The following is a 68,787-nucleotide window of genomic DNA, read 5'->3' on the forward strand; positions in this document are numbered from 1 at the left end:
AAAGACAGAACTTTCTAAAAAAAAAAAAAAAAAAAGACGTGTTCAGCACATGGACACACACGTTTATAGCAGCGTTATTCACCAAAGCCAAAGGTGGAAACAGCCCAGGTGTCCATCACTGGATGGATGGATAAATAGTGTATATCCACACAACAGAATATTATTCTGCCATAGAAAAGAGTGAAGTACTGGTACTTGCTACAATGTGGATGAGCTTTGAACACATGCTGAGAGAAGCCAGACACAAAAGGTCACATATTGTGTGATTCCATTTACATGAAATGCCCAGAATAGGCAAATCCATAGAGACAGAATGCAGATCGGTTGTCACCAGAGGCAGGGGCATTGGGCAGCCTGCTAAAAGGGTACACGGTTTCCTTTGGGGGTGACGAAAATGTTTGGAACTAGACAGAATCATTGGTTGCACAACCTTGTGAATGCACTGAATGCCACTGAATTTTTCACTTTAAAATGGTTAATTTTATGTTATGCAAATTTCACCTCAAAAAAAAAAAAGGGACACATTTCATACAACCTCTTTTCTGCAGAGTAACAATATAAACGTAGGCACAGGTGTGATATATGACCTCAGGATGGAGAACACTTCTGAGGAGGGCAGGGAGGGGCAAGGGATGACACAGCTGTGACATTTCACCTATTAAATAGAGTGATCTGAATCAAAATATGGCAAACCCGGTTGTCTGTTGTATTGTATCTGTAGTTCTCTGTAACTGAAATCTGTCATAATATAATAGAAAGAAAAGTTTAATTAATTGTTAAAAAAAAAAGAGAGAGAGAAAGAGAAAAGAAGGAAGGGAGGGAGGGGCTTCTGAGCACTTCTGAGCCCAGCTGAGTCTAAATGCAGCTTCCAGATCATCACAGGGCTTTGCAGAGGTAAAGGCCTCATATGCTGGATGGTGGTGACCAGACCACAAGTTGACCGCCCGGAAGTGACAAAAGAAGGTGAGGTCTGAGGCCACAAAGGTTGGAGTGGAGCGTTCAGTCCCCACTGTGTAGCGAGAGGGGTGAAGAGCTGCCTGCAGAGCTGCACTGTCCCTACCCCGCAAGTCTGTCGCTGCGAAGGGACAGCAAGGAAGCAGAGAAAGACTGAGGGAGCGGAGAGGATAACACAAACAAGCACAAACTAGAAACATTTCTGGACTCAAAACAAACATGTTTCTTCTGCTCGTTTACAGAGAGTATCACACGGCTTTCACGGTAAGGGACCCTAAGCATTAACAAGGCCCCCTTGCGATGCTCAGCCCTCTGCGTGAGCGGGTTCTGGGACTAGAAATGCTATCAAACAAAACTATTACGTTTAGTATCGAACGTTCTGTATCTTTTTTTTTTTTCATCAATCTATGGATCAACTCTTGCTTTATTTCTGGAAAAGGTCTTGAGTTATGTCTTTAAGTAATTCATTCTGATTCCTTACTGGTGTTTCTTCTACCTTCTGTGCCTAATCATTTTCCCACTGATCCTTTCTCCCTCTTTATCTCCATTTCATTCGGTTGGTCCTTTTATTCCTGTCCCTGTTTTTGGCCCTGTCCATTCTCCTAGTGTTATTTCCAATATCGACTTCATATCTGGGATGTTATTTTTTTCACTTCTTGCCTCGGCTCTGCCAGTTCACGTTTCCATCACGGCTCTCTCTCTCTCTGCCTCATTAATCATTTCCTTGAGCTCTTGTCTCTCTTTGATATATTTTATACATTTGTGTAATTTGTAGTAAAAATGTTGGTCACAGGCAATATTTATCTGCTCAGCGGCAATGTTCTCTGTTGCTGTTGTTGCTGTTACTGTTGTTATTATTATTATCATTGGTGTTGGTTCCAGTTTTATAATTTTGAATGAGATGTTAACTGGGCCAAATATTTCCTGGAGGTTCATGGCAGGGAGGCACGGGACTTTGTTCCAGGCTAGTGGGCATTTTCCTTAAGACCCAGAGTTTTATGTGTGGGTTTCCCTGGTTTTTTAAAAATGAAATTTCTTATCAATACAAAATATATAATGTATATGTAAGGTAGACAAACCAGTAAAAAATAAACACCTGTATACCCACCATCCAGCTTCCTAAATAGAACCTTCCTGCTGCTCTGAAGTCCCCATTCCCCCTCCCTGTTGTCATTCTCCCACCAGCCTCCGGAGACATCTACGTTCCTGAATTTAGTGTTTATCATTCTCCTTGATTTTCTTTCATTTGTCACGTGTGTGTATATACATACTACATATGCATGTATGCGTATATCCCTAACAATATATTGATGCATCTTGTATGTTTTTAACCTCTTGAACTTTACGTAAATGTAACATATCTCATACACATGCTCTCCCGTGACTTGCTTTTGTGACTCCCTGTTCTCTGAGATTCTTCCACGCTGATGTGCACAGACAGCTACAACTAATCATTTTCCCCCCCGTGACGACCAACTCCTTCACCCATCCTCTTGGTAACGGCCACTTGGATTATTTCCAGATTCTTGCTATTACAAACAGTGCTGCTTTAAACATTTTTTAGCTTGTCTTCTGGTGCATGTGTCAAAGAATTTCTCCAGGGCAGTGGCTCTCAACTTTGGAGGCACTTACCTGGGAAAGCTTTGCCAAAATGCTGACACCTGCAGCCCTATTCCAAAAGATTGACTTAATTGGTCTTTGGAAAGGAGGGATCCCAGGCAGTGGTGTTTCTGTTGTTTTTTGGGGAGGGGGAAGCTATCCAGGTGATTCTAATACAAGGCCAGCGTTGAAACTGACTCTCTAGGAGGTAGTTGTCCAAACCAATCCCAGCGGCCTTGTGAAAGAGTGCCCGCCGGGTCATGCCCTCATCAATGCTAGCTCCACATGTAGCTTCCCCTCCTCCCCCCACCCCACAAGAAGCAGGTGGCTGTAGGATGAGCACAAAGCCAAGCCTCTGACCTCCTGCCCAACAACCGGAGTGCTGCCCCCGGGTGCTCTGTGGGATGCTTCCTTCAGCCCCACTGCTTGTCTGGGTGCGTGGAACCCCCTGCCTGATTTTACAACTCAAGAGCAGCCCTTGGCTTGGAGCAGGTTTGTGTTCTCACTTGTTCTCCTTGTCTTCCTCCCACACGCCAGCTCCAAAGCCCCCGAATTTGGCCCCCTTGCAACTATCCTGTGGTTCCTCTTGTGGTTCTGTTTCGGCTAAACCCGAGGAAGGTGTGGTTTGCTCGGCTGCCCACTCCACTTGGTGCTTTGGAGTGACTTCAGAGAAAAGGGGATGTTCCCAACTGTTTGCTGTCAGGTTTTGGAAATGACCTTAGAGAGCTGACCAAAAAATTAAGATTCCCGAGCCCCACTTAGGCCCACCTAAGGACCTCAGCCACCTGTACCTTTAAAGGTCGTCAGGTGATTGGTGGAGGCAGGTCACTCTCTGGGTCTCACCGTGTCCCCAAATGTAAATTGAGGTTGTTTTCAATGGTATCTGAGGCGGTTTTTGGCTCCAAAACCTCCCCTCAGAGCTGCTGTCTTCCAGAGTCAGCAGGTGTGAGGACCTGTGTCCCTCCCGTGGTCTTGCTGTGCTGAGTGGCAGCTGGGCACCAAGGCCACGTGTGCGCTGCTGGCCGGCCAGGCCGCTCTGCAGCATGCTGGCCCCGACTCTGAGCTGGCCGGCCCCGCTCTGAGCCCTCATGTGGAGCGACCCAGCAGCTGCCAGCCGGGACCCTTAACTGCCAGGTGCAGCAGACAGGAGGTAGTGTCACCCACTTTGCCGGGAGCGGCGGGGACACAGAACAAGAATCAGTTCAGCAAGAGCTTGTGGCACTTGCCCGGGGCTCTGCTAAACCCAGCCCACGAAGCTCTTTGGCTCAGGATCTCCTGTCCTCAACCTGCAGGTGGAGATTTTCCTCTGCACCTTGGCAACTGCAGCGGAAGCAACTAACGGCATCCCGCCTGGCAGCTCGACTCGATAAATATCCGTTACCATTAAGCCTAGTCGGGGGCTGGAACGGTCTCCTACTGCTGTGTAACAAACCACCCCAAATCTAGCGGCTTAACACCACACACAGTTATGGTCTCAGACTCTGTGGGTGAGGAGTCCAGGTGCAGTGAGGCTGGGCCCCCATGTAGGGTCCCACCAGCTGTGTCTCATCTGGAACCGGGTCCTCTTCCGAGCTCACGTGGTTATTCAGTTCAGATTTCTGTTCTCACGTGATTGTAGGGCCAAGGGCCTGTTTTCTCTTTGTCAGTCAGTGGGGTCTGCTCCCGGGTCCCAGAGGTTGCAGTTCCTTGCCTGTGGGACCTCTCACAACACGGCAACTCAAGGCCAGCAAGAGGACCTTGTCCTCCAGTTCTTATAAAGGATCAACTGACTAGGTCAGGCCCACTCAGGATAATCTCACTTTTAAAAGGCTGAAGGTCCATGACAGATTTTTTTCCCCTAATTATTATTTTTATTGAAGTATAGTCACTGTACAAAATATTGTTACAGGTGTATAATATAGTGATTCACAATTTTTCAAGGCTATACTCTATTTATAGTTATTATAAAATATTGGCTATACTCCTCATGTTGTACAATATATCCTTGCAGCTTATTTTTTTTTTTTTTTTTTTTTTAAATAAGTTTATTTATTTATTTTTGGCTATGTTGAGTCTTCGTTGCTGTGTGCGGGCTTTCTCTGGTTGCGGCGAGCGGGGGCTACTCTTCATTGCGGTGCGTGGGCTTCTCATTGTTGTGGCTTCTCTTGTTGCAGAGCACCGGCTCTAGGCGCGCAGGCTTCAGTAGTTGTGGCACGTGGGCTCAGTAGTTGTGGCTCACGGGCTCTAGAGCGCAGGCTCAGTAGTTGTGGCGCACGGGCTTAGTTGCTCCGCAGCATGTGGGATCTTCCCGGACCTCGGCTCGAACCCGTGTCCCCTGCGTTGGCAGGCGGACTCTTAACCACTGCGCCACCAGGGAAGCCCCCTTGCAGCTTATTTTATACCTAATGGTTTGTACCTCTTACTCCCCTGCTCCTATATTGACCCCCCCCACCAACCGGTAACCACTAGTTTTTCTCTATATGTGTGTATGCTTCTTTTTTGTTATATTCACTAGTTTGCTGTATTTTTTAGATATCACATATAAGTGATATCATACAGTATCTGTGTTTCTCTTATTTCACTTAGCATAATGCCCTCCAAGTTCATCCATGTTGCTGCAAATAGCACTGTTTCATTCTTTTTTATGGATGAGTAGTATTCCATTATATATATACCACATCTTTATCCATTCATCTGTTTAGGGACACTTAGGTTGCTTCCGTTTCTTGCCAATTGTAAATAGAGCTACTGTGAACACTGGGGTACATGTATCTTTTTGAATTAGTGTTTTTGGTATTTTGGATATATACCCAGGAGTAGAATTGCTGGGTCATATGGTAATTATATTTTTAGTTTTTTGAGAAACCTCCACACTGTTTTCCACAGTGGCTGCCCCAATTTATATCCCTGCCAACAGTGTTCAAGGGTTCCATGAGGGACTTTTAACTGCATTTGCAAATCCCTTCATGTCTGCCACACAAGGTAATCTAATCACAGTAGTGATGTCCCATCATACTCACAGGTCCTGCTCAAACTCAAGGGCAGGGCATTACACAAAAGTGTGGGGCACTGGGGTGTCATCTTAGAACTCAGCCTACCACAGGGGCTTCAGAGTCAAGCCACACCCATAACTAAAATCCACCAGCAGGCACCAGGATAAGCAAAAGCAAACTTAGAGGATCAAGTCAAGTTTCAAGGACAAATACCAATGAACACTTTTCTTTATTGTCAAAATAGAAAAACCCAGGTCTCTTAAATCCACAATGATCTCTCTATTTGGCAAGATCAATTCCAAGTCTGTTGGTGGGGAACAAGAAGAACAAAGGGTCTCCTGCTCAGAGATTTATTGTTGGGTCAGACTTCTGTCCTGCTTCTCTCTAAATGCTCACCAACCTGGACTCTTCTAAAGTAGATGGAGAGAGGCCCTGATCTATAAGTGTAGGACTGGCCCCATGTGGTGTGACTCAGTCTCTCCAGAAAAGAGTTTTGTGGTCCCAGGTGAGCCTGGATGGCCGTGTCAGACATCACGCGTACACACACACACACTCAGACATATCCCCTCTTCACAGCGAATATACATTAGTACGTAAGTTTAATACCTGGAGATTAACAGAAATGACAATAGGATACAGATGCAACACAGTAAAACAGGGATGGGGGGGTAGGACTGGAGGGGGCAGAGGGACACTGGATATGATCACAGCAACCAAGGAGTGACTCCCTTGGTGCTCTGAGGGCATGAGACACTTGCCTCTTGTCACCAAGAAAATTGCATGGTGAATAAACCACCAACTCTGGAAGATAAGCCGTGGCACTACTGCGGAGCTTAGAATGGGGCGGGGCCCTCTCTGTCACACTGTTAATACCCAAGGATGGCGCGCTCGGAGAGTGTTACGAAATGTCAGCATTCTGACCTGGGGAGAGGGGCCTATTTGGGATGCGCCCCGCTTACCTAACACTGGGTGAAGGAGGTCCCGACTCAGGGTAACAGGGCCCCGGATACCCTGGTGTTGATCTGTAGCAGCACTGCACACCACTGCGCCCAGCCAGCTCCACTCTGTCCACTGAGCACCCTCTCCGCAGTGGCCCTAAGCCAGAGTGAGCCAATCGAGAGGAGATGGGAGGAACCACGCGGTGGGATGTGAGGGGCAGGAGCTGGCGGAGGAGCGGGTGTGTCCCAGGCCGGGCCCTCCCCTAGGCATCATTGAGGTTGCTGTCGCTCAGGAGCACCTTCTCCCCAGGTCTGAAGGCCGGCATCCCAAGGTAGGGGCAGCTGGCACAGCGGAAAGCATCGCCCAGGTAACACTGTTGAAAGAAGAGACCGTCATACAGGGAAGCCAAGTGTCAGCTCTCCCAGAGATACAGGCCAGAAGAAAGGGATCCCAAATTTCATAGTATGGCCACAGCGGCCTGAAGAGAACGACTGGGTACATTTGTAGGTCCAATTGGGATCCAAATACTAAGAGTCTTTAAGATCTCTGATTTCATGAAAGACAAAAGTCTAGAGAAGTTCCTTCGGTGGACATACTTCTATATTCTCAGCAGTTCAAATCATAGCCACACTCAGCAAATGGCTGAGTAGCTAATCAGGCCCAATGTGAAGCAGAAAGAAAGGGGCCAAAAATAAGAAATGACAAGCACCTCCCCTACGGGCATGAGTGTGCTACCCACTCTTAGGAGATAACCCCTCTTCCCCATCACTACCTAGAGACATGTTCTCACATGTTCACCTATTATTAAAACACCTGGGCAGTGAATTCTATAGAGCTGGAGCTGATCTGTGTTTAGTTTAGGCCTTTGTGAATACTGAGTAATCAACCAGATACTCACGTTTCCACAAGCCGACTTGGGCTGGGAGCTTATCTGGTCCCTCGACTTCTCTCTTTCCAGTTCTTCTGCGAGGCCACAGGTGCTGGGGGAAAGTTAGCAGCTGATGAGTGGGATCTGCCACCACCCAGAAACTCCAAATCCTTGACAGACCTTTTCCCTGGGAGCCTTCACACATATGGAGTATTGACCTTTCCTGGCCTAGTCAGGTTTGGGCTCCACAATTATTGTTTGGAGATTCACACATAGACAGTAAACTATCTAAAAAGCCAGGAAAGATTAGCACAAATTTGGGAGAATGGTAGCCTCTTGTAAGGAGAGGCAGGGAGATGCAGCTGAGGGAGCACGCAGAGGCGACTTCTAAGGAACAAGTCATGTTCCAGATTCTTAACCTGGGTGATCAGTACGTGGGTGTTCATTTTATTACTCTTTAAAATGTACTTATTTAGCATACTCTTCTACCGTCTGATACATTTTACGATAAAACATGTTTTAGTAATTGTAAAGTATAGCGATTCCTTGATAATCAGAAGCTGCTGGAAGCAGCCTGGCAGCCTCTTCTCACCCCAAGGCTTACCAGTTCTTGCAGGCCTTCCTCTTTTTCCCTTCCCCACAGGAAGCAGCCCGCAAGGAAGCTGGGTCTGGCTTCTTCGTATCTTCTGGATCCAGCAGTTCATCTGAGTCAATGAGATCCTGGAGAATGTTTGAAGCCATTAATGACACAGTCATGGTCTCTGCTAATGAACAGGTGAAGTGGTCACAGGCCACAGTAGCAGTTCGCCCATCTACGTAGAAGGCACCCATCGTCCTACCTGGGCTTGATCATCACGCCCAAGCTGACCACATAGTGAGTACACTACGTGCACAGAAGCTGTGTTAGTCTGTGAGGGGGCTGGGAACTCATTTACGATGTGTAGAGAATATGTGTGAGGAGGGCAGGGCGGGAGGGAGCAGGAAGAACAAAGAGAGAAGTGTTATATTTATGTGAATATATAAAGGGTTGTCATGTGAGAAAAGGGAATGAAATATTTTCTATATAATTCCAGAGGAAAAGGCAGATAATGATATATACACTTGTGTAATTCTTCGATAAACGTGTAGACAGTTAATCTGTAAGCTCTGTGAGGGCACAAACCATCGCCTAGTTTGCTTACCACTCTAACTTCAATAGTTGTAGGAATGAAGAACTTTATTACAGAAAGCACTGATCTGAGATGGAAGAGCATTACTTTTAAGACAGTGAGCATTTGGTGACGTACCCAGACGAAGGAGCCAAAAAATATTTTAGCTGACAAACTCTTTTCAGGTTTATGCATGCCCACAAGAGTCTTTAATATATCACATGAAGTGAGAACAAGAAAATCTGCCGGGGGAAAGATGCTGAAAAAGAAATTTAAAATGCCACTAATGTGGAGTTTCCTTCTGAGTCAAAAAATGCCAGTGGCAGGCACAGCCACAAGGCTGGACTTTAAATGCTTTCACACCTACAAACCCAGAGAGGCCACTCCAGACAACAACATTCCCACCCAAAGTGGGGCTTAAAAGAAAGCAATCAGGTGGCCACAGTGCTGACTCACCACGCTCTCATCCTCCATATCATTGGCCGAGAGGGTCCAGAGCTTGGCAGCTGCAGGGTCCACAGCAGGCTTCCCTGAATCCAACCAATAAAAGAAAACAAGCTCCAGAAAAGCAGCTGGAAACAAACTCCAAGCACACGTAAGTGCTTTCTACTGAGGCTGTGTAGGGAACACACTGGACCGGCGGTCAAAAGACTTGGGTTCAAGGCCCAGCTCTACCACTTATAAAGGCATGAGCGGGACCCATCACTTTATGGTAATAAAAGCCATCATTTGTTAAGCACTTGCTTTGTGCCAGATACTACATTAAACATTTTACATACATGATCTAATTTAGTCCTGCTCACCATCTTATGAGGAAAGTTCTTGTCATCCTAATTTTATAAATGAGGAAAGAGGTTTAGATACTTAGGCCAGTTACACACAGCCACAAATACACAAGTACAGACAGAGTCTACCTAACGCTTTTAACTTCCGCTCCATATTGCTTTCTCCTCCTTCTCTTAGTTCTCATCCCTAGAACATGGGGCTAATAGGATTCCCCATACCCACTGCAGGAGATTTGAATATTAAACAAGAAACTGTGCCGAAAAGCATTATAAATAGCAAAGCTCCGGTCTCATGTATACCTGTTACAGACAAGAAAATGAGCTCAAGAGCTGATGGCGGCGGTGTAACAACAAATCAGTAGCAAATCACACCTCCTGATTCTCTGTCTGGGCCTGAAAGAGCTGAGGGTTCAGTGTGGGCCAGTCCACGAATGGGCCTTGGGGGGTAAGTGCACCCCCCAGAGATCACTGTCACAACTGGATGCTCAGATTCCCCACAGGGCAGGTCATCTAAACTGCTCCTACCCATTCTGGAACTGGGACTCCAAAGGTTAGGACGCTAAAGGATTTCTTGAAGATTTAGGCTGGACAGTCAAAACAGAGCAGTGTGAATGTACCTGTAAATTTTTGCATACCTCACAGCTAGGATAATTTTTCTCAACTCAGGCATTAAAAAATAGTGATAGGAAGGGTGAGAGTGGTGACAAAGGGTGGAGTGCAATCTTCTGAGAAGAGATATTTTTATGTGTCTTAAGATCCTCCAAGAAAAGCTGACTTCAGTGGCACAGAGAAAAGGACACATGGGAAGAGGAACAGCACACTCTTATCTGCCATGACCGCCACTGTGAGGTCTTCTGAGGGTAAATGTCATAATTCTGGGGTCTGGAAAGACTTCATTAACTAATGAAGCTATGGGAGTCTGACCTCTAGAATCTGGAGGCCTCAGTGTCCTCTGGTGCAGAAGAATGGGCTGAACTAGGTAATATCTATGCATCATTTCAGTTTTGGATCCGAATATGCCCAGGACAACAGTACATTAAGCATTCTTCCATTTGGAAATGAGGGAAATTAAGGAAGGGAATGATCCTCTAAAGATATCACCACCTCATTCAGATCTCTGGCTCAGTTTTTAATAGGGCCTTCCAGGCCCACTCAGACAGAACAATGTCCCTAGGCCAGTCTCACCGGAAGACTTCTTGGTAGTAGAAAGCTTAAGTTGACTAGAAGAACCCACTTCAAAATCGGGCTTTTTTCCTGTGATCTGCACAGAGAGCAGGCTGTCACTGTGGTAACCCAGGTGTTCTCGGACAGACTGAATCTCCTCGGGGCTCAAGAACTTGCGCTGCAGCTGAAATTCAAGATATCAGAGGATTAGACCACACTTCTTCTACAGTATGATGGTGTACTATGTCCCCCTCACAGATGTCAAATGCTCACATCTGTAGTAAGCACACAACAGCAGGAGATCACAGACATTGCCTCGTGCCTCATGTCCAGTTTCTCACTGATTAGGACCCTAGAGTGTAACTTCTGTCTACATGTTTATGTTGAGCCTGCCCCTTGGAGAGTTTTATCAAATATCTGTCTATTAGGTACAAGGCACTGTGCGAGGCATTGTGGAGGTTGTAACGATTATGATTATCAAGATGAATCGGACATGTTGAAGAGGCTGTTGAATGGAATCGAAGCCTGTGGTGGGGGAGCGTGCCCGCAGTAAAGATGCCAGAAATGAAATACGCAGTAGAGAAAGAGAACCACAGGGGGAGGGAAATGCTTTCTATGTTCCTTGGGAAGAAGCTGGGGGCGCCACCTCTATGTCCGACAACTATGGAACTGCTGCATAAACCACAGTCCATCTAGAGCACTGAATGCCATTCCATCATTAGTAAGAAAGTGGGTCAGCACACTGAGGTGGATAATGTCGAGGCCAGCTAAAGGTGGGGAAAAGTGCTAGTGACTGAACACTGTATACATACGACCTTATTTACATTAAAAAATGTGTATACACACAAACACACTTGTAAATACATAAAAAGAAGTCTGAACAGCCACACCAAAAAATGTATTGGTGGCTCCCCCTGGGGAGGAAAGCGTAAGCAAGGCCTGAGATGTCACTTTATATTCTTCAGTCTTAACGGAATTTTTATGAACATTCCATATTTTGGAATAAAAAATGGAAGAACTTTAACTAAAAAGAAAAATAAGAAAGGGTAGGCGTGAGGAAACTGAGGCCCTAGGTCATGTACAGATCAATGGTATAAACAGCTATCGTGGTGTAACACCTCTCACACAAGAAAATTTCAGCACTGGAGAAGAATGTAGAACCATAAATACCTCTATTTAATGTTAATATTTCTAATGAGTTGTCAGAAAAGGACTTCCCCCTCCAACCTATCCTAGCCTCCCACCAAAAAGCTGAGGAAAATACAGGCAACTGCCCTTCACTTAGGCCACTTAGATTCGTGTCCACTAAGAGATGTGTCGCTCTCTCGCTGCCTCAGTGGTCACCACTAGTACTGAGACCAAAGTATGTCCCAACCCACATGGGCCCAAGCTGAGTCTCTTCAGAGGAGATTGATTTCACAGGTTTCGTCCTTCGAGGCATCTGGTTTCTCACATGCAAAGCCCTTCTCAACTTGTTTCCTAGTTGAGTGACACTGATCACCTCACCTTCAGGGTTGTTATTTCTCCCAGATTCTCTCTGTATCGTCTGACAAAAGAGATACTGGGTTTAGTCACCCAAGGCTTAAATTCCCAGCAAAGAAGGTCGTCTACAAACATACCTCTTTTACTTCCACAAGACCAGAAAGAGTCAGGGCTGAACACAGCTTAGATGCCGTCTTCACTTTGCTATTGTTAACTGCTAAGAGGAAAACCCCAGTTAATAGCTTTATAGGTCAAAGCAGGAAAAATAATAAAGGCTCTCTCCTATTCAGGTCAGCAGGCATTAAAACAATAATAACCTATTCTGTTCAGTGTATATATATTTTAGTGATAGTATTTCAATTGGACAAATCCTTTTGGTTGTTCAAAGTGCTCTTACTGATGCTCTTGTCATATAATAATTCCATTATTATTGTTTCATATCACTCCCTGTTTCTTTGAAATACCTAACCTTCCAGGGGCTGTTGGATAATGACCAAGAGGCTGAGAAACTGTAAAGTACACAAGTATCTCCGTATAGTTCCGACAGACACTGTGTTTAGTCACCCAAGGTTTACATCCCAGCAAAGAAGGCTATAGCTGCTATTAACATTACAAGCTTATATTTCCACATAAATGCCTTTATACATTTCAACATACTTTTATTTCTATTATTTGATGAAATAAGTCATCACATTTTGACAGAAAGTCTAGTTAAAAATGCTAAAAATCTAGAATGATTCTGACAGCTTTACCACTGAGCAAAAAAGACGTTTTTATTTCTTGGATTCTATCTTTACTTTCACATGAATCAACACTTAGCTCATCACTCTCAGACTTCTAGTCACTATTTTTTAACTTTTTAGTTTGAAATAACTATAGATGCACAGGAAGTTTAAAAAAAAATGTTCAGAGAGGTCTCAAGGAGCCTTCACCTCTTCTCTCCACGATAATATCTTACACAACTATCATATAATATGAAGACCAGGAAATTGACACCGATAGTCCACAGAGCTTATCCAGATTTCACCAGTTTTACAAACACTTGTTTGTGTGTGTGCGTAGTCTTCATCACCACAAGGAACCCTCACACCACCCCCTTTACAGCCTCACGTACCCCCTCCCTCCCATTCCTAACCCCGACGATGGCCAACCTGTTCTCTGTCACTATAACTTTGTTATTTCAAGAATGTTATATGAACAGAATCATACAGCATCTAAGCTTTTGAGATCGGATTTCTTTCACTCAACATGATTCCTCTGAGATTCATCCAAGTTGTTGCATGTGGCAATAGTTTGTTCCTTTTTTACTGCTGCATAGTTTTCCATGGTGTGGATGCACCAGTTTAAGCATTCACCTGTTGAAGGATCCAGCCATTTTCAGATGAGCAGTTTCCTTCTATTTTACTACCTAATGGGTCAAAGATCACAATTTATTCAGATGTGTTGGTTCAGAGTTTTACAATAATTCATCCCTTATCCCTAAGGATAAGGTTCAGTATAGGACTGTTGATCTCCAAATTATACCTCCTTCTCAGAGAGATGCAGTAAACATACCTAAAGATTCAACCCTGTTAAACTCTAGTCTTTCAAGTGAAAATTTCCTTACCTACAGCTGTCTCTACTGGCTCTTTCAGAAAAAGACATCCACTAGGCCGAAGGATCCGGGCCATCTCAGCCAAAATCTCAGCACTGTGCAGAGTGGTGCTTCCAGGAATTATACCCGACAAAATAATGTCAAAGCTAGATTCTTTGTGGGCAGCTGAAAAGAAGGAAGACTCTAATCAGCAATCACCTGGGCCCCAGAATCTCCCAATCCCTCCCAAGTCCCCGCAAAGGCTACATGCGTGGCCTAGTAGAATAAACAGCTACCTGTTCAGCAAATGCTATTACACCACCGTTACTAGCAAGAGGGGCAAGGACACTGCTGCCCTGCTCTCCCTCAGTCTTACTAACTTCATCTGCTTTTGTATGCTCAGGGGAAAAAGTAAAAAAGGAAGGTGGACAAAAACCAAGCTTTTTTAAAGAAATTTTTTTTTTTTTTTTAAGGCATTGTTTACTTTGTTTATTTATTTATTTTTGGCTGTGTTGGGTCTTCGTTTCTCTGCGAGGGCTTTCTCTAGTTGTGGCAAGCGGGGGCCACTCTTCATCGCGGTGCGCGGGCCTCTCACCATCGCGGCCCCTCCCGTTGCGGGGCACAGGCTCCAGACGCGCAGGCTCAGTAATTGTGGCTCACGGGCCTAGTTGCTCCGCGGCATGTGGGATCTTCCCAGACCAGGGCTCGAACCCGTGTCCCCTGCATTGGCAGGCAGATTCTCAACCACTGCGCCACCAGGGAAGCCCCAAGCTTTTTTAAAAAATGTGGAACCGCTAATAAGAAATAAGAACTTACTTATACAAATCATCAACTATACTCCTAAGTCCACTGTATCTCAACTGAAAAAACTACTATCATGTGCCACCCCCCAAAAAAACCCCCAGCTATTGGGCTTCCCTGGTGGTGCAGTGGTTAAGAATCCGCCTGCCAATGCAGGGGACATGGGTTCGAGCCCTGGTCCAGGAAGATCCCACATGCTGCGGAGCAACTAAGCCCGTGCGTCACAACTACTGAGCCTGTGCTCTAGAGCCCGCAAGCCACAACTACTGAAGCCCGTGTGCCTAGAGCCTGTGCTCCGCAATAAGAGAAGCCACCACAATGAGAAGCACGTGCACCGCAATGAAGAGTAGCCCCCGCTCGCAGCAACTAGAGAAAGCCCGCGCGCAGCAACGAAGACCCAGCACAGCCAAAAATAAATAAATAAATTTAATTAAAAAATAAAAAACAACAAAAAACCCAGCTATCAAGGAACGACAAGAAATGCAGCACTGCCATCAAAACTGCCCTCCCTGTAAGACAACCTGGGTAGGTACTTACACTGCAACAGCTGGTTGATGTTTTCCACAGACACTCGGCCCTCATCGCCAGTTAAGGCTCGAAGCTTATCCACCAGATCTTTTAGAGCCTCCATCGGAGATGACTTATCCCAGACCACTGCCACAAACTGGCCAGCTGAGATCCCAAAATCTGCCATTCCTGCAGTGCTGTGGACCTAAAAGCTATGGGCCAAAGGAGAGTCAAGAGTGAGCAGAGACAAAACGCAATTCAATCCATGGGGTACCACCAAATGTGATTAGAATTGCAACCTAATTCCGACCTCCAACCAGGGAATGCTGACCACATTAGAAAACCTCACTGTAGATACCAGAGTGTGAATAAATAAACCCATTATCCCAAGGTTTCATAACCCCAACATTCCCAAATATGGCAGGTGGCTTCCTTGGTGAGAATCCTGACTGGGCAGTCAAGTAAGGAGGTTGAAGGCACAAATATTATTTTCTCTTTGGTATGAGACAACTCAGCTTGAACAGAATGTAAAACACACCGGACATTAATTAGGCAGAAGTATGACTCAGCAAGGGAGGCAAATAAATTGGCTGATATAACCCAACCACAAGCTTAGTGTTTTTTTAAAAAGATACAACATATGTAGATTTAGCAAACTGAATAATGATATTTTCCCATTCATCAAGATATGAAAATTCAATTCTACTGACTCTGCATTGATCAATAGTATCTACTATCTCTATCTCTAACAATTAATATTAGCCAGACTCTTCAAAGCATTTTACCTACATTATCTCAATTGAACCTCAGTACAACCTTAAACTAGATATTACTCCCATTTTACAGTCAGGAAACAGGCTGTTGACTTTGCCCAGGTCACACAACTAGTAAGTGTTGTGTGGAAAAAGTAAAAGCTGGGATCTGAATCCAAGTCTATATGACTGTAAAACCCATGCTTTTAACCTATGGAAATTTCCTCCTGCTGGGGTCGACTTTCTCTTTGACTTGATACTCAGATGAGTATAGAATGTCCTCATGATGCAATCAGGTCAGGAGATAGCAGTCTACTCAGTTCCCCATTTCTTTCTTAAACATTAATGACTCCAAGTCCCCGGCTTCAGACAGCTCTACCGTATGACATGAGACCAAAGCTGTGGGTGAGGGATCACACATAGATGGGTCTTAAGCCGAATACTTCTGTATTCTGCAGAGGTGGCTAACCCAGTGACAATTACGCCACCACAGACACTCCAAGACCAAGTTTAAGTCAGGCCTACACACTCTTCCTTCTTTAAAAATGTTCCCTTCAGGGACTTCCCTGGTGGTCCAGCAGTTAAGACTCTGTACTCCCAATGCAGGGGGCCTGGTCCGATCCCTGGTCAGGGAACTAGATCCTGCATGCCACAACTAAAGTCTCTGTATGCCACAACTAAAGATCCCGCATGCTGCAACGAAGATCTCACGTGCTGCAACTAAAGACCTAGCGCAGCCAAATAAATAAATAAATCTTAAAGAAAAAAAAAAAAAGACATGTGAAGCAATCTGAGTGCAGAATCTTTAAAAAAAAAAAAAATGTTCCCTTCAAATGACTTGCTCCTCAGCCTACAAAACATGCCTAGGTCAGCCAGTCATCCTTAAATACTGTAGTACTTTGATTTTGCTGCTCATTTCCTAAGGCTTTTATTTTCTAGAGCAAAATCAAAACTCTTCAGTCTTCTGGATTCAGGTGCTCCGTAATCTGGCTCCACCTGTATCTCCCACCCCCCCAAAGTGAATCCTTCCTTGTTGTATGAAAAATCTTGGTATTTTCACCCTATCATGCTTTTTATCTGGTTCCTTCCTTGTGGAATGCCCTCTTTATTATCCTAACCTGACTGCATGCCGTGGTAAAAGGATGCCAAGTGTTATCAGATAAACAGGATTCCTTAGTCATTGAATTGTGGTTTTTAAATCCCTAAAAAGCACACAATCAAGAACTGAAACTTTAAGCTTTCAACTGTAACATGATGTTGAGGAAGAACCCTTACAAATCTTTCAAGTGAACAACTTGGGATCAATCTCACATTTAAGAACCAGCTGGGGAAGAAAGGAATATGGATTGCTGGGTATGAAGTTATAAGAAATAAATGATCTCCTTCTAGAATGATGCTGGAACAGGCTCTCCCTTGGGACAACAGAAAGAGATGAGAAGTTCCCTTCCCACTACTACAACCCTGCACTGTACTCACAGAAAAATCCTCCTGGAAGAACCGAGGGGCCAAAGGCTACTCGTTAACTAGAGAAACACAAAAAGCCAGACGTCGAGACCTTTTCAGCAACCTTAATGGAGGCAGGGTTTTATTTTTTTATTTTTATTTTTTTGAATTTTATTTTTTTATACAGCACATTCTTATTAGTTATCCATTTTATACATATTAGTGTATATATATCAATCCCAATCTCCCGATTTATCAGGCAGAGTTTTAGAGAGCACAGGTTTCGAATACAGATGAACTGGGGTTCTACCTATCACTAGATCTTCTATTTATTAGCTACATGACAATGGATCAGTGATTAGCCTCTTTTCTCATTAACAAAGTAAGAAGAATAATCTTATATTTTGCAAGGCTGCTGCAAGAAGTAAATGAGAAGATAAAAATATGCAATGTACTCAGCAGGACGTGGCACACAGAGCTCAATAAAATAATGTTCTAAGAGAACTCTGAGCGTCCACTTCTCCATGGCCAGTTTATCTGCCTTTGCTTCAAACAGTCCTATAAAATCTTGTTCCTCCTCCTCAGCCATACCTGCTGGGAGGACACCCCGGGGAGAAATGTGAAGCTGCTTTTTTATTGTTAAAATTACACAATATAAGAGCTGCACTTTATGACATCTTATACAGTACTCCAGTGGGATTGTGTCTGTAAATCAGAAGAATGGAAAGTGCTTTGTTTTCCATATCCCCCCAAACTAATCTTCTATGACAACAGGGAGCTCATAAAATACATTTATTAAACATTAACTCTCAAAAAGCCATAGCCACCACTTTCAGTCAGCATATTCCAAATAAAATGGGACACAATGTTCTTTTAAATATCTAAAAGCCAAAGTGTGATACTATTCATCATCAGAGTTTTATGTTGTTGTCAATGTCTTTTCTAAAAAAACAAGGAAAAAATGTCTGGCACCTAAGTCAACATACTTAGAAGTGTGACTCAGAGCCCAGTTTCATAAATAAAAAGAGGCGGAATAGAAGTCATTGTCACGTCACTGGACTTGTTAAGCATCTCTCCAACTCTGACTGCTGCACACATGCCCACAGCCCTTCTAAAATGTTGTGGGCAGGCAGTGAAAGCAGATGTCTGAGAACAACTTCTGGAGATGCACTTCTTTATTTTTAAGGCACCTAGTAAACATCAAATCCTGAGCATTTGGCTCCTTTTAAGGATGAAGAGGGCCAAAAGAAAAAAAGTAAGATTGAAGTTTGGGTATCAGTTCAAACCAAGGATCAAATCCTTTTAAGTCAAATGCATAGAAAATTCTAAGAATACTGACAGCTATCAGAAAGAAAAATTTAATTAAAATGAACTGACCAAAGCGTGTGCACTTGCACACACACACACACACACACACACACACACACACACAGAGAGAGAGAAAAAAAGGTGACAATCTGCAAAGAAACAGTAAACTCAAAGGAAAAGAAATAGAAGACTTTGTCTCCAGGCAATTAGGTGTGTGTCAAACTTAAGGGTTTCAGGAAGTATATCCAAGTGCTAGATTTTCCACAGGAAAGATTCATTCGAAGATGAGTGGACAGGGGCTTCCGAGGTGGTGCAGTGGTTGAGAATCCGCCTGCCAATGCAGGGGACACGGGTTCGAACCCTGGTCTGGGAAGATCCCACAAGCCGCGGAGCAACTGGGCCCGTGAGCCACAACTACGGAGCCTGCGCGTCTGGAGCCTGTGCTCCGCAACAAGAGAGGCCGCGATAGTGAGAGGCCCGCACACCGCGATGAAGAGTTGCCCCCGCTCGCCGCAACTAGAGAAAGCCCTCGCACAGAAACTAAGACCCAACACAGCCAAAAATAAATAAATAAATTAATTAAATAAAAAAAAAAAAAAAAAGATGAGTGGACAGAACTCAGAAAACAAAGCCTCATGGAGAGATCAGTAGTGCTTTACCGAAATCCAGAAACATGGATCTGAAATTTTAACATTTGGGGAGTAGTTTTGGCTTAGGGGGAGGCTTCCCCACACTCACGCAGGGGAGAGGAACAGGTTCTGAAAAGGTTGATAAGGAGTCTGCAAAAATACAAAGACAAAGGTCTAACTGCACAAAACTTACAGGATGGCATGCTTAGCTCCAGCTGTTGGTTATCCCTCACCCCAAACCATTTACTTCTTCCGACTATTATGAAGCCTTCCCTGGTGATAGGTTTCCCAGTGAGGCGCTCCGCATTTACATATCTGCTCAGTGACTAGTCCATGACCTCCCTGAGTCACGCAGAGCTTGGCACTCAGTGTCAGCATAAAGGCCACCAGCCTTTCCCAAACTTGCAGATCATCCAAATCACCCGGGGGCATTTGTTAAAATAAGATTCCAGGACTACATCCAGATGTACTGAATCAACTCTCCAGGAGAAAGACCTCGGTATCCGATTTATTAACAAACGTCCTGATGGTTTTTCCAATCTGGCAAGTTTGGGAATACTCAATTATATCAACTCAACACTTTGGAGGTTCAGGGAAGTCAAAGGTTCAAAATTACAACCTGGGGGGTCCAGGTACCCCCAAAGACGGAAACTTCGGCTTCCCTGATGTTTGCGAAGAGGAACTGAGACTCAAGGTCACAACAGCTGGCTACTAGCAGAAGCGGGTCTCAGACTCCGGTCTCCCGGGCCCCAGCTCAGCGCTGTCCCCAGGGGCCTCAGGCCGGGTCCGGCAGCGTGGGAGATAAGGCAGCCCGGGAAGAGCAGAAGCCACCACGCCAGGAGCCCGGGACGAGGAAGGACGGGCCCGACCCCTCACACCGGCTTCCCCTGAGCGAAAGCCCGCTGTGGTCCTCAGGGAGGTGGCCATAGCCACGTTTCCGCCGAAGGACGGGGCTGGGGATGGGAAATGAGAGGACGTGGGGCAGAGGGTGGGCCGAAACGGGGCCGTTGGGGAAGGTCGGGCTCTCGGACCACCTGGTGATCGCTCACCTGCCTCCCGGGGCTCGCTCCAGGCTTCTCAGCATCGGCCGGCTCCGCACCTCGCGCCTCTCGCGAGAGGACGAAGCTCCCGCTGCGCGGGGAGGGCGGAAGTGGCCATGCAGCTGACTCGGTGCTACACGGCGCGTCGCCGTAGGCAGCTTGCCCGCTTCCAAGATGGCAGCGACGGTGTCTGGCGCGCTCGGCCGGGCGGGGTGGAGGCTCCTGCAGCTGCGGTGCCTCCCCGGTGAGAGGGCGGCTGATCCCGGGAGCGGGGAGGGAAGGAGGGGGGCGCGAAGCCGACCTGGGCTGGGTGAGGGGCGGAAGAAGCCTCGTGGCGGCTCGAGAGCAAGGTGAGGTGAAGGGCATAGCGGCTCGCGCCGGCGCCTCGGGCTTGAAGTGGCCGCCTGGCTGGCTTCTGACCCCATTCTCGACCTGTGAGGAGCGAGAGCATCAGGGAAGAGCCTGTCACTCCCATTTCATGGAGTTGACGCAGCCCGAGAGAGGGCTGTGGGTGCCCAAGGTCGCACAGCTCGGTCGGTTGCAGACTGGCACACTTGTACCCAGTCTCTTAACTCCATTGTCAAGTCCCTGGGCCCTGATCCCGGGAAACAGACACAGAGAGCGCCTAGTCTACTTATTCCCCAAGTCAGTCATTTCCCCACCTCTTCAGTAATTCTTCAGTATCCTCGTACCACCTTTGCCACCATATAGTCAGTATTTTTGTTTATACGTCTGATTTCGTAAAAATATAGACGTTTACTTAAAAGAGGAAACTTTATAGCACTACCATAAATGGAAAACCAATGTCACCTTCCACAAATAGAACGTATGAATTAACATATTAACATAAATATATAACTAATGAAATAATATTCTCCTGTATTTCACCTAAAATCTTCTCGTGGACTGCAGTGGTTCTGCAATACTGCTTTGGGACCTCCCAGGTCCTTTTAGAAGTTTTATGAATATTTGGTCCGTTTTTTTCTGTACATATGCTAAAATAATTGATATTTTCACACATACGTGCTGTTTCTTTTAAAAATCATTTTTTTCCTGAGTTGGTCCATAGATTTAAAAAAAAATAAGTGCTGTTTTGTTGTTTTTATACAAAGCTCCAAACTAAATATGTTCAGTAAAAGTAAGGCCTATGACCCAGAAAATCTACTTCGAGGTATTTACTCAACAGAAATGAAAGGAAAATGTCCACGAAAAGGTTTGAACAAGTATATTCATAGCACCTTTGTAATAGCCAACAGCCCAGGTGTTCAATAAAATAGTGTTTCTTAGTGGAATGCTACTCAGCAGTAAAAAGTAACAACCTCCTGATTTTCACAGAAATATGAATCAATCTAAAAAATATTCTAAGCAAAAAAAGTCTTATGCATACACAGGACACACAGTATGATTCTATTTAGATGAAATTCTAGGACAGGCAAGACTAGAATGAAAAATTCAGAATAGTGTGGGTGGGGAATAACTGGGAAGGAATAAGAGGGAACTTTCTGGGGTGATGTTAATCTCTAGATAGGGGTTCAAGTTATGCAGGTGTATACATTTGTCAAAACTCAGAATTGGCCCATTTAAGATTTGTGCATTTCGTTGAATGTAAATATCACCTCAATAAAAGAACAGTAAATATTCAATAAATATTGAACTCTAGTTAATGACGTGCATGTTGCAATGTTTCAAGATAAAGAATTCTGAAGTCTGCAACAAATGCATCAAAAAAATAAGATGGATTGGGGAATTCCCTGGCGGTCCAGTGGTTAGGACTCGGTGCTTTCACTGCCGAGGCCCAGGTTCAATCCATGGTTGGGGAACTAAGATCCCACAAGCTGTGTGACGTGGCCAAAAAAAATAAATAAGATGGCTTGATGTATGAAGAGTGTGATGGATATACAGGTGTTCATGCCACAATTCTTTCCACTTGCTTGTATGTTTGATTTTTTTTTATAGTAAAATGCTGGGAAAGAAAAAAGTAATATGAGCCTTTGCTTAGGAAATACAATACTGTACTTTTCAAAAGCCCTTTCCTAAAGTAAATGGGTGTTGCAATATTGCAGATGAGAAAACAGAGACACCACATAACCATTAGGGAGTCAATACTGAGACCTTCTAATTTCTAGTCCAGTGCTCTTGCCATGAGATATAAATATATAATGTTTTCAAGTCACTTTCATTTTTTTGTTTGGGCCTCACAACACTCCCGTTGAGTAAGTAGAGATTATTTCTCTTAATTTGCGTATTTTAAAGTCATGCTCATTGGGGTGAAATGGTTTACCCATTAACACACAGCTAACAAATGATGGAAACATGCCTAGAAGACAGGTCTTCCGTTTCCTGGTTCATGCTTTGCCACATCATGTCGAAAGGTTCCCAGTTTACCCAAGAATTTTGTCTGGGATCCAACACTTGGTTCTGGTTTTCCTCTGCTTTTCTTCCTCCCCATCCCTCATACCACTCTGGGTCTTAAAGGGTCTTCTCTGGTGAGTGTCCCTGGCTGACCAGCTCAGTTTGTTTCAGTGTCCCGCTGCCGACCAGCCCTGGTGCCACATGCCTTCCATGCTTCAGCTACACAACTGAGGTCTTCAGATCAGCAGAAGCAGCAACCTCCCCCCTCTTTTTCTCAGCAACATTCTGAGACACAGGGCACCGAAGAACCCAATCAGGAGTCTTCTCGTTCACCTCCCAGGTAGGCAGTAGAACCCCAGTCCACCCATTTCTGACTACTTTGCATGCTTGGATGAATCTGTTCTTCTCCTTCCTCTAGGCTCTCTGTTCCCGTCACACCTTTCATCATTTTCAACCTTATCTTTGAAAGGAACCTGTTGTTTGTTTGTTTTATGAAAACAGTGCCTGTACATTCTAAACCATTCTAAATCATACAAAGAAGTTCACAAAAGTAAAAAAATTATCAGAAATCACAAACCCAGAAATAACTCTGCTAACATTTTTGTGAATATCCTTTTCTCTAACGTATTTCATATATAACCCTGTATATATTATAAACGATTAATTACACTGTACACTATACATGCTGTTCTAGAACCTGTTTCTTCACTCAACAGTACGTTTATGATGTCATTTCACAATCTATATTATTTTAATGGTTGCATAGTATTCCAGCAAATGGCAGTACCAAAATTTATTTGACCTATCTTTTATTGATGGATATTTAGATTTCCTTCACTGGTATGAAAAATAATGTGATAAAGTAGATGGTTCTCTCAGCAGTGGGAGCACTGAGTCAAAGGCTATGCACATTTTACTTTTCGTTACACATGTGAGGCCAAATTACCCTCCAGAAAGGAAATAATAATTTACATCTCCATTAGATGTTTCGTCTTTACTTAATCCTGCCGCTGAGAGAGGTTCCTCTAGCTCTGAAATTAGAGTGTTCCCAGTCATTTTTCTGGTCTCCCAATGAAAGTAGTTTTCATTTCAATTCAACAAATATTGTTTGAGGATCTACTTTGTGCCAGGCCCTGTAAATAATGTAACCGTTGTCCCTGTCCTCAATGGAGTTACAGTTTGGTACAAATCCAGATAAAGAAACAATGCGGTAAGGCTATACACTGGGAAATCCAGGGTGCTGGGACAGCATGTACCTTCCTATCACCTGACCTCCTCGCTCATGGTTCCTTTCTCTCAGTGACTCTATGGGAGGCAATGGATGATACGATTTTGCTCTGTAGGCATTCAAACTGATACTGACACATAAGTAAATGTCCTCTCAGCATGTGCTGAGAGGAGGCACAGAACCTGCGGTTTCTGGCCCAGCACATGTTGCATGCCAGGCAGCAGGCGGTGAGGTGAGGTGAGCCGGGCTCTGTGCCCATGCCTCTCTTGCATTTGGGCCTCAGGTACACAGACCAGGGCGGTGAGGAGGAGGAGGACTACGAGAGCGAGGAGCAGCTGCAGCACCGCATCCTGACGGCAGCGCTGGAGTTTGTGCCCGCCCATGGGTGGACAGCAGAGGCAATTGCAGAAGGAGCCAAGGTGGGTATGGGTGCGGGCGGGGCAGCCTGACCAAGATCAGCCAGGAGGGAATCACAGCAGCCAGAGCAGAGGGCTTTCTTCCAGCCCAGCGCAGAGCCCCAGAGCTCCTCACTGCTATAAGATTTTCTGGTTTTGTTTTGTTTGTTTTTCCCCAATAGGGTAGAAATGGCTTTATTTTTTAATTATTTTTTAATATAAAAAGAATATACCATGGAGTTAGTTCTTGGGAGTTAGGTTCTAAAGGCAGCTCGTTAGGCAAGAATTGCCTATGATCAAAACTGCCATATTTCATTGACTCGAAGATGCCATTGGTTGTAAGAAGCACCCTTATTTTATGCGTCACTAAAAAAGAAAAAGGCTGTCTGTTAAACTATGATGCATCATCAATTTATGATTCACACTGATTGTTTAAAATGAAAAAAAAAATGGAGATCCTAGAATTGACAAAATGTGGTGTTTGAAAACTCCCAAGAAGGCACCACCTTGGAGACCAGCACACCTCATTTTTCTATGTAAGTCTAATAATCAGTGTTTCCTCCTGCAGTGGAGCAGCCTGCTCCTTTAGATTAAGCCATAGGCTCATGTTGAGGCCTCGTTGTGCAGAATCATCAAGCGTAGCCACATACCATCCTATGAAAGGTCTGTGAGGATGGAGACTGATGGAATTGCAGATTCACATCTCCCACCCCAAGCACGTGAGATATCTGCTCCTGAAATGGGACAGTGGGCAACTTTGCAGCTTTATTTAAATTTAACTGTTATTTCTCTTGTCTTCTCTCACTCTCCCAAGAGCACATATGATAACAGAAGTCACGTAAGTGAAATGTGTATACTATATGATTCCACTGTGTGCTCACTGTGAAAGCTTTGAACAATACAAACAGATATAAAAAAGAACTTAAAAATTGTCTGTGATAACAAAGATCAACATTTTGATCTTTCAAATTGGAAAAAAGAAAACCTTTCATTTATTAATCGTTCACTCTTTAAATATTTATTGAACAGAGAGTGTGCTAGGTCCTAGGGGCATCATAGTAGTCAGGATGGGCAAAGTTCTGCCCTTGTTGAGCTTCCAGTCTGGTGACATTAATCAAATATATACAAATACATATTTATAAAATGTGGTAAGGGCTATCAGGAAAAGGTGCTATTGTGACATGCAGTGGAGGGACTGAATCTAACTCGGGGTGGGGTGAGAACGTGGTGAGGAAAGGCTTTGGAACTGAGAGCTGAGGAATGAGAAGGCTTTACCTGATTTGGTGGGGTGGGGGATGGACAAGTCCAGACAGAGACACAGCATGTGCAGAGTGGAAAGAAGCCTGCACATTAGAGGAACCAAAGAAAACCATCATTCCGAGAGTCAGGAAGAGATCCGAGCTGAGTGAGGCTGGGGAAGGGTCAGTTGAGGCCACATCGGGCAAGGTCCAAAGGTCATGTTGAAGAGTTAGGCTTTCTTTTATTCTAAGAATAATTGGAGATATAGAATTCAATTTGACATTTCAAAACCATCACTTTGGCTGCTGGATGAAAATGTACTGGAGTCAGAGAGTCACTGGGAGCTGCTGCTCGTCATCCAGGAGAGATGAGGGCTTTCTGACCTAGAGCAGTGGCAGTGAACGTGGAGACAAGTGGGTAGATTTGGTGAGAGAATGACGTAGGAGGGAGTGACAAAATGCCACCAGAGCTGCATGCCGGTTTGCATGCATGGGTACGTGGTGGTGCCGTTTTCTTAGATTAAGGCCACTGAAGAGCCAGGTTTGAGGAAGGCCCATGGGTACAGTCTTGAGCTTTGTTGAATATGAGGGGTCTTTGGGTCGGCCAATGGGGGACCTCAGCATACAGGCCTGAAACTGGAGGAGCTGCCTGGACTGGAGTATATGTTGGGGCATAATCCACATATGTATGTGGTCATTAAACCATGGGAGTGAGTGAGATTGCCTAGGGTGGCATGAATGTGCCTAGAGTGTCATGTGAAAAGAGAGAGGAGTCTAGGTCCTCAGGGACCACTGACATTTAAGGGTGGGGTGGAGCAGGGTGGGGTGGCAAAGAAGACTGAGGCAGAGGAGCCTGCGCTGGAGGCAAAGCAGGAGAATGTGGATGAGGCAACTAGACGTCGGTGACTGCAGCGGCAGCCGTTTGAAGGGAGTGCAGGTCCGAAATAACGGGTGGGTCGAGGAGTGAGTAGAGGTAAGGAAGTGCAGAGGCGTTTGGCTGCGAGGGGGAGAAGAGAGCTAGTATACTAAGCAGGGGAAGTGGGATGGAAGTTTGAGCATGTTTGAATACTGGCAGGAGGGCACAGAAACACCGGTGACGGTGAAGATACAAGAGAAAGTGGCAAAATAAAAAACGTGAGGTTCCTTGAAGGCAAGGATTATGAAATCCGGGAAACAGGTGGAAAGACTAGCCTTCGATGCATTAGGGGCAAAGTTGGAGAAGACAGCTGCAGGCTTAGTTTCTAGAAGAACCTTTAAGGAGTTCCCAGGGGATGGCTTCTGTTTTCTCTGTGACGTAGCTGTGGTTGTCTCCTGATCCTGAAGTTAGGAAACAGTGGGAGGAGACAGAGGTTCGGAGGCAGCAGAGAAGGTTTGAGAGAATCATTACAGAAAGGTGTGCAACCAGGAGAGGACAGAAATGTAACAGGATTGTTTGGGAAAATCTGATTCTACTGAATATTCTATGGTTAACTTTTCCACTCTTTTTCATATGCTTTTTTCACTCTGCATATCTCCATTCATATGGCTGCATAATACCTATTGCATTTACTTGAGCTCAATTGATAAACATTTGGGTTGTTTCCAATTTTTTTAATATTATAAACCTATTTGTACGACAGATTTAAGTACATTTCTGGTTGGTTTCTTTAGGACAGATTCTGAGAAGTGGAGTTGGTCTTTCAGGGAGTGCATCAATCAGAAGAAATCACACCAGTAACTCGAATAGAGAGAATTTAACACAAAGAATTGTTAACTAGATGCGAAATTGGTAACCAGCTAACTGAAAGGATAAAAAGAACACTAAGGTATCGTAGAGGTAGCACCTGCAGGGAGGCGCTCTCATCCCCAGGGCTAAGGAAACAAAGGGAAGAGTCGGAATGATTACAACTAGGAGCTTGAAGGAGAGTCCCTGTGAAGGTGAAACTCCGACCGTTTGGGAGGAGGCGCTCCTCAGAGGGTGCTGGTGTCGCTGACCTTGGAGGAAGGGTCCCCTGGGGCTGGCACTTGACCTCTGGGGTTGGGGAAATGGCGGAGCGGTTGGGAGGGCAGGGAGAGGATGGTGGCTCGATGAAACTGGGTCTGCACCTGTTGAGAATACTGCAGACTGGGTTCAGCTGCTGCCACTGGACAGAACTGCTGCCGTGGTGAAGGAGGGCGCTGCTCACGCAGACCAGTAGCGGACAGGAAGTAAACTGCGAGGAGCCAGGCCCTTCCTCCTCCTCCAGCCTTGCAGTCTCCCTCTAGAGACCCTATCGGCGGAGCTAACCTGGGGCCAGAAGTGTGGCTTGCAGAGCCCCAGCCCCTGCGTCACAAAGCTGAGGTTGGAAGGGCAGGTTTGGAGCTGAGAGACAAGAGCTCAGGGAGTGTGTATAATTTCGAGGTTCCTGTTACATGCATGTTAGAGGCAGTATAGCCTGGTGCTTAAGAGCTTGAAGCCTCGGTTTCTGTAATATGTGGATGATGGTAATACCCACCTGCTGGCGTTGCTGTGGGGCTGCAGCAAGGTCGTGTATATAATGCGCTCAGCCAGGCACCAGGCACACAGGGAGCACGCAGTCACCCTTAGTACTGGTGCTCCTGCGGCTCTGATGTTGAGGTGAATATTGCCAAACTGCCCTCCAAAAAGGCTGTGTACTTCCACCAAAAGAGAGGCACTTTCCCAACGGTGGGAATTTAGAGTTAATGGGTTTTTTGGTTCCTTTTCTGCCCTCTGTCCCTGCTGCCGTCAGGGTTCTCCCTCCAGTAGCTGCTCAATGAGTCCTGTATGTGAGGAATAGTAAAGGATCTCTGTGGCTTTGTTAACTCTTTGACAACTCATTAGGAAAAGTTTGTGAGGGACTTTCCTGGCAGTCCAGTGGTTAAGATTCCGCGTTTCCAAAAAAAAAAAAAAAAAAAAGATTCCGCGTTTCCAATGCAGGGGACGCGGGTTGGATCCCTGGTTGGGGAACTAAGATCCCACATGCTGTGGTGTGGCCAAAAAAAATAAAAAAGTTTGTGAGGCTTTTTTTTTTAAACAACTGAGAGACCTACTTTCCAAGAGACTTAGGTTAAGTGAGTTGGTGAGGAAGAGAGTTATGAGCGCTCTTCCCAAGCCCCTTTTTATAATAGTTACAACTCTAGGTTACAAGTGTCAGAACTCGAACTCAACTGGCTCAAGCAAGAAAGGGAGTGTTTGGCTCATTTAATAACAGAAAAGTCTGGAAGTAGCTCTGGCTCGGTGTTCTTAGATTGTTGCTGCTGGGAACTGTCTCTACAGCATATCTGCTTTGCTTTCCTCTCTGTGAGCTTCATTCTCAGCAGGGGCTTCCCATGCAGGACTAAAAATGGCTCAGCAGCCCCAGAGGAAAGAGGGTACTTCTTTCCCATCGGTACTAGCAAAAGTGTGGAGGTGGCCTCGTAGGGCTGGATTTGGTCACGTGCACGTTCCTGAACTAGTTGCTGTGAACTCCACTTATCTAGGTCTGGATCCCCTGCTTTGCATCACACCCAGGGGCTTGATGGAGTGTGGAGGGACTGGTGGTCAGCTTCTCCCAGATCACACGGACAAGAATGAAGAGTGGGGTGTCCCACTGAGAACCAAGCTGCTGTTACTAGAAGAAGAGGCACTAGTGATGAACAGGCGGCAGATGTCCGCTCCACCTGCCCGCCAATTTCCTGTTTTCCCTCTCCCCCTTTGTAGTCTCTGGGTCTCTCCAGTGCGGCTGCCAGCATGTTTGGGAATGATGGCAGTGAACTGATACTGCATTTTGTGACCCAGTGCAACGCTCGGCTCACCCGTGTGCTGGAAGAGGAGCAGAAGCTGGTACAGCTGGGCCAGGCAGAGTAAGTCCCATGGCATCACTGCTCGGGGTGGCAGCTAAGGTTCAAGGAGCTTAGGCGCCACCAGCTGTCCCCAGGAGGCCAATCCAAGCGGAGCCAAGAGAGTAGCACTGAGCAGCCCTGCTGCTCTGATGGGACTGAAATGCATCTGCCTGTCTCATCAGGAGCTGGTGGGGCCCTCCCCACTAGGGCTGAGTAAACAGTGTAGCACCGAGCTTATGCCTTTGATCCAGAGACACACTGTTTTCTTTTCCCTCTTCCAGGAAGAGGAAAACAGACCAGTTCCTGAGGGACGCTGTGGAAACCAGACTGAGAATGCTGATCCCGTACATTGAGCATTGGCCTCGGGTACAGAGTCCATATCCAGGCCCCAGGGCATAAAGTATTCGTGTTTATGATCCTCAGCACCTTCACTTGGAGGGTCTGGCACACTGTTCAGAAGTTAGCTCATTCATCTCCACAAAACTCGGGATTCTCAGTGCACTTGGTAGAGCTAGGTTTCAGATTTGTGAGAGCCAAAGAGAGGACCTCTGAGCCATCTGTGTCTCAGTTCCTGGAAACGTGGGTGGCGTGGGTCCTAGATCACGTCCTGGGTGGGGTCTTAGTGGCCCGAGTGTGCCACCAGGTCTTCAGTGAGGAGGAATCCATGAAGGGGATTAGAAAAGTCAGAAGATTTTACTGGCCATCATCTTTAACAGGCCTGTCACATTCTAGATCTCAGGGAACTGGGACTTCTTTTCAGTATGTCAGTGTGATGCTTAGAGAATTGGAGTATTCATTCCAAGGGCTTCCCACCCCCCTTTTCTAAAGGTCCTTTTCTCCTGTTTCAAAGTGTGTCACAGTGCAGGCCATTCTCTCAGTTAAGAAACTCAAAGCACATCAGCACTGAGAGGGCCCACGGATCACCTAGCGTCCTCTGCCCAGCTGGGAGACGGTTGAGCATGTAATTTCAGCTGTGGGCCGGGTGTGAGGGAGTACAGTCCAGAGTCAAGTCCCGTCCCCTGCCCATGCTCACCACGCTTGATTTCCAGATCTCCAGCTTGACCCATTCCACCTCGCATTCCGCCCCCAGACTCCCCAGCTATCCCTGCTTCTTTCTCCATGTTACAGAATGGGGTGCTCTCAGTACTCAAAGACACCAGTCTAGACCTGGCTGTCTGCATTCCCAAGTCCACGTGCTAGGGATTGAGAATCTGATTGGGTCAGCTGAGGGTCGGATCTGCCCCGGCTCCCATTAGCTGTAGTCGGGAGCATTAGACGCCAGGAGCTCACACGAGTGGGTGGAGATGGTGAGTCTCAGAATGCGGGCTGGGCAGGCCCCCTTGCACACCTCCACGGAGAGGTGAGGCACCAGCCACCTAAGCGCTGCTGGTACCGGTGTGCAGTACCGCTCCTCTGTCATCTCTCCGCAGGCCCTCAGCATCCTCCTGCTCCCTCACAACATCCCGCCCAGCCTGAGCCTACTCACCAGCATGGTGGATGACATGTGGCATTACGCTGGGGACCAGTCCACTGACGTGAGTGCTCTCTGCAGGCCCACAGGCTACTGGGAAGGCTTGGATTAAGCATTTCCTCAGGAAGTTTGTGAAATTTCTTTGATAACAAATCCCTTCACGGGACTACAGTGTCATTCCCATCTTGGAGAGGAGAGGCTAAGGTATGAGGAGGGTCCCTCAACAAGCCACAGTGGGATGTAGGTCATCTTCATTCAGGGACCAGTGCTGTAGCCATGAACCATTGGTATTCCTTCCCCCCCTAGACTGGTGACAAGGCATCAGAGGGCCTTGTGATTGGATTGCCATTTTATAATCATTTCCCCCTCAGTCTTCTGTGATTTAGATTCTGTAGCAGACTTTCTCAGTGTGTGTCTTTTATGAGACTGATTTAAAAAAAAAAAAAGAATGCCATGGAGACACTCATTGCTTTAAAAAGAAACTCTCTCCCTGTAGCCCATGTTGGCCTGCTTTGCTAAGAGATCAGTAAGCCTTTAAACAGGCACCAGGAAAGAATCTGACTTGTTAATGCTATCATATTTCTGGTAGGAAATTAAAAAAATATATATATATACCTTCATAAAAGAAATTAATGTGTGATGGTACTTTGTGGAATCCAGGATGGGAGGCAAAAAGATGCTCCCACCACAGTTCTAACAAAGTGCTTTAATAAACTTCCATCGTGTGGGAATATACCACCAACAGAGATGATAGGAAAATGAAATTAGAAAGCTAAGAAATCAGAGGGATAAAACAGAAAGCAGCCGAGCTAGTGCTCTAAAGAGTGGTTCGCCAGGACAGTCAGAAGTTGCTGAAGGACTTGAACTCTCAGCTCTTCCCAGGTATTCCAGTCTGTCCGTGATGCTGTCTCAGCCCTCACCTCACTGATGAACTCACGAAGGTTTGGTCATAACTGCCTGACCACAGAGCCTCCCTGGAACTTAGATATCCCGAGACTTAGGCTTTTCACTGGCGTTTCCAAAGCCGAGTGGATGTAGCAAAATCACGTGGGGTGCTTATTAAACATCCAGATCCTGGCACTTATTTCAGACCTCCTGACTCTAAACTCTAAGAGGTTGGGCCCCGTAGCTTGCATGTTTAATCTCCCAGGTGATTCTGATACCCAGCCTAGTTTGGGAACAGCAGTCTTGTCTAGAGGGCCATGTGTATCTGTGAGGAAAAGAGGAAATCAGGAGGAAGCCCAGGAGTGCCAGTGGCTTTGGGTAGGAAATACCCAGACTTCCCCCAACCTGCAGCAATAGTGGTGACCCACCTCCCTGATGGGTTTCTTTGCAGTTTAACTGGTACACCCGCCGAGCAGCGTTGGCTGGCATCTACAGCACGACAGAGCTGGTGATGATGCAGGACTCCTCCCCGGACTTTGAGGACACTTGGCACTTCCTGGAAAACCGAATTAACGACGCAATGAACATGGGCCACACTGCCAAGCAGGTAGCTGGGGGCTCGGCGATTGGGAAGCCTCCTCACTAGGCACACTGTCTTCCTTGGGCCGCACTGGTCACCTGTCTGTTCTCTTGCTCCCCTTTGACTTCAGCTGACAGTCCCCAGGGCCTTCCCTGAAAGCCACACTTGGCCCGTTCGTGATTGTGTTGTCCATAGGCTCTTCCTCCAGTACACAGAGCCTTCTTGACTCTACCTGTCGGGGCTAATAGGCCTACTGATGTGTCCTACCTGTCTCACCTTTGAGCTCGTGGTGGGGGCCTGAGAGAACCTGACTCTGACTCCTTCTAGGTGAAGTCCACCGGAGAGGCACTGGTGCAAGGACTCATGGGCGCAGCGGTGACAGTGAGTACTGCCCAGCTCATCCCTGCCCAGCCATTCTCACGTGTGTCACTGACCCCAAGTAGTTTTGTAGCCTTAAACTGGAAAGCTAATAATAAGACTGACAGTGGTTCAGTCCCAATCTCTAGATCCCAAGCACCCCACTTCTATTTTTTACTGGCATCAGGAAACAGTGCTCACTCCCGGGACCCTGGTATGTCAGATCTCTGCATCATAGCCACACATGCTGCCTTGGAAATCTCAGTCTTTCCCATTGGAGTCCTAGGGTCAGGGCAAGGTCTCATCACTCTCTGTTTCTATCCCTTTGTCAGCTCAAGAATTTGACAGGTCTAAACCAGCGCCGGTGAGCAAGAAGGGGTGTAAGCTAGAGTGCCCAGAAGAAAACCCAAGGATATATTTAAAGGGCTTTGAAACGTATGAGGTGCCATCCGTGAAACAGGGTGTTAACGAGAGAACACCGAAGGACTCTACACACTACCACAACCACCTGGAAACCACAGGGCACTGGAGGATAGATACAGTTGTAGCCCAGGGTTGGGCCACTTTTTCAGTTCCTAACACCGGGCCAGACCTCCTGATGCCTTTCTGCATTGCAGCTGTGTGATTAAAAATGCAGCGCTCAATCAAGCATTCAAGCCACAGAAACCCAGCACGCCCCTGTCCTGGTCTCTCAGGCACCTTGATCATGTCTTAACGTGCCTAGAAATGCTCTCTGGGGCTCCCAGGTCAGAGTCAGGGTCTGAAGCCACCCCAGGTGGCAGCTCATCCACAGCACAGCACAGGCCTGTGCACCCAGAGAGAACCATGCTGCCCTTTCCTTCTCTGGTGTCCTGAGATGCTGCACTGGAAACCCCCTTGCAAGCTGCCTCACCTGAGACAGGTGCGTGCTGGACGGTGGTGCCCAGCCTGGCCAGAGGTGTGATTCCAGGCCCTGTGTCGAGTTACACCAGCACGCGTTACAGGATTATTAGTGAACTTAGAGTCTGTAAAAATTATAATAAATATGTTTGAAGCAATTTCCTGTCGTGTAGGTAGTTTCCATATAGACCATGGCAGGTATCCAAGATGCCAGAGTGAGACAACAGTGTTGTGGAAAAGGCTTGAAACTAGCAGCCAGGAGACCTGAGTTCTGGTCCTGGTGCTCCCTAATACTACTGGGCAGTTAGGACAGCTCTGCATCTGTGGGCCCAGGCTTCCCATCAGTAAAATGTGGGTGGCAGGGGCCTTTTCCCCCTCACCATTAGCTCCTTTGACTCCTGTCCGTCACTAACTATTTCAGTGACACAGTCTTTAGCTTTACTAATTCTCTCAGCCTCTACACTGGCTGGGCTTCCTTTTTCAGTCTGGTTAACTCTGTTTTATTAGTCTGCTCAGGCTGCTGTGATGAAATATGGCACAGTTCTAGAAGCTGGAAGTCCAAGATCAAGGTGCCAGCCAACTTGGTTCTTAGAACTTTCTTCCTGACTTGCAGATGACCGCCTTCTCCCTATATTCTCACATGGCAGAGAGAGAGAGAACAAGCTCTGATGTCTCTCCCTGTTCTTATAAGGGCACTAATCTCATCATGAGAGTCCTACCCTCATGACCTCACAAAGACCCTCATTTCCAAATATCCTCACATTAGGGGTTAGAGCTTCAACATTTTGGTACATACAGCATCCCACAGCATCTGTCTTCTGCTTTGTTGTCTCCTACCCAAGTAGACTGAATGATGGGGGGAGTAACAAGCTAGTAGGAATTTCCAGTCTCTTCTTGTGTACCTTCCTCTGGGCCCTTTCTGCACCTCTCTGATTCTTTTACCTCGACATCCTGTCAAGTTCCCTGCAGTAGCTATTCCAAATTTCATTCCATTCTCTCCTTTATAGCATCTGTCTCACACTCAGAAGACTACTTTAATTCTTAATTTACTGAGATGACACAGGCTGTGTAGCAAGGGCCCCCTCAGTGCTCTTCCCCTCTGTCTCAGGAGGAGGTGTCACTCCTTGCTAAGGCAAACTCCTCCTCATCTCCTCTGATTACTCTTCTGCCCCCTAAATGTTGTCCCCTGCCAAGTTCTATTTTAGGGCTTCTCTGTATAAGCTGCTGCCACCTGGGAATTCCCTGGCGGTCCAGTGGTTAGGACTCTGCGCTTCCACTGCAGGGGGCATGGGTTCAATCCCTGGTTGGGGAACTAAGATCCCAAAAGCCACACGGCTCGGCCAAAAAAAAAAAAAAGCTGCTGCCACCTTTTTGAAGCCCACTCTAACCTCTCTCTAGGCTGTTTAGGGGACTTTGGTAATTCTTTATTGAGTGTTCAACCTATGAGACGCACACTGCCAGGCACTGGATATGCAGAGATGAAGAACTCACTGCAGCTACACAGAACTGTAGATGGTACCAATACATTAAAGAGCATTGTATCTTCCTGCAGTTTCAGAAGTGCATGATCCAGACTTGGGGGGTGGAAGGGAAAGGGTATAAACCTATTGTTCAAGTAAACTTTGCTAAAGTGTACGTTCATCCCTCGGTATCTGTGGGAATTGGTTCCAGGACACCTGCTCCCCCCCAAAACCTGTGAATGCTCAAGTTCCTTATGTGAAATGGTGTAGTATTTGCATATGACCTACACATGTCCTCCCATATAATTTAAATTATTTCTAGATTACTTATAATACCTAATACAATGTTTAATACTATGTAAATAGTTGTAAATACAATGTAAATGCTATATAAATAGTTGCTGGGCATACAGCAAATTTGCTTTTTTGGAACTTTATGGAATTTTTTTTTTTTTTTTTTTTGATCTTCAGTTGGTTGAATACACGGATTCAAAACCCTTGGATACGGACGACCGACTGTACTTTTATTCTTCCATAAATGTACAGACTTCATTCTTTTAAAAAACGTTACTGTATTCCTATGTTTGTATATTTAATCAGGTCTCAGTCAATGGGCAAGTAGTTCTATCTTCTGGTACAGACTGCTGCAGTGAACGTCCTTGTAGATGTATCTTTGCTTACAACTGCAAGTACTTCTGCAGTATGAATTCCTAGAAGTGTTATTGTTGAGTCAACCGCGTGTGCATGTTTTGCGAAGTCGCCCTTCAAATGGTTTAACCTGGTGCCCTTTAGAGAAGGGGGCGGGGGTGGACAAAACGTTGGGCCTCCGAGCAGCAGGTGGCGTTCTAAGCGCCTCTCCGCCGAAGCGGCAAGGCCGCGTCCACCGACTTCCGGTGGCGGCGTTGGCGCAGGCGCAGTACAGCCGACGCGGGAGGCCGAGCGAGTGGCGGGGCACGATGCCGTATGCCAACCAGCCTACCGTGCGGATCACGGAGCTCACCGACGAGAATGTCAAGTTCATCATCGAGAATACGGACCTAGCGTAAGGCTGCTGAGGGAAGAGGCTGGCGGCTCTGAAGAGCCGCGGGCCCCAGCCTAGGTGGGGCGGGGGTCATCTTTCCAGAACTGGCCCCCGGGCCAGGGCTTTCGCTTTGGGAACCGTGGGTCGCGGGGCCGGCCTGTCGAGGCTGCGGTGCCCACACGCCGCTTGGTTTTCATTCCTCAGGGTGGCAAATTCTATCCGGAGGGTCTTCATCGCTGAGGTGCCCATAATAGGTAAGCGACCCCCGCCTCGTTGCCAGGGCCACCAGGCCTTCCCCCCAACCCTCCCCATACCTTGGCGCTCCGACCTCCAGCCTTGGTTTGGGCCGGGGATGGGGGCGCTGAGAGAACAGGAATGCTGCAGAGTTGATTGGACCCTGTGCCCTTGGCCCAGGGCCACTCTGGTCACCTCCCTGGCTCCCACGGGCTATTTAGTTCCACTCTTCCACGTGCGTTGGTGGAGAGCACGGGTTCAGGAGTCTGTGGACTTGGGTTTGAATACTGTTTTCACTTACTGTCTCTCTGAAATTTGAGCAAGTTATTAAACTGTGCTGCAGTTTCCTCTCTAACGTTCGAACACTAATAGTAGTTATCAGGGTGATGTCACGTATTAAGGGGGTAATCTCTGTGCATTGTGTTCAGTGAGTGTCTAGTACCGGTAGATGTGAATCTGTTCCGTCAACTGTATTTAGGGAGCATATAAGCACCAGGCAGTGGTGCTAGGCACTGGGAACGCAGAGCTGTAAAGTACAGGGTTCCTGCCCTCCAAAGGCTCACAGTGAAGTTGCAGGGGAAAGATGAATTCACAGACAACCCAAATGCAAGACAGACTTTTGAATCAATTAAGGAGAAGCATAGCTACAGGGCCCTTGGCGCCTAGAAGAGGGAAAATCTGTTTCTGCTTTGGTTCCAGCCACTCCGCACTAGGTGTTCTACACGTTTACAGATACACTACAAATATCTTCTGAGTGTCAGCTCAGAGAGTTTGGGTTAGGAAAAAGAAATGTAAGTCATAGTTGCTGCGTCAAGCGTGCAAACTCCTAAGGAAATAAGCAGGCCAAATGATTGGTAAAGAAGAGAACATTATAGTTTTTCCACCATTACCACCCACAGAGACTTTTTCAACTCAGAGCTTGGAGGGCTGGTCCTCCTTCTCTGCCTAATCACTCCATGTCCCGGAGGCTTAGTTCCATCATGAGTAAAATGAGGGACTTGTGCTTTAGGATGCAGCCCTGACGTTCTAAGTGCCACTTTTCCCACAAATAATATTGAGCACCTGCTGCATTCCAGGCCCCAGCTAGGAATACAGAAGTTAAGACATCTGAAGACCCTGCCCCAAGGAATTTTTGAAGCATGAGGTAGAGACAAAACACGCAAATATAACACAAGGCAAAATATGACAGGTGTCTTAAGAGAAGTCTGGACAGAGTTCTGGGAGGGAGGAGGTTACAGGGACAGAGTGTTCGTCTCTGTATCACGGAGGGCAGGCAAGGCTTGGTTTATAGGAGGCTCAAAGGATTTTCAGCTGCACAAGAGAGGTTAAGGGCATGCCGGTGGGAGGAAAGACGCAGAGGCAGAAAAGCTTGGCTCATGGTCCTTATTTGGCTTGGGTTGAGGAAGCAATAGGAAGCATAGGACAAAGCAGGTTGGGGCTTGGTCATGTCTGGTCCTCTTCTGACCTCCGTACCTAGTGTCCATGCCCCTCATTGGGCAATTGGGCGCCAGTGCCATTTGATTAATGAATTTAATTGCTTACGTGCAGATGTTTATTTATGAATGAGTGAGTGAATGTGTGTTTAAGTCAGGCGTGTGTGACAAGTACAGTTCTTACCGTCCTACTAGCTCATTGCTGGTAGAGATTGGGATGTATACTTAGTATGCCTTGCTCATTAAAGGATTCTGTGAGCATTAGTTGGTTGAGTGATAATAAAGCATTAAATTGAGTAATCTGGTCACTGTATCATAAAATGAGATGTGGACCATAAGTCTGTGTTACTTCTGTGAGGTTTGTCTAACTTTCAAGTGCTCTTGGATTTGGTGTTGGCATGAATAGCAGATTTAAGTGCTTCCCACAGAAATACTCAGCTCAAAGAAACATGTTCCCACTCCCGTGGTATTCTCTAATAAGTCATTGTTTTTTGGGTGGTACAGGGAACTCTCTGCATCAGATCCACCTGAGCAGGGAAGTAGGGTGTGGTGTATGTGGTTCTTGTTAAAATGCAGCTTCCTGGTCCCCACTCCAGAGCTGTGGAATCAGAGTCTCTGGCAGCCTGGCCAGGCCTCTGCAATTTCATAAGCATTAGATGATTTTTAAATCTGGAGAACCATTGCTCTTAAGTCTTTAGATGAATGTGGTGGCTAAACTGCACATCTCCTTTTCTGCTTCCTTCATTCTTTAGCAATTGACTGGGTTCAGATTGATGCCAATTCCTCAGTCCTTCACGACGAGTTCATTGCTCACAGGCTTGGTGAGTGCTGGGTTTGGAGAGTTAAAGGGAGGGGGCTGTGCCGGTGTCAGAGGAGGAAGCCTCCTCACTCCCAGGGGGACTTCTGGGTTCTCCTTTTGGCTTGGCCCCTTGGCCTTCTTTAATGTGCTTTTCTGTCTTCCAGGATTAATTCCCCTCACGAGTGACGACATTGTGGACAAGCTGCAGTACTCCCGGGTATGCTGTGTGCTTGGGTGGAAGGTCGGGAGTAGGGGGAGGCAGGGAACCTTAGTTCTTTTTTTTTTTTTAAATTTTATTTATTTATTTATTTATGGCTGTGTTGGGTCTTCGTTTCCGTGCGAGGGCTTTCTCTAGTTGCGGCAAGCGGGGGCCACTCTTCATTGCAGTGCGCGGGCCTCTCACTATCGTGGCCTCTTTTGTTGCGGAGCACAGGCTCCAGACGCGCAGGCTCAGCAGTTGTGGCTCACGGGCCTAGTTGCTCCGCGGCATGTGGGATCTTCCCAGACCAGGGCTCGAACCCGCGTCCCCCGCATTAGTAGGCAGATTCTCAACCACTGCGCCACCAGGGAAGCCCGGGAACCTTAGTTCTTACAGGGATTTTCCCCGACATCTTGCTTTCAGCTTTTAGAAAGACAATGTGGAGATGTTGTCTAGAGCCCAAAGCAGGCATTGATTGGTCTTTGGTTCTGATGGGACCTCAGATTGATTAGTCTCAAGGGGCATCGGGGAGTCTCATTAGCCAGCCACATAAGAGGGGGCATACTCCTGGATGCCCATTTATACGGAACGGGTGGAGCTCTTCCTCTTCAGCATCTGATCTGTTCAGACTGCGTTGCAGAGCATCTCTTCCCAGGGACAGGGGCCTAGGAGGCTAAAGGGAGTCGAGAGAAGGTTAGGGGGTGAGGACAAGGAGCAGAGGGAGTGAGAGCTGTCCCACAGAGCAGCACCTGAGTGACCGGGGTACTGGCGTCTGCAGGTTTATGCCTCACCCTGTAAGCTCTGCTAGTTAAACATGGCTCCCTTCCTCTAGGGCCAGGTTTGCACTTCCGTGATACGTTAACAGATTTAGAACTAGGGAGAGTGCAGGACAGGTTTAGGTTACCTGCATCCTTTCACCAGAGCTGCACTAGGTAGCAGCTTGAAACTATTCCTTCTTGATGGCTTTAGGTGATCCTGAATCAGCCCATTTTCTTTTTTTTTTTTTTTAAAGATTGATTGATTGATTGATTGATTGATTGCTGTGTTGGGTCTTCGTTTCTGTGCTAGGGCTTTCTCTAGTTGCGGCAAGCGGGGGCGACTCTTCATCGCGGTGCGCGGGCCTCTCACTATTGTGGCCTCTCTTGTTGCAGAGCACAGGCTCCAGATGCGCAGACTCAGTAGTTGTGGCTCACGGGCCTAGTTGCTCCGCGGCATGTGGGATCTTCCCAGACCAGGGCTCGAACCCGTGTCCCCTGCATTAGCAGGCAGATTCTCAACCACTGCGCCACCAGGGAATCCCAGCCCATTTTCTAATATTCCCAAGGGCACGTCATTTTTATGGTGGCTAATTTGATATATTTTGTAAATTTATATATGTTTTTTAAAAGAACTATTCAAGCACACAGCAAAGTGTGGAGCTAATATAACAAATAGGCATGCTCCCACCAAACCAGTTGTCACATTTTAACGTTTCACCATTTTGCCTCACGTCTCCAGAGTCGGTTTTTAAGAAATAAAACATCACATATATTGGTGAAGACAGTTGTACAACCAATTGAAGACCAGTTAGTCAATATCTTATATAAAAATGTGCATCCCCCATGACCTAACAGTTCCTTCCATTAAATTTGTTTCTAGTATTGCATTTACTGAACAAAGATGGTATGGATTTTTTTGTTTGTTTGTTTGTTTTTCTGAAAATCTTCAGAAAAGTGAAAAGTAGAATAAATACTCGTCTTTTCACCTGTAATTTCCAGTTGTTGATATTTTGCTATATTTGCTTTGTGTTTCATATAGATGTGGTTTTTGCTGAACCATCTGAAAGAACGTTGCAGAAATCATGACATTTCTCCCCCTAGCTACATCAGCATGCATGTCCTAAAAATAAGGATATGTTCCTACATAGCCACACTTATCATGCCTAGGAAAATTAGCCCTGATTTGTACTATCTATCTACAGTCTAAATTCAGATTTTCCTAGTTATCCTCAAAATGTCCTTAACTGTTTTTGTTTGGCTGCACCACGCGGCTTGTGGGATCTTAGTTCCCTGACCAGGGATTGAACCCGCGCCCTTGGCAGTGAAGGCGAGGAGCCCTAAGCACTGGACCGCCAGGGAATTCCCCTTAATTGTTTTCTGTCTGCGGCTCTGTCATCCGTGCGTTGCATTCAGTTGTTGCGCCTCTTTAGTCTCTTGATCTCTTGAACAGAGTCCTCTCTTTTCATTATTTTTTTTTTTTGAGGTTAAGTACCTTTTCGTATTTTTGTCTTCCATTACATTTTGATTCTTTAATTTCATATTTGTGAGTGATTCAGTCTCAAGGGTCTAGGTTGCCTTCCCGTCTCACCTGTGATTGCAGACTATCCAGGTATGGCCCCTAGATCTTCCTCATTGTCTTGAAAACATCGAAAATAGGTTGGATTTTCCTCACTGGCGTGAGGGGGAGAACAGTTTGCTTGATTACATTCTGGTAACTCTCTTCTTGCCTGAAGTTAAACGGTAGCAGCTAATCTCTAATACGGGAGTGTTTCAAGAATCAGTGTAAAGAATGGCAAACTTGAGAATTATTGAAGCCAAGTGATGCTTATATTGTGGCAGTCTCTTAACACTCTTCTCTGCTTTTGTGAAAAAATTTCCGTATGAAATTTTTTAAGAAAAGGTCAGTAGCCTGGAACTTAAAATGTACTTTTTTCTATTGTTCCCTGGATTATTTTATTTTAAATGGTCATTGCATTCCCAGGCTAGTCCACTTAGCTCAGGGGATGCTGAACTATGCAGTGTGAAAGCCGCTTCCTTCTTACCGCCTTGGTTCTCTGAGGAAGGGCACCTGAGGGCAGGGTGAGACGTTAGTGCGTCTCCCGGCCGTGGCCTGGCAGCGAGGGGTGCCATGTGGGTGCCAGCGTATAGGTGGTCTCTGAGCTGGGACGCACCTGCCCTTGAGCAGCCTGAGAATGGTGTGCAGATGGACACAGCCCAAGAGAGCCTGGAGGCTGTGATCCACCCTTTCCCAGATGAAGAACCTTAAGGAACAGGGTATTAGAAGCGGGGAGCCAAGCCAGGATTTGCCGTCTCTCCGCAGACTCACTCCTGCCTCTCTTCCTGCCTCAGGACTGTACGTGTGAAGAGTTCTGCCCCGAGTGCTCGGTGGAGTTCACCCTCGACGTGCGGTGCAACGAAGACCAGACGCGTCACGTCACGTCTCGAGACCTCATCTCCAACAGCCCCCGGGTCATTCCGGTCAGGAACGCCCTCCCTACCCAGGACCTTTGCTCTTCTCCTGGCTCCAAGTGGGCCAGACTGGGGTGGATTCTTATAAGACACCGACTTTCCCTGTGTTACCCTCTGCCTTAACCTAAGCCTGATGCCTAGAAGTACTAATAATTCTGGACTTTTGCCAGTGTGGGCAAAAGCATTGGTGCTGTGGGCCCTGCCCCCTAAGGACCCTTTTAAAGGCCACGGTGCTGTTTTGACTGGGGAGGTTGTCAAAAAGCCATGAGGTAGGGGTTAGAGGCCAGTAACCAGCACAGACTGGGTCCTAGTAGGCACTTCTACGACCGCCTTCTCAGGCATCCTTTCCTTGGCTCGGCAGGTTGCGGTCAGGAGGTGCCGGAAGGTGGGTGCCAGCAGAGGTGCGTGGGGAGATGAGCAGCAGCTAATAAGTGCCTCTGTTTGGGCTCCCTGCAGGTGACATCCCGGAACCGAGATAATGACCCCAATGACTACGTGGAGCAGGATGGTAAGGGGCCCGAGAGGGGCAGAGACCAGACCCAGTTTCTCGTGCTGCCCGGTCTTCCAGTGGCACTGCAGGTCAGACCGTGGAGAACCGTGCCGCTGCTGGCCCTCGACTGACTCACATCTCCCCACAGACATCCTCATCGTCAAGCTGAGAAAGGGCCAGGAGCTGAGACTTCGCGCCTACGCCAAAAAGGGCTTTGGCAAGGAACACGCCAAGTGGAACCCGACTGCAGGCGTGGCTTTTGAATACGATCCCGACAACGCCCTGAGGCACACGGTGTACCCCAAGCCAGAGGAGTGGTATGTTCCTGCTGGGAGTGAAGGCAGGCAGGGTGGGCGGGTGTGGAAATGGCTCCTGGTAACCGAGATGGGGCAGCCTCACTGAGACACAGGTGCCCTCAAAGCGGCAGTAGCAGCCTGTGCTGATCTGTGTTTGACCTCAGGCCAAAGAGTGAGTACTCAGAGCTGGACGAGGATGAGTCGCAGGCGCCCTACGACCCCAACGGCAAGCCGGAGAGGTAAGAGCCTGATTTGGCACTTGAAGGTAACGTGTGTAAGGACGTACAGTTCTGATGCAGCCTCTGAGTTGGGGAGACCCTTTCCCGCCCATCCCAGTTCCCCTCACCTGAGGAGGGGCTGGTAACTGCTGAACCCACGGTATGTGCACATCCAGGCAGATTATCATCCCCCTTTTGGTCGCTGGGGGGGGTGGGAAGGGGGACCCTCCAGTTATCCAGACTGTTCCTAGTCTGATTTTTCAGCTCCCAAAGAAAGATCAACCTAGGGCCCAAAACTGACCAGAGCCTTCTAGTGACAAACATGAAAATGCTGGAGCAGGTGACACTGCTTACTTTCTCTTTTCCCTCAGTGTGGAATACATCCATACACAGGTGTTTTGAGATTTTTTTTTGAGGTAGCCGTGGCCTCCTCGAGGTCCTGCAAAGTGCCCTGGGACCACTGTTTCTAAGAGGTTGGATGGAGGTCATCCCTGGGGCAAGGTCGAGTTCATGGGGAGAAAGGAGTCAGGACCCAGGAGGGAGGCGGGCCCGTGGCCATAGCTCAGGCCAGCCTGCCTCATGGAGGGCTCTCACCAGACTCTTGCCTCTCAGGTTTTACTACAACGTGGAGTCCTGTGGCTCTCTGCGCCCTGAAACCATTGTCCTGTCAGCCCTGTCGGGATTAAAGAAGAAGCTGAGTGATTTACAGACCCAGTTAAGCCACGAGATCCAGAGTGACGTCCTGACCATAAACTAGCTGCAGCTCACCTGTTTCAGCAGAACAGCAGTTGAATTTTAGGTCTCTCCTGAGACTCCAGATTTTGGCTCCTGGGGACTGGACAGCTGTTGCTCAAGCTTCCTGGCAAGTCTTCAGTACCAATTAGAAAGGTAGCAGCGGGGAAGGGTAGGTCCATCCCAGCCTTGTGCAGTCACAGATTACCAGGGCCAGCACTGCTGTTGGAGGCAGGACGGTCCCTTCCCAGACATTTAGCGTCCCCGGCCCTGCCTGCTGATGGGCAGTAGTGCTGCCCGGAACGTCCCTTCTGCCCTGTATCCCAGTGTGCCTCAGGGGGCCACGGCGTTCCCCTGTTGGGAACCAGTGAGCTGAACTCTCATCTTCTGGGTATTTCAGTTCTTTACTTCAAATCCTTTCTTTCTGTTCACAAGTTGGAATGTTCACTGTTGTACCTTAGGCTTCTGTGTTAGCGCTGAATCTAGAACCCTCACTGAGGCCCCGTGAGCCCTTGCAGTCCCTGCCCCAGCCAGCCTATTGGTTCTTCACTCAAATTCCCAAGTGTCCCTAATCTGAGAATCCTTTGAGTGTAGTGTTAGGCCCAGGCTATCCCCCTCTTCCCGCCAGTAAACCTTGTATTTTGTTCTCTACTTATGAGTTTTGAACATCACCAACAATGGCCAGGTTATTTAATTTGTGGGGGAGGGCAAGGGCCTTCATGGAGGTCTGGCCTTGGCCACTTAGCCCTATAGGTAGGAACAAACCCAAAGCAGTTAATTAGGCAGCCTGGCAGGAGAAGCCTGGAGAAAACCAGAGATCTAGTACAAAAAGGAAGGGTTATTTATTAACAGTAGTTGTCTTTTAAAGTTTTTATTTTTGGCAATAAAGAGCAAAACGTACGTAATCGCCTTCATGCGTCATCGTGCCACTAACCAAGCCAGCCAGCTCTGCCTCCCCTCCGTGGCCTTTGGGCTCCCTTCTTCAGGCTAGCTTATTCCTCTAGGTGGTCATTGCCTGGGTCAGGGTCAGAGCTGAGCGGGCTGTGGCCACCTCCCGGGCTCCGGTGCTCTGTCGGAGGGGGCCTCTTGCTTTATCATCCTCCTGCCACGACTTCAATAATGGTTATTTACAAGAAGGTCTGTTCCCTCAAATCAGAACCCTAAAATATTAAAAACAAAACAACCCAACACACACGCAACCAAAGGTTTGATGTGAGTAAAAAGATAGCCCTTCTGCACGGTTGTCAGTAAATACCAGCACTAGAAAATCAGTTGCTTTAATTGCATTTCAGCAGGGAGCCTCAGCACCATGTGGAGGGGGAAGTGGGGAGGGCTCGGCTTCTGAGTACTTTGGCTGCTGGAGGGAGGCCAGACAGGGCTGAGGGGCTCCCTCTGTGGGAGCACTGCCCACGCCGGTCACTGAGAGCGGGCAGCAGGGCGCGCCCCCCCGCAATCCTCCTGCGTGGCCGGCCTGGCCCGGGGGCAGGAAAGCGCCCGGGACTGGCTGTCCTCCCCGGGCCAACGTAACCAGCACCCCCCACGCCCAGGGCGTCTCCTCAGCCTGCTAAGCAGGAAGGAGTCTGGGCAGAAACCATTTTCAAACCAGATTTTCACCTGAGGTGTCACCAGATGTCACCTCTGCTGAAAACTCCCAAGTGCAAGGCTACCAAGTGGCACAGTGTAAGTTCGGATCCTTCCTGTGCCACTCTAGGCCCAGAGGGACTGAGAAGCCACCTGCTGTCTCCGCCCCTGGGCTGCTTGGGAAAAGCCAGCAGCCAGCGCAGCAGCCCGGAGTGTGGAGTGTCTCCCTCCTCTGGCCCTGGCAGCTCAGGTCCTGGCAGCAGGAGGGCTGGTACCATGGGGGACAGGGAAACCGCTGCCCTCACATTCAAAAACAGCCTTGACTGTGGCCTGGTCATGGGATTAAAAAATGTGTATGTGGTGGCAGGGAGGGTCAGAGGGGGAATCTTATTAATATAGAATACATCATAAGCCATATATATTAAAATCATTAACAGTATATAGTCCCGTGGTAGCTCCAGCCCCTCACACATGCTCAGGTGGCATGGCCAGCCCTTTGCCTTGGTCCAGTCTCACCCTCGGGGGCAAAGAAGGGACTGCTTGCTCCCTTTCCCCAGGCTCTTGGCCCACAGCCCCTCCATGCCATCCACGATACGCTGCAGGCAGCCCCAGTGGTCATCTGTGCGTGCCAGCTCTGCCGTCATTGGGAAGGGGCCTTGGCCTCACTGCTGTCCCCCTGGCTGGGCTTTGGCTTTAGCAGGATGAATCTGTTGAGGAGGTCCGTTTCTGAGCTGGCCTGGGCCGTCCCATACCCCTCACCTGTGGACACAGAGGCAGGCTGAGGCCCTGGGGCCGGGACAGAAGGCCCCTGCCCAACATGCCTTGTCCTCCACAGAGCCTCCTGGCCGGTAGGGGTGGGGCCCAGCAGTGACTCACCGGCATAGCTGGAGGCCTCAGCGATGTTCTGGGAACCTGTGATGTGGTGCCAGTAGGCACTGCGGGGCAGCATGGTAGTGGGCGTGCAGGGGTATGAGTAATGTTCCGTGCCCTTGTTCAGCAGCTGTGGGGCAGAGAAGGGTCAGTGGCTAAGCCCAGAGCAGCCAGCCCAAGACCCTGCCTGCCTCTACCGGACACACCAGCTGGAGACAGCTGCCACTCTCCCGGCCCCCGGCCCGCCCACCCGCCAGCCTGCCCCTACACTGGGACACGCACTGCCTCACCCTCACGTTCTTCTCCATTTCCAGCAGGACCCTCTTGTGCTGCTCGGCGATGGCCAGGGTGGCACTGTGGACCCGCTGGTAAATCTGTTCCCCCTCCTGTGTCTGGAAGGTGTAGAGCCCTTCCCCAGCGTCACACATCCTGGGGACACAAGTAGCACCGAGAGCCAGGTGGTGGGTATGCCCCCATGTGTGTGCACATGCATGGTCAGGCTCTCGTCCGGGAACAGGCAGGGCTGTCATCTGAGGGTCTGACCACCCAGCTCAAACGTGCTGAACATTTTCTATGTGCCAGGTGGGGGTCTAAATGCTTTACAAGGATTAATCCATTCCATTTTCCCCACCACCCCACTCTGGTCTGTGTGCTACTACAGTTTCCTTGTTATTATAATTTTTCTCAAGCCGTTTTACAGATGAGGGAACTGAGGCATTCAGAAGGTAACAACGAAAGTTACACGGTGGATTATACAGAATTTGAGTCTAGGCAAGCTGCTCCAGGGTTCAAGCTATACCCAGTCCTTACCATAACCCAATCTATGAGGTTAGGTACTTTTATTATCCCCTATTTGACAGAGGAGGAAACTGAGACTCAGGTCCACAATCACAGAGCTAGTCAATGCCAGTGCCAGCATCTGATTAGATTACCAGTTTGACTTGGTAAACAGCTTCACTTGACCTACCTGCTGTGAGTCTCAATTTCTTCATCTGTAAAATGGGTTCCCCTTCAGCATGCTATGCTGATAAATAACTTAAGCTTCCAGCACAGTGCCCGACACAAGTGAATGGCAGCTACCATCATGACCACGGTTGGACGGCAGGGAGGCGAGTGGGTCCTACCGGCCAGCCTCGAAGGTAAAGCGTGTGGCATCCCGGCCATAGCGGCGCAGCGAGCAGAGGGGCCACGAGACGAGCTTCACGCGGGGGTTGTGTATGTCCCAGAGGTAGATGTTCTCGTGGGTGATCTGCAGCTTGCACTCGCCATACACATCCAGGTTGGGGCAGGGCAGCAGGAAGACGTTGAAGCGATCTGGATGGGAGTAGACAAGTGGGCCTGGAGCTTTGTGGGGGGCCGGGGGGGAGTCTCCCTCTCACCCCCACCCCGTGCCAGCGCCAGGCCTCACCTGTCTGCTCGCACTGCACTCCTGGGGCCAGGAGGTCCGGCTCTCCCAGACTGATGTCGTTGAGCCTCGACCCCAGGCACTCCACAGAGAGAGTCTTGTACCACTCCTCTGCCTCCAGCTCTGGAGAAGATAGTCCCTCACCGTGCTGCCAGCTCGGGCCCGCAGCAACCCACCCCATCTGCTTCAGCCGGAGTTACCCCACCCCGCCAGGCAGAGAGGGCAAGGCCAGGGGGTTCTGCGTGCCTGCCCCACCTCATCCTGGGGCTGCTCCCTCAAAGGTGCCCTCCCCCCACACACATCATACCCAGGCCGGGCAAGCCTTTGCGCTGCCTCCTACCAAGTGGACCTTGACCAGCCCACAGCCTGCAGCCGCATCCCCTCACCTGAGTCGCAGGTGAAGGTACGAGCCGAGTCGTCGGCGAGTATGATGGCCACTGCCTGTCTCTTGGTCTCCTTGGGGAGCCGTGTGACACACCTGACATTGCTGATCTCCGTCACCTGGAACAGCGTCCACAAGGTACTCGGCCAGGTTGAAGCACCTCCCTCTGCATCCCCCACGGCTTTGCCACCCCCCGGAGGGTCCTCTTGGCCCTCAGGACTCCGAACAAATCATCACTGCTTACAGGTTGGGAGAGCTAGGGCCCAGGCCCCCTAACCTTGGGGCAGCCTCGGAGGCACACTGACTTCTCATCTGGATACTTCTCCAGCCGCTGGGGCCCCTTGCTGGAGGATTTCCGGAACACCAGCCAGCACCTCCGGTAGATCTGTGGGACGAGATGGCAGGGGGATCAGACCCCGGACCACTCCCAAAGCAGCCCGTGACCCTGGAGTTACCCCTGCCTACCACAGCGGGTGGTGCCGCACAGCCTTCCAGGGAGCTCAGGCCCAAGAGACCTGGGGACAGCTGACACCAGCATGACACCCTGCCCGGGGGGAAGAGGCCCCTCCCCGAATTGAAAAGTCAGTCATTTCTTGGCTGGCTCTGAAAGGCTGTTCCATAAAGGGTGCTCCTGAGTTACTGTTTACTATGAGCTCAGCTCTGGGTTTAACGTTAAGTAGCCAACATTTATTGAGTGCTTCCTATTTGTACTTTTTGTTATTAGCACTCTTCACATTTAATCTCAGGATCACTCTTGAGGTCGCTTCTATTATCATCTCCACTTTATAGACAGGGAATGAGGCACCCAAAAATTGAGTAACAGCTAATGAATGGTAGAGCTGGTATTTAAAACAGGTTGCCTAGAACCAGGGCTGTCCTGGGAGCCCGCTGTGCTAAGGTTCTGCCCAGGGCCCCAGGAGCACCCGCCACGACAGAGGCAGCGCCGCGGGGACAGGGATTAGGCCCTGGCCCAGTCCCAGCCTGCACAGCACCGTGGCCCTTGTTCTTAGAGCCGGGGGAGGGCTCTTGATGTGGGTAACACCCCCTCTTGTCTCTAGGACCTTTCATTAACCCTCTCTTTTCATTCTCTGACCAACCCTGGAGTGTAGGGAATCAGGGTTAGGTCCCTGTTCCAGCTGGGAGACCAGAGGCTCTCAGAGGTCAAGGAGCAGAGCCAAGAACCTGGGGTTACCCCAGAGCATGGTGCCTTCCCGGGCAAGGTTCCCTCCTTGTCCCGACCACTGCCCGTACCTAAATCCACCCAAATTCTCTATAGCTTCACGGACTCCATCCAAGAGGCAAGAGCCAGGGAGCAGGAAGCCAACCACTCTCCGGGGCTAAGGGGCAAACTGGCTTGTCAGACACCCCCCCCCCAGAGGGGTGGCCCTAGCCACCTGCCTGGGCTGCTGACTCTTCCTCCCATGGCCCCCTCCCTCCCACCTTAGGCTCTCTTCCAGCCCAAAGTCTGGCTGGGATGTACCCACTCTTTCAGCCAGCACTCCAGAAGCCTGGCAGAGCCATTCCCCAGGAATCTCCAGTGCTCCTCTCATTGGCAAACAGTGGGGAGACTGAGGGGCCCAGCGCAGAGGAGGCGAAGGGGCCTCTGGGCCACAGGCTCAAGGCCCCTCCCCTTCTCTGCCCTGCTGCGTGGGTACCAGGTCCTCAGCAGGCAGGATCCCAGGGTGCAGTGGGCTCAGGCAGTCCCCATCCAAAGAAGCTACTCACAACCAGGCTATTTCTGGCCCCTGAGACTAGGAGACATGTCTGTCCCTGCCCCCATGACCCTGGCTCAACCCCTGGTCTATCCACCCAAACCCCAGCAGGCCTCAGCTCTCAGCTGGGGAGCTCCTTTAGGGCAGAGACTGTATTTTATTCTCAGAATCCTCACATCCCAGTCGCCTCGTTAACAGACCTCTGCTGAACAAGTGAATGATCATATGAAGGGACCGTGAATGAATGGATGGATGGATGAGTGAATGCACGAATGCTGCCGACCCAGATATGCCCTGCCAGGATGGGCTCCATGCAGTCTGCAGAGGCAGGGGCAGAAGTCCTGGGGGCCTGAGCACTTCTGTTGCCTGGTTACAGGACACACACACACACACACACACACACACACACGCAGCACGCACACACAGAGCCCCAGGGAGCCACTGCGCTCAAGAGCCCTCCTTCCCCACTTCTCATAGGTCTTTGATCAGCGCTTCAGAAACACTCTGCCAGAGCTCTGCCTTGGGAGGAAAGCCCTGGCAGGTAGGAGGATCTGCTCCTGATCTCTTCCAGCCCTTCCCCCCTCACCTCTGTGGGCTGAGGCAAGAATGGCTGCCCCGGGACAAGAGCAGCTGGGTGGCCGCAGCCCCTCACAGCAGGTCTGCAGGGGGAAGCCGGGTTCCCTGAGTGCGGGCGATTCCAGACTGGGCCTGGCCACGCCCCAGCCCCTAAACCCTCCCCGTGACTGTGCCCACCATGGGTTCCCAGGCCTCCCCTGGAACAGGCCTGGTTCTGAGCCCAAGCGGCCGCCCCAAGTGGCTTGCCTTCCTGGGAAGCTCTGCTCTGGACAGGGCCACAGCCCAGCTGGCCCCTGGGAACCTGACAGGTCTGGGCCCTCAGGAACGAGTCGCCACACTAGAACCTGGGCCCCCACCCCCTTGCCTCCCCACCTCAGCCTTAGTTCTTCTCCTTGTTCTGTGCGCAAAGTGGGCTCCATCCTTCTCTCAGGGCAAGAACAAGGTGGCTGATGGCCACCACGGCCCAGGTTGGGATACAGTCCAAATCCAGCTAAGACCCCAAACATGCCCACCAGCTAAGCGGCTGCCTCCTGCCTGGACAGAAGAGCCTCCCACAGGGGCCCCGGGGGGGAGGGCCACAGGAGGGGAAGGAGGAGCAAGAAGCACCCTGCTCCAAGGCCAGTCCAGCTCCGTCTGGTACGCAGGCAGGGAAGCTGAGTATCAGAGCCCCGCTCCTCCCCCACCCCACTCAGCTGAGCCAGGAAGCCTTGAGCGGTCGGATCCCCCCACCCCATCAAGGCCATGGGGGAGGGGGAAAGGAAGGGCAGGGGACCCAGGTAAAACGCAAGACTTGGGCCACCTCAGTCACCAGGGTTTCCTTTCTACTGGGGAGACCCCTCACTGGAGGAGGGAGGAGGGTCCGGGAATAAAGGCTGCTCTCGGGACAATCTCACCAAGATTATTAAATTGGTCCCTGGGGCCCCTGCTCATGCCTTTTGAGGGGTTTCCAGCAGTACGGGGTGGGAGAGGGTGCACACCCAGCAAAGGTGTGTCTGAGGCCTCACCTCCATAGGCCCTCCAAGCCCCCAGCCACCTCCAACACCTGGGAGGAAAGCAGCCTGTCCCAGTGCCACGGGCCATCCGGCCAGGTTCTCTCTCATAAACCACGGAAACGCCAGCTTCTGCACCCCTCCCACCACTGCCCTCCCCCCAGCAACCAACCACTCTCCTTCTCAAATGCTTTTTTTTAACTGGAAAAGCAACCACCAAAGATAAATAAACGCCGGTACACAGAAAGCAATGGGAAGCAGGGGAGATGAGGTACTTAAAAGCAAAGAGGCCAGGAGAGGGGAGGGAGGGAACGAGGAGGTGATGGCAAGGGGAAGTGAGAAGCCGGTCTCAGCTCGGACACAGCCCGGCATTTCCAGCCACTGCCCTGGGGACAACTTCAACAATAGCAGGGGAGCCGCCTGCCCATCGGCTGCCACCGCTGGCCCAGCCGCTGGGATGCCAGCCAGCCAGCCCGGCTGGGGCGGGAGCTGCAGCAGGCAGAGCCGGGCCCAGGCACATGCTGGGCAGCCCGCTGGCCAGAAGCCTCGAGACCAGCAATGCACGATGCCGGGCCACAGGCGGGCGGCCGCGCACCCCGGACACGCCACCAGGCGCCAAACCAAGTTCCTTGGCAGGGCCCCTTGGAGGTGGCTCACCCCGAGCTTCCTGCTCTTCATCTTCACGTAGCCCTGCTTGACGATGTCGTTGAAATTGGTCGCCATGGTTTCTCCACCGTCTCTGAGGCTCCGGCCGGCCCAGGCGAGGGGAGGGATGCCCAGGTGGCCTCGGTTTCCTGGCTCCTCGGATCACCTGTGCGAGATACTCCGTCGGGGCTGCCGCGCGGGCTGCTCCTCACCTTGGCCGCCTCAGCATTGTTCTAGCAGCTCCTTCGCCCGGAGCCTGCTGGAAGTAAAAATGACAGGGAGATTACACAGTGACATCTTTCTCTTCCCCTGGCTGTCTCGCTCTTTCTTCCTTCCTCTTCCCACACTCCTCCCTCCCTTCCTCCCTCAGCCCGCCCTTCTTCCTTCCCTTCCCTCCCCACCCCAGGACGACAGAACCATTCAGGAAAACCGAGGTGGAGGCAGCTACGAGGAAAATGGTCCAGCCCAGTCCCCTCCCTCACGGCTGGGGCTGGCGGTTAACCCCTTCCTGGGAGGACTGGCTCTGGCTCCTGCTGTGGAGGTGCGGGCAGAGGAGAGGAGGTGGCCCCGGAGCCGCTGTCGGGCCCTATCGCCTGCTACAACTTAGGGGTAAACTTAGAGCAAGCCCCCCTCCTGTGCACAGGAGTCTCCACGCGGGAAAGCCTTCCCAGAGATGGGGCTCTTGGGAGATGGCACAGGTTCTGGGACCCATGCTCCCCGAGGTTAGACAACTTGCCTGGTCAGTCTCAGCAGACCCCCCAGTCCCTCTGCCCCACCCCGTTCTATACCTGGTTCTCCTCAGCTCCAGGCAAGAGGCTGAGACTCGTCACCTCAAGCCCGCTCAGGCCCTGCTCTCTGCCCCTGGAACTCTTCAGCAGCTCGTCTGGGTGCTGCTTCCTGGGTGGGAGGGCAGAGTCCAGTGGGGCGGGCTCTCAGATAAGCCTGAGGAATGTGCTGGGCAGGCTGGAGGTGGCCACTGTGGAAGCAGTCACCTCGCCCTGGCGCTGGGAAGGTCGGGCTGGTCTGTGAGGGCACTGGGTCTGGCCAGGACTTGCGGTGCCCCACGTCCTGAGCACAGGCAGGAGTTAATCACACGGAGAACTAGCAATCACCTGGGCTTGGGGCAGAGGACAAAGCTGGACCACACTGAGGGGCACCAAGGGGCAGTCAATATGCATCGGGAAAAGGGATGCCGTCAGGGGCTCTCAGAATCAGGCAGATTACCAGATAACGAGGACTCAGACTTAGGGGGGAGGTGTCTCAGTGATGACCCAGTCCAACATCCATTCTACATCATTTTACAGTTGGGGAAAAGAAAGCTGCCCAGAGAGGATAAGCAGCATGGCCAAGGTCACACAGCAGGCCCAGGGTTCAGCCAGGGACAAGTAAGTTCCGGAGTGGGTGACGGAGGCAGGCCTGGGGGTGGAATGCCCTGCCACATGGCTCTGGCTGCCTGCCACCACCTAAGCCTTCTCTGCCATCCAGGCTCAGAGGCAGGGCTGTGCCAGCAACATGGCCCCCCGTGTCTCCAGGATCGCTGGGTGGGAACGGAGCAGCATTTCTGGGGTCAGCTGGGCATCTGTGCTGCCAGGACAGGGCCCTGGGGCAAGCATCCTGCTGGAGCTGCCAGCAGCTTGGCATTAATTAATCTTCTGGAGGCCTGTCGAGTCCCTAACAAGGAATAGATGTGACTACCCCAGTGAGCACACGAAAACAGGCAGAGGGACAGAGATGGTAGTGCTCCCTATGCCCCTTGTACCCCAAGAGCCTCCTCAGCACCCCTCAGTGGTCTCCCTGCCCATCCACTCGCTCTCTCCCAGCTCCCTGGGGGCCAAGACCCTTCCACACCCAAGTGGTCTGCTTTCCTCCTATAAGGTCTAGCGCGGGGTCCCCTCCCTGGCACTGACCCCCAACATCCTTGCCATACCTGGGTGCTGGCACTCAGAGAAGAGTAAGTTTTCCCAGCTCTGTCTCCACCGCCTGGGGCTGCCTTGTCCCCACAGCGAGGACCAGCTCCGTAAAAGCCCCCTCCAAGATGCCAGCTGGCTGGCTACTGGCTGAGGGTCTACAGCATGGAAGGCCCCTTTCAGAACACACCTGCAGCAAACACGGGGCCCCTGGGTTCATCCAAGGCAGCCGGAGATGTGGCCCAGCCAGGAACATGAATCGAACTGGCAGGTGGTCCTGCGTAAGCCGCTTAACTCCTCAGCGCCTCAATTTCCCCATCAGTTAAAAAAACAATGAGGATAAATCCACCTATTTTAAATGAGGAAATGAATCTATGAGGCACCTGCCTGCCCACGTTGGACCCAGAGCTTCTGCCTTGAAAACCCCAAGGGCTGTTTTTATTGCGAGAGCTGCTGCCCAGCCGAGGGCTGAGAAAGCACCCTAACCCAGCCTTCCACCTGCCCAGTGCAGGCCTGCTCCTTCCTGGCTCCACCAGTTACCTTCTCAGCAGCACCCCTTGAGTGACTGCAGTCACCAAGCTCTCAGGAGCACCTCTGCCATATCTGTCCACCGTCCCACCCCCCATGCCCTAGAAATAAACCCACAGAGACAAACCAGTGGGAAGAGCAACCTTCCAGGGGAAGCCTGGGTGTCAAAGGGCCTGGCAGCTCACACTGGCCTGGAGTCACAGGTGGTGCTGACCTTACTCAGTCCCTAATGAATATGCAAGAGCAAGACCCACGCTGGGGCCCAAAGTGGTAGAGCAAAGGGGAGTTGGGGAGGAGGGAGAGAGGGGGAAGGGCCAATAGGTAGACTCACAAATTTGATGGGCAATGGGGACAAGGTGAGAGGGGGCACCCAGAGCCAGCCCATGCCCCAAAGGGACTGCACTGTGTTAAGCAACAGAAGTGGCCCCCAGGCTGAGCCTGTGCGGACCCAATGAGGCATCAAGGGATGGAGAGCAGCTGAGCTCAGCAGGCCAGGAACTGGGACGGCAGCCCCCGCCCTGCCGCACCTGGGGCCACTTTCCCCATCACTCCTGAACAACCACCAGCTCTGCCTCTCACGAGCCTAGAGCAGGGGGAAAGGCCCCACTAACTGGAGAGGGCCTGCGGTCTGAGGTGTGCAAGGTCAGCTCTGAGCACCCAGAGGGGCTACGCAGGGCGCCCAGCAACCCCCTCAGCACTGCGGTAGGGAGCAGGGACCCCCGTTCCTCCTCCCAACCTGGCATTGAAGCAGCTGCTCAACCAGAGACCGTCCCTGCCCTGGACCAGGCCACCACTGGCTCCTCCAGAAAGAGGAGGAGCCCCCCTCTCCCAGGAAGGGCAGGTGTCCTGTGTGGAGGGGGCAGGAGACTCCCTGGTGCCCAGCAGAGGGGTGGGGAGCGGCCCCCTGCTCACCTGCCCCATGCGGCAGCCGTCTGAGCACCCCTCCCTGCACCTCGATTCTGCCTGGAGGCTTTGGCTCCAGAACAAACACTACCCGCTGCTGTTGGCAACCAATGACTGAGCGGGAGCAGCTGCCTGCCTGGCTGGGCCTCCCCACCCCATGACAGATCGGATCTTATCAGGGCTTCAGGGACAGCCCTACCTGGACACTTGGACACCGTCTCACTGACGCTCGCTGTCTCCACCGCCGGCAAAGGTCCCACTGGCGGGATTCTCTCCGGCACAAGGGACATTTCCCATCACCTGCCTGGTCCTCTCTACCCCTGTGTGATTATTATCAGGGGCCAGGAGGAGGTCATCCCCTCCCCAGACGGCCCCACCCCTGACCTCCACCCATGCAAATCCCCACAAGCAACCACCACCTGAAACACTGCAGGTCCCAAGATGGGTGGCAACGACAGATCAAAAACCAGCGGGGGGGGGGGGGGGGGAGGGGGGATTCCCTGGTGGCGCAGTGGTTAAGAATCCGCCTGCCAATGCTGGGGACATGGGTTTGAGCCCTGGTCCGGGAAGATCCCACACGCTGTGGAGCAAATAAGCCTATGAGCCACAATTACTGAGCCTGTGCTCTAGAGCCCATGAGCCACAACTACTGAAGCCCGCGCAACTAGAGCCCGAGCTCCACAATAAGAGAAGCCACCGCAATGAGAAGCCCATGCACTGCAACATGAGTAGCCCCCGCTCACCGCAACTAGAGAAAGCCGCACACAGCAACGAAGACCCAATGCACCCAAAAATAAACAATAAATTAATTAATTATTAAAAAAAAACCCAAACAACTGGGCAGAGAAGACTGGCGGGAGGAGAGGACATCTGAACAGCCCTCCAGTTAGGAAAGTGGTGCTATGTCTCCACACTACTGCCACCCCGCTCTCCCCAGGTTGCCTGCCCACCCGTCCAGCCTCATCTCCCCCGGGGTTGGCCTTCTTTCTGTTCTTCAACATGCCTAACTCCTACCCACGCAGGATCACTGCACTTGCTGTTCCCTGCCTAAAACTCTATTCCCTCAGATGGTCCAAGGTTCATTCTACTGCATCATTCAGGTCTCAGCTCAAAGACCGTCACTTCAGAGAGGTCTTCCCAGACCAGGCTGGCCAAAGGAGCTCCCCAGTCAGCCTCTATCGCAACACCCAGATTCACTGTCCCCACATATCACTATAGGGTTTGCCTCTTCATCTGCTGATTTGCTACTCGGCCACTCCCTGTCTCCTACAGCGCCCTAGAATGTCAGCTTCCTGATGGCTAGGCCGTGTCTGTCTAGTTAATGGCTCCATCCCAGCACCCAGAATGGTGCCTAGTGTGGCGCAGGTGCTCGGTATTTGGGGACTGGAAACATTAATTACCTCCAGGCCTTGTTCTCCTCATCCTTTCTCCTACCACCATCAATATCCACCTGGTCAGACCCAGCTCAACTTCCAGAGATGTGTGAGCAGCAGTGGGTTCCCATCTCCCTGGGCCCCAGACCCACAGTTTGGTTCAAAGCTGATCCGGGGGGTGCGAGACAGCACTGCTGACACTGTGTCCAGGCCTGGCCAGGTGGCCCCACCTTGGCCCCAGTTGTTGGATGAGGTCATGCCCAGCTCTGCTGCCCTGCCTGAGAGGGAAGAGCTAGAAGTAGCCAGTGCCCAGGCTCAGAGGGGCAGGCAACTGGGCAGGAGGGGGCACAGCTCCTGAGACCCATCCCAGATGGGGGACAGGAATGGCCTGCACTGGAGCCACATCCCCTGAAAGGGGCAAGAAAGGAATCTGCCCTAAATAAATAAGCCCAGCGTCGAACTGCTGCTGTGAATCCTGCCAGGCCTGTCACTGCCCTTGACTCTCAGCCCCCTACCCCCAAAACCCTCCATCCAAGTCTCCTGGCAACTGCCACGCACCCACGGCTGGGGACAGGGAGACAGCACAGAGGCCCTGCTCTGCCCACATCCCAGGTGCCCAGCCTCCGCTCGTGCCCCTCTGCAGTGACAGAAAGCATTTAACTGGAAGCAGGGCTTTGGGTGTCCTGGGAGAGAAAGTGGACAGGACCCCAGGACCAGGGAAGAAGAATCAAGGAAACGAGGCAGCTGGCTCCTCCTTTAAGTTGTAGGGTAGGAACCATTTGCAGGTAGGGTGGGCAGTAGCGGGGCAGATGGAGAAAGTGTTGCGATTTGGTGGTGGGGGCTGAGAGAGCAGGAGGCCACGGGAGCAGGAAGGGCGGGAGGAGGATGGGGGCTGTGATGCGCAGGGTTATGCCCCTTCGGGATGGCAGGCCCAGGGCCAGGGAGTACAGGGGCCTGGGCTCCTCCGATGAGTGAGTGTGGGGTAGGCGTGAGGTCAAGCCCCGACCTGGGCTCCCCTGGAGAGGAGAGCTGGGGGTAGGCGGAGCTTAGGGGGTAGTTTCAGGGGCCGGGGCTGGCTTTTGGAGGTGGACCCCTGAGGCCCCCCACAGGGTAGGAAGGTCCCAAGGGCTTGGAGAGTTCTCAGGTTGGAGTCGCCGAGGGTCTCGAGGGTTCCGGCGCGGCCTAAGGCCCCCTCCCCGCCTCGCGCCCCCCTAGTTACCTGGGCGCCGCGGCCCCTGCTGGGGGCGCTGGCTCGGCGGGCGGCGGGCCAGGCTCATGCCCGCGTCACGGCGCGGCCCGCGGGGGCGGCGGGGTGGCGGCGGCGGCAGCGCCCGGCGCCGGGTGGGGACTGCTAGGGAGGTGCAGCCGCCCAGCTCGGTTCGGGCTGGGACTCGGCGGCGCTGCCCAGCAGCCCGGCTCCAGCCACTCCGCCCCGCCCCGCCCCTCCGGCGAGGCAACCCCCCCGGCGGCCCGCCCCCGCCGTATTCCTCCGAGCCGAGGGACACGCACTTCCGCCCCGGCTTCCTTTCCCTCCCCGTGCCCCAACCAACCACCGTCCCCATCCCCAGCTCGCCTCCGCGGCCCCTTCAGGTAGCCCTCGGTACCCCGGCTCAGCCTCACCGCCCCTCCCTGGGCCCCAGATTCCAATCTCACATCGCCTCTCAGCCCCTGAAAGCTGAACACCACATCATCTCCCAGACCCCAGATCTCAGCCCCCACCCCGACAACTTCTACAGGAATCATACACACATCCACTGCTCCTCTATCCCCTACAGGACTTCCGGGGCCGTCCACAGCCTAGCCAGGACCCCCAGTGACCTCCTTATCGCCCCACCCACCCCCGCAGAATCCAACAGCTTCGTGCGCGCCTCTCTCCTAGACTGTCAGCTCCCCTAGCAGTCTGCCAGCCTCTCCTTCCTCCCCTGCCCTCCTCACCGCCCTCAAAACACCCAGTACTCCCATCCTACGTCCCCCCGAGACTTTGCCCTCAAGTGCCAGCCCCGTTGCCCTCCATCACCTCCCAGCATACACACTCTCCTCACTAACACAGTCCTGCGCAGGTGTCCTGTCACGGCCCTGCTGGAATCACAAACCACAGGCCTCCCCAGCTGTGCCAGGCAGGGATGAGGACTTTGCCTAGGGCCTCCCCACAGGAGGGACTGTGTCACCCTACTGGTTTTCTTGTCTGCACCCTTCTACACCAGTGGTTTGCAAAGTGAAGGGTCAGCATCAGCATCACTTTGAAACTTGTTAGAAATGCAAATTCCCTGCCCCAGCCCAGACCTGCAAAATCAGAATCTCTAGTAGTGCCCAGAAATCTGCGTTTTAACAAGCCCCTAGGTGATTCTAATGCACACTAACCACTGCTTTACACCAAATATACAAAACTAAACAAAAGGCCACACCTAAACAACTGAAATCCTAAAAAATGAAAATGCCTCCCAGTCCAACCCTTGTCCAGGTTTCCTCAAAGGAAATCCCACTCTAGAGAAGCTTCCTCCAAGCTATCCAGGGCCCAAGGACCACAGCACTCACCCATGGAGTCCATGCCCCTGCCTCATAGACACTGGGCCTCAGCCTGGCCTAGTCTTGCCCACGGAACTTCTTAGGGGGCTGTTTCTCTTCCCCTGAATATTTCCCAGGGAGGTCACTGTCATGCCGGTGGCCACCAAGGGAGCCCCAGGGACTCCCAGCAGCCTCTGCCCTGGGCCTGAGCTAACCAGTCTTACGCGGCCAGGGGAGGAGGTGGCCGCGCTCGTCCCGTCCCTGCCAGCCAAGCTGGCCTGGGTCTTGACCTCCTGACCTCCCCCATACATCTTCCAAATTTGAGCCCACCTGCTTTGCTTCAAACCACAGCTCATAAAGCCCCCAGCACTTGATCCGTCACAGCAAAGTCTTTTCACCACCAGTAACCTTTGGAGGAGTTTTGGCCAACAGCAAGCACCAAAAGAGTGTTTGTAATAAAAAAGCATCTTCTCTAGAGTGGGGTTTCTGAAACTTCTTCATTCTCTCATTCTCCTAATTTTTGCCCAATCCACTCTCTGTCTGCAGTACTGTCACCCAAATTTTTTTAATTAAACTTTTTATTTTGAGATATTTGAAGAGTCACATGCAGTTGTAAGTTATAATACGGAGAGAATCCATGCGCCTTTACCCAGTTTCCCCAATGGTGACATCTTGCAAAACTGAGTACAATATCACAATGAGCATGTTGACATTGAAACAGTCAAGATACAGAAATTTCCATCACACAAGATCCCTCCTGTTGCCCTTTTATAGCCAAACTCACTTCCCTCCCCCTCTCACCCCTCCTTAACCCCTGGCAACCACTAATCTGTTCTCTATTTCTATAGTTTGGTCATTTCCAGAACGTTGTAAAATTAGAATCATAAGTGTATAATCTCTGGGGACTGGATTTTTTTTTACTCAGCATAATTCTTTGGCGATCCATCCAAGCTGTTGCATGTATCAATACTTTGTCCTTTTCGTTGCCAAATAGTATTCCATGGAATCTATGTGCCACAGTTTGTTTATTTTGCACACTCACTGAAGGATTTCTGGGTTGTTTCCAGTTTTTGACTGTGATGAATAAAGCTGCTATAATCATTCACGTACAGGTTTTTGTGTGAACATAAATCTTTATTGCTCCGGGATAAATGCCTAGGAGTGCAACTACTGGGTCATATGGTAATTGTATGTTTAGTTTAAAAACTGCCACTCTGTTTTCCAGAGTGGCTGTATCATTTTACATTCGCACCAGCAATGTATGATGACCTCATTTCTTCACATCCTTGCCAGCATTTGTTGTTATCACTTTTCTTTTTTTCTTTTCAAGCCATTCTGATGAGCGTGTAGGGATATCTCATTGTGGCTTTAATTTGCATTTCCCTGCTGGCTAATGTTGAACATCTTTTCATGTGCTTATTTGCCATCTGTGTATCTTCTTCAATGAAATGTTTGCTCATGTCTTTTGCCCATGTTCTAATTTGATAATTGATAGTTTGCCTTTTTTATTGTTGAGTTTTGAGAGTTCTTTATATATTCTGGATACTAGTCCTTTTGTGGATAGGTGGTTTACAAATATTTTCTCCCAGTCTGTAGCTTGTCTTTTCATCCACTTAACAGGGTCTTTCACAAAGTAAAACTTAATTTCAATGAAGTCCAAATTTTTATTTTTCCTTTTATGGATTGTGCTTTCAGTGCCAAGTCTAAGAACTCTTCGCTTAGACCTTGATCATAAAGACTCTTTCCTATGTTTTACTCTAAGAGTTAGATCATTTTATGTTTTACATTTAAGTCTGTGGACCATTTTGAGTTAAATTTTGTAGAATGTATGAGACTTAGGTTGGTGTGGTGTTCTCCCCCAGCTTTGGCCTATGGATGTCCAATTGTTCCAGCACCGTTTTTTGAAAAGGCTTCCTCTCTTTCTTCCATTGAATTGCTTTTGCAACTTTATCAAAAATTAGCTGGATCCATCATGGGTTTTCTGTTCTGTTCCATTGATCTATGTGTCTTTTCCTCGCTAATAGCACATAGGCTTGATTACTGTAGCTATGTAATAAGTCTTGAAATCAGGTAAACTGAGTCCTCTCACTTTATTCTTTTCCAAAATTGTTTTATCTATTTTATCTCCTTTGCCTTTACATATAAATTTTCGACTAATCTTATCTACAGCTACAGAAAATCTTGCTAGGATTCTGATAGAAATGGCATTCAACCTGTTTATCAGTTTGGGGAGAACTGACATTTTTACTATGTTAAGTCTTCCAATCCAAGAACACAGTATGTCTCTCCATTTATTTAGGTCTTTGATTTATTTCATCAGCATTATTTTGTTTTCAGTATAGAAGTCCTATGCACATTTTGTTAGATTTACACCTAAGCATTTTATTTAATTATTTTTGGTGATTTTAAATGGTATCGTATTTAAAATTTTTCTACCCATGTGTTCATTGCTACTATATAGAAATAAAATTTTTGTATTTTTATCTTGTATTTTGTAATCTTGCTGCATTCAATTATTAATTCTAGGAGTTTGAGGCTTTTGGGGTTGATTCCTTGAAATTTTCTACATAAATGATCATGTCATTTGCATACAGAGACAATTTTATTTCTTCCTTTCCCATCTGTATGTCTTTTATTTGCTTTTCTTGCCTTATTGCACTGGCTAGAACCTTCAGTACTATGTTGAATAAGAGTAGTGAAAGCTGACATCCTTGCCTTGTTCTTGATCTTAGGAGGAAAGCATTCAATTTCTTCAGTGGGGTGTTCTAGAAATATCAGATCCTGTTGACTGATGGTGTTGTTGAGTTCTATATCTTTCCTGATTTTTTATCTAGTTGTTCTATCAATCGTGGAGAGAGGGGTGTTGATGTCTTCAACAATTATTGTGGATTTTTCCTTTTCTCTTTTTAGTTCTATCAGTTTTTGTTTCACATATTTTGTAGTTCTGTTGTTTGGTGCATAAACACAGTGATGAGTTCCCTGGGTTTTCATTTTGCCTCATATATTGCACACCTGGAGCTGAAGAACACCAGCAACCTGGAAATACCAATGGGCACAGACAGAAAAGCCCCCCCAAAAGCCCGCTCTCTCTAGCCACAGGACCAGGAAAGGGGTATCCTGGCAAGACAGAAAACTTTTAGACAATAACTATCTACTCCAGCCAAAAACCACAGAAGAAAACTGTGATCCCACCCTTCCCCACACCAGCAAAGGCTGAATGGGGAGCCTAGGCTATAATGACACCCACCTTCCCAGCCAGTAGGGAGGCTCTCCTGCTGCAGTGTCATGGGGAACCTGGACTTGCACTTGACCTGGGAGTAATAAGGTGCCCCTCTCCCTCCCCTCCGGGGTGCTGTCAGAGGGGGTCTAGTGTTTCAGAGTGTTCTTGTATTTGTTTTACATATAAATTCCAGAGTTTTCAGTTGCTCTTAGTGGGAGGTATAGAGAAAAGTAGGACTACTCCGTCTTTCCAGAAGCAGAAGAGCCAACTCAATTAAAATAAACATAAACACCTTCCCTGCTCTGCCCTTGAACTAAACAATAGTATTGTTCAAATCACAGGCTGGATTGTGCCAGTATATATATATTATAATATATATAATGTATTATGTATATTACTATGTGTACTATATATAATACATTATATATAAAAGCTTTATGGAAGTGTAGTTGACATATATATATAAAATGTATATAGTAAAGCTTTATTGAAGTGTAATTGACATACAATAAACTGCACGTATTTAAAATGTGCATATTTAAAATGTGTGATGAGTTTTGACATAGGTACACCTATCAGCACAACTCAGATAGTAAACATATCCATCATTCCATAGTTTCTTCCCTCCTTCTTATTCCTCCTCTACCCCTCCCCAACCCTCATCAGTCCCCAGGCAATTGTTGCTTTGATTTCTCTCACTATATACTATTAGTTTGCATTTTTTACTAATTGTACAGTTATGTACCCACAGTAAAATACAACAGCAATTAAAGCAAAGAAATATATATGCAACAACGTGGATGAATCTCAAAATAATTATACTGACAGTGAATGAAACCAGAAAAAAAAAAGAGTACACATTGACATATTGTGTGATTCCATACACATACACACACACACATCCACAATATAACATATTTTATACGTACATATACATCACGTCTTGAAGTATGGAACTGTTTCATTCATGTGCTACCTAAAATCAAGTATGTGCAAAATACTACTCTGAAAAATCTTCCTAAGATCCAGTTTCCAAATCTGAACTCAGAAGTTGCACACAGTAGGTGCTCATTCAACCTCTGGGTGTAGGTGGGGGGAGGGGAGGTTGGGGTGCTGTGGGTTACCAGGAAAGCCTTCAATGGAGGCTGGTGACCTCTGGCTGTGAGGCCATTGGCAAGTCATTTCCCCTCCCAGAACCTCAGCGCCCTCCTTTTAAAATCATGGGTGGGACGAGGGATGTCCCCAAATTTGCAGGTGAATGGCCCATCCATCTTCCAGCACGGATTAGGGGAGGTTAAATGAGGACGGTGCCAACTGGGCTTGGCTCTCCAGCTCATGGCCAGGGTTCCCAGCCCCAGTTTTAGTCCAGCATTGATGCTGGGCCTGAGGCTCGGGATGAGGTTGGGGTAGTTTCCTGGTCTGCGGCTGCATTTGCGTTACCAGGTCCTTGAGGCTCAAGTCTGCTGAGCAGTGGGGCCACTCAGCCCCACTAGGCAGGCTGATTTCATTTTCTTACATTTTCATTTGGTAGCCAACACACTTTCTAGGTCGGGAGACTGGCTTTGCTTCTCACCTGAGCACACTCCGGGCTTTTGGGTGCTCTGGGCCTTGGCTCATGGCTGATTTGTCGGGTGTAGGGGGCGTGACTGAGCAGCCGCGATGGAGAGTGATGGAATAGATGCTGGGCATTCTCTGGGCAGCAAATGGTTAAGCCTAGGAATTGTGATGGCGACACCTGTGCGCGCAGGACCCAAGGACGGGCACCAGCACTGCACGTGCAGCATTTCTGCTGCCTTCCCTCCTGCTCTGGTTCCCCTGGCCCTCCTCAGCTGAGAGGGAACAATGAAGCCCTGGTGGTCGGTACCTCTAATCAGGATGTGCTGCCTGGGGAAACTGAGGCAATGAATAAGGGACGAGGAGTCGGCTGTGTGAATTCAGCTCTGAGCCTCTATTTCCCTCTGGCCCACCTGAGAGGCTGTTCTCCTAAGGAGAGGGGGGCTTCAGGCAGACAAGGGCAGTGGCTTAAGCACGTAGGCTCTGGAATCAAACCACCTAGTTCAAGCCCTGGTTCCACCAGTTGGGCAATTTATCTAGCCTCTCTGTGCCTCAGTTTTGTCATCTGTAAAGTGGGGGTGATGAGTTGTGAGGAAATACATTCAGACCCCCTGGAACAGGACCCTGCATGTGGGGCGTACCCAAAACGGGTTAGTTATCCACACAGTATTTCTTTCTTTTTGTCTGTTCCCTAAATCTTCTACAACAGCCACGTGCAAATTTTTCAATTAAAACAATCTGTTTAAGTAAATCTGTTACTTTAAGTTAAAGGAAGTGATTACTCCTCCCATAACCTCCACCCTCCAGTGGGACTGTTTTGGCAGGGAGGGTGTGGGAACAGTGCTCTGTGAGGGGTTACACCCCGGATATATTACCTCTCCCATGCTGAGCGCAGCCCAGGCCTCAGGGCCTGTCCCAGGCGTCCCGCTGCGAGGGGGTACTTGAAAATCCTCACTCAGGACAGAGGCAGGGAAGCACGTGGGGGTCGATCCCAGCTGTGCTACAAGACCCTTCACCATTTGGAGCCTCAATATTTCCTCCCCCCAAAATGGGAACAATGAGAGTTAGATAAAATAGCATCGGTGGAAGCATCTCCCCAGTGCCTAGTGTATAGAATGGAGGGAGAGCTATTATCACACGTTACTGGTTTTTGAATCATTAATAATATACTCAGGCCCAAGATTTACCCCCAGGAAACCCAAAGCCCTTCTCTGGTGTTGACCCTTCTGGTACCTCGCCCACACTCCTGTTTGTACATCACTTGACAGTTTTCAAAGTATTTTCACCCAAAGTACTTTCGCCCATGCTGGAACAATATTTCCCAAGCCCTAGCCACTCCAGCCACTTCGTGATTTTTCCCAGATTTAAGCATCTCCTGTGCTATTATTTGCGCAATGCTTTTCTTTAAATCACCTCACATTTTTCTATTTGCTTCAAGAGCAAACTACATAAATAAAATACCTTGAAAATAAAACAAATGCATTAAATGTGTGCTGGCTAACATTGCCTGCCTAGAAAGCTAGCTCCAAGGCTTTTGTTAAAAAGGAGTTTAGCAAGCGTTAGAGAAACGCTGAACCCACACTTCCACCCATCTGAGACCTTCTTGAAACCATCAGAGGATGAAAAGAAAAATGAACACAGAATCGCTTATGCGTAGCACGACCCCATGGCGGTTAGGGCCATTTTGTGGAGTGTGACATCCCACCGCTTGCCGTGGTGGTGGTGAGTCCACACCTGGGGAAACGCCATCCGAGCTTGCTGAACCTCACTGCAGCAATCTCGAGTAGATGTCGCAATCCTCATTGCACAGGTAGAAAAACTGAGGCCCAGTAAGTAGAAGAATTTGTCCAGGATGATGTAGCCATGCCCAGACTTGAACTGGAGACCATGAAGTCTCTGTTTTTTGGGGGCCTTGACATAACCTAGAAGCATGGGGATCCTTGTCCGTGCTGGTCTCCCGGGGGGCCCCCAGCAAAGCCCTCACTCCTCCCATACCCCCAGGTCTGCTCTTGGGAAAAGGGCAGGTTTGACAGAGCCAGAGCCAGAGGAGATGAAATCTGGAGCTGGGAGGAGTCCCCAGAATCCCAGGCAACCTTACCGTAGCCGTCGGATTGGTGAGTTCTTTTCAAATGTTGTTGGTGACAGGCTGGCGTTAGTGAGAGCCCCGGGCCCCTCCACTTGCTGTACAGGAGCGCTGAGATCTGGGCCAGTTCGCCAGTCAAGATGAGGCCCTGAACTGTCTCCCTCCCCCAGCTGGACAGTGACACAAACCAGCCTCCCCAGGAACCTTCACATCAAAGGGGACTAACCAGGAGGGGGGTGGAGAAGGAGGAGATGGGGCCCCCTTGCTCCCTCTGCTTCCTTCCAAGGAGGCTGGGCAAGGGGCAATTTCCGATGGATGCAGAGAGCAGCTCTCAGGAAGGAGGTGACGTTCCAGCCCCATCTCCCAGCACATGGCTCTCTCTAGGCAGTACCCTCTGGGCTGCCGTCCTGAGCACACGTGTCATATGCTACTAGCAGGACTGACAAGCTGTTCCCTGGACAGGCATGCCAGCCAGCAGTAAAGGGAGGCCGCGTGGTCAGGCCAGCCTTCCCTCCCTCACTGATTCGCTGATTCATTCAACAAACATCTGAGCACTTAACTCTGTGCCAGGCGCTGGGCACTGGGGACACGGTGGTCGACAAGAACAGCCTGCCTCTGAGGACTTCATAGTCTAGTAAAAGTGATAGGCATGGATCTAAGAACTCCACAGTTGCAGGTGCAACTCATGAGGGCAGAGAGGGAAAGGGGCTACAGGGTGCTAGAAGAGGTATGGGGAGCACCTGACCTGCCCGGGAAGGCTTTTACTGAGGAAGTGATTCTTAAGGTGAAAGCAAAAGGGTGTGTTAATGTGGTGGAGAGGGATGGCAGAGTGTTCTGGGTTGGGGGAACTGCATGTGCAAAGGTCCTGTGGCAGAAGAGAGTCTGCCCTGTATAAGAGCGTGGAGGAGGCCCGAGTGGCTGGAATGCAGAGGGATATGGGGACACACGGTGCTCAGTGACACTGGCTATGCAGAGTCTTGACGGCCAGTTCAAGGGTTTGGTCTCCATCTTAAGAGTAATAGGGAGCTAGTCAAGGGTTTTAAACGGGGAAGGGGATAGGATCCAGTTTGCATTTTGGAAAAATCCTTCTGGCTGCCCTTAGAGAATACATGGAGGGGTCTCAATGGAATTGTGGGGAGCAAGACAGGAAGCGAAGGCAAGTCTTACAGGAGAGAGGTGGTCTGACTTAGGTAGTGAGAAGGGGTGAAGGCAAGGGACAGATATAAGAGATCCTCAGAAAGTCAAGTGTCCCTGACTCCTTGGTGATTGGCCACCAGGAGCCAGGGGAGTCAGGGATAAAAAAGAAGAAAAATAACGACCCGGACACTAACATTGTGGTGTCGATTCTTCCACACAAACGGAGAGAAAACCAAGCCGGCATTGTTTGCTATATTCAAATCTGATTTTTTACTCACTCCCTTTTCTTTAACAAGCTTCATCTTGCTGACTGTCCGGCATCCCCCTGGAGAAATGTACTGTCATTTATTTCACCAGCCCCTGACCACCGGCTGTTTAGCTGTCTCTATTTTTGCTTTTGTAAACAATGCCACAATGAGCGCTGTGTGGCTAAATACTTGTACCCACGCTTCTATATTACACAGGCTTACAGCCTTCCTTAGGACAGGTTTCTAAAAGTGACCTGTCTTTGTTTTAGCTGCATTTTGCCAGTTTGCTCTGCAGGGATTTCTACCCTTTTGCCATCTAAGGATGCACATTGATGGAGGAAAATGTTCCAACACCTATAAGGTCAAAGCCGTTGTACCTTTAATATCTGTTGCCTGGAGAAAAAAAAAAACAACATGGTGACTGAGGGCTATTATGAATTCTACAGATCGTTTAAATGAATTCATGTCTCATCTGTTCTGTGGCTTCCATGCTTCCACTTGACGAAAGTGGTACCAGTCTGGGGGAAACATATGGATTTGAGAACCCCTTTGTTTTCCCCGTAGAAAAGACACACTCCCTAGAATCCCCTCCCGTAGAGACGCCTGGAGAAGTCATTCCCCGCTCAGAGCCCCCGTAGGGAGGAGATGGGCTTCTGAGCTGGGGGATCTGGGGAAAGTGAGCAAGGGAAGATGTGGGATAAGGCCAGTCCTCTGGATGGGACGGGTGATGGCTAAAGGCAGGGGCTCTGCTCTGGGGACCGACCCTCTGGCCATTTCCTGAAGCGGGTCTGTCCCTTGACAGCAACACCAGCTACATAATTTACGGGGCCTAGTGCAAAATGAAAACGTGGGACTCCTTGTAAAATTATTAGTAATTTCAAGACACTGACAACAGAGCATTAAACCAAACACAAGGTCCTTCAAAGTACGAGGCCCTGTGTGACTGCACAAGACACACACCCAGGAAGATGGCCCTACTTGGCCAGTCTCTCCCTTCCAGAAAAGAGGTGTCAGGAGCATGCAGCAGCAGAGAGGGAGTAAGGGAGGCCGGCTCATGGGCGAGGCAGGTAAGAAAGGGCCAGGGGCCCGGCAGGCCCAGCCCAGCCTCGGCTTCGTGCTCTACAGCTGGGGACCCCCTGGGGCCTCACTGAGGCTGCCTGTCAGGCTGATGGAGTGGATGGCTGGGGTCGGGAGAGAAGCAGATCCGGCCAGAGGCCAGGCAGACAGGTGCTCACAGAACACCTCTACAGCCACAAGCCTTGCAGCAGAGCGTGGAGGCTGATTCAGAGCCATCCCGGAGGGAGGAGGAAGGAGGTGGTCAAAGTCACCCTCAGGGGAGAGGGGCGCGGATCTGAGGGCCAGGAGAAGAATGCTGAGATTAACAACGGTGTGAGCACCAGCAGCCCTTCCTGGCTCTCTGTGTGGCCCTCAGAGTCCCCACCTTGAACCTGGTGCCAGTGACACTCCACTGGACAGATGAGGAAACAGAGGCCCAGAGAGGTGCAGCAGCAGAAGCTGGAGGTCCCAACTTTTCACTCACCCTCTCTTCCCTGTCTGCTTCTAGCCCCACCCTGCAAGGGACAGATGGGGAAACAGAGGCCTGGAATGGTGGGGAACCGGCCACTAGTGGCACGGGGGTGGGGGAGGGAACCCAGGGGTCCCAACTCCCAGAGCAGGGCTTCCCCTCACAGCCATTGCCCCCACCCTTGGGGCCCTCACCTCCTGTTCCTCCTCCCTTCACCGAGCCTGTCTATTGGGTCTGGGGGCAGGGGCAAGTGTGTGTGTGTGTGTGTGTGTGTGTGTGCACGCCTGGGACATGCAGGGGCTTCTCCTCTTCCCCAAATCCAGAGCCAAGGCCAACTCCATGGCCACATCACCTCTCCTGGTTGACCCTCAGATGGGTGTCCCTG

At 49.6% G+C, this 68,787-nt stretch overlaps 4 protein-coding genes across 9 annotated transcripts; 2 read left to right on the plus strand and 2 right to left on the minus strand.

Moving 5' to 3' along the window:
* Window positions 1–6,107: 6,107 nt before the first annotated feature.
* On the minus strand, window positions 6,108–20,111 carry CIAPIN1 (cytokine induced apoptosis inhibitor 1). 2 transcript variants are annotated; one of them, XM_036833189.1, is made up of 9 exons: window positions 19,974–20,111; window positions 14,823–15,004; window positions 13,518–13,670; window positions 12,049–12,128; window positions 10,451–10,613; window positions 8,937–9,010; window positions 7,937–8,052; window positions 7,363–7,444; window positions 6,108–6,837 (listed from the first exon to the last, which is right to left on the minus strand). In XM_036833189.1, the coding sequence occupies exons 2-9, from the start codon at window positions 14,977–14,979 to the stop codon at window positions 6,727–6,729; spliced, it is 936 nt and encodes a 311-aa protein (XP_036689084.1). In that variant the 5' UTR covers window positions 14,980–15,004; window positions 19,974–20,111; the 3' UTR covers window positions 6,108–6,726. The 2 variants fall into 2 exon arrangements, with proteins under 2 accessions (XP_036689084.1, XP_036689086.1); XM_036833191.1 differs by having other exon boundaries at window positions 12,049–12,125; window positions 19,974–20,097.
* Window positions 20,021–33,308, plus strand: COQ9 (coenzyme Q9). The gene is made up of 9 exons (XM_036833188.1): window positions 20,021–20,208; window positions 22,488–22,656; window positions 23,828–23,963; window positions 28,857–28,999; window positions 29,260–29,344; window positions 30,409–30,513; window positions 31,786–31,941; window positions 32,242–32,295; window positions 32,604–33,308. Exons 1-9 carry the CDS (start codon window positions 20,139–20,141, stop codon window positions 32,637–32,639), a joined length of 954 nt encoding a protein of 317 aa, XP_036689083.1. The 5' UTR covers window positions 20,021–20,138; the 3' UTR covers window positions 32,640–33,308.
* Window positions 33,309–35,507: 2,199 nt separating this feature from the next.
* On the plus strand, window positions 35,508–44,159 carry POLR2C (RNA polymerase II subunit C). The gene is made up of 9 exons (XM_036834188.1): window positions 35,508–35,652; window positions 35,836–35,885; window positions 38,051–38,119; window positions 38,262–38,314; window positions 41,404–41,532; window positions 41,980–42,031; window positions 42,162–42,330; window positions 42,474–42,548; window positions 43,140–44,159. Exons 1-9 carry the CDS (start codon window positions 35,567–35,569, stop codon window positions 43,282–43,284), a joined length of 828 nt encoding a protein of 275 aa, XP_036690083.1. The 5' UTR covers window positions 35,508–35,566; the 3' UTR covers window positions 43,285–44,159.
* Window positions 44,115–57,497, minus strand: DOK4 (docking protein 4). Of its 5 annotated transcripts, XM_036834194.1 has the most exons (10): window positions 57,350–57,445; window positions 52,208–52,316; window positions 51,432–51,678; window positions 47,775–47,882; window positions 47,502–47,616; window positions 47,119–47,238; window positions 46,835–47,024; window positions 46,001–46,139; window positions 45,717–45,840; window positions 44,115–45,599 (listed from the first exon to the last, which is right to left on the minus strand). In XM_036834194.1, exons 3-10 carry the CDS (start codon window positions 51,495–51,497, stop codon window positions 45,481–45,483), a joined length of 981 nt encoding a protein of 326 aa, XP_036690089.1. In that variant the 5' UTR covers window positions 51,498–51,678; window positions 52,208–52,316; window positions 57,350–57,445; the 3' UTR covers window positions 44,115–45,480. The 5 variants fall into 5 exon arrangements, with proteins under 5 accessions (XP_036690089.1, XP_036690086.1, XP_036690084.1 ...); XM_036834191.1 differs by having other exon boundaries at window positions 44,115–45,840; window positions 51,432–51,675; window positions 57,350–57,452; XM_036834189.1 differs by having other exon boundaries at window positions 44,115–45,840; window positions 57,350–57,452.
* Window positions 57,498–68,787: the final 11,290 nt, after the last annotated feature.

Source organism: Balaenoptera musculus, chromosome 19 (genome assembly GCF_009873245.2).
Source record: "Balaenoptera musculus isolate JJ_BM4_2016_0621 chromosome 19, mBalMus1.pri.v3, whole genome shotgun sequence".
Classification (NCBI taxonomy): domain Eukaryota; kingdom Metazoa; phylum Chordata; class Mammalia; order Artiodactyla; family Balaenopteridae; genus Balaenoptera; species Balaenoptera musculus.

What these genes read in the sequence shown, in the direction of transcription:
- CIAPIN1 (XM_036833189.1), bottom strand. Translation starts at nt 14,979, where the DNA reads ATGGCAGATTTTGGGATCTCAGCTGGCCAGTTTGTGGCAGTGGTCTGG. An exon ending in CATCAACCAGCTGTTGCAGT is followed by an intron (nt 13,671 to 14,822) that starts GTAAGTACCTAC and finishes CCTTCTTTTCAG; the next exon opens with CTGCCCACAAAGAATCTAGC. An exon ending in AGGAAGGCCTGCAAGAACTG is followed by an intron (nt 7,445 to 7,936) that starts GTAAGCCTTGGG and finishes ACTTTCCCCCAG; the next exon opens with CACCTGTGGCCTCGCAGAAG.
- COQ9 (XM_036833188.1), top strand. Translation starts at nt 20,139, where the DNA reads ATGGCAGCGACGGTGTCTGGCGCGCTCGGCCGGGCGGGGTGGAGGCTC. An exon ending in GCAGCTGCGGTGCCTCCCCG is followed by an intron (nt 20,209 to 22,487) that starts GTGAGAGGGCGG and finishes AGTTTGTTTCAG; the next exon opens with TGTCCCGCTGCCGACCAGCC. An exon ending in CTGGGGACCAGTCCACTGAC is followed by an intron (nt 30,514 to 31,785) that starts GTGAGTGCTCTC and finishes GTTTCTTTGCAG; the next exon opens with TTTAACTGGTACACCCGCCG.
- POLR2C (XM_036834188.1), top strand. Translation starts at nt 35,567, where the DNA reads ATGCCGTATGCCAACCAGCCTACCGTGCGGATCACGGAGCTCACCGAC. An exon ending in ACAAGCTGCAGTACTCCCGG is followed by an intron (nt 38,315 to 41,403) that starts GTATGCTGTGTG and finishes TTCCTGCCTCAG; the next exon opens with GACTGTACGTGTGAAGAGTT. An exon ending in TACCCCAAGCCAGAGGAGTG is followed by an intron (nt 42,331 to 42,473) that starts GTATGTTCCTGC and finishes GTTTGACCTCAG; the next exon opens with GCCAAAGAGTGAGTACTCAG.
- DOK4 (XM_036834190.1), bottom strand. Translation starts at nt 51,497, where the DNA reads ATGGCGACCAATTTCAACGACATCGTCAAGCAGGGCTACGTGAAGATG. An exon ending in TGAAGAGCAGGAAGCTCGGG is followed by an intron (nt 47,883 to 51,431) that starts GTGAGCCACCTC and finishes CTCGTCCCACAG; the next exon opens with ATCTACCGGAGGTGCTGGCT. An exon ending in GCCTCCGAGGCTGCCCCAAG is followed by an intron (nt 47,617 to 47,774) that starts GTTAGGGGGCCT and finishes ACGCTGTTCCAG; the next exon opens with GTGACGGAGATCAGCAATGT.